Consider the following 71,773-nt stretch of genomic DNA (forward strand, 5'->3'; position numbering starts at 1 on the left):
TTGTACCAAGCACAGCACCCACGTGTGCGTGCATGTGCGTGGGCACTGTCGCAACACCCTAGCATCACGCACAGCGCCATCGTAGTGCTAGGCACATGCGTGTGTGCGTGTGCGTGTGCGTGTGCACCATCGCCCAGCAGCCTCGCAATGAGGCACCGAGCTATGTGCTTGCGTGTATGCCTTCGCATGGAAGCACCAAGCACAACAAGCTAGCAAACAACACCAAGCCCAGCATACGTGGCTCGCTAGCAGCACGCATGCTAGGCCTTGCGTGCATGAGTGCGCTGGCTGGGATGTCCGTATGCTGGCCTAGCTGGCTAACTGTGCGAGAGGGCCTGTGCGAGTGTGTGTGCGAGAAATTGCTAGGCAGCAGCACTATGATAGCAGCGCCAGCGCCCAGCAGCTCGCAGCGTGCTAGGGGCTAATGCGTGCTAGGCCAGTGCGTGCTAGCACTGCTTGCTGGCACAGCAAGCTGGCTGGCTGCCCAGCCTTGGTGCTAGGCGCCAGCTGGCAGCCTTGGCAGCCAAGGCAGGCTGCCAGCCAGCTGTCTATGAGATGCCGGTTTTGGTGAGGGGTGGGGACCAAGCTTGGGCAAAACCTTGAGGTGCAAGGCAGTGGTCCCCCCACCCATTCATGGTCCTCACCTAACCTTCTCTCTTCATTTGACTGACAAGCGCACTTTAGGGCGCGCTTTAGAGCATATATTAGGATGATTTTGGATGTATTTGGGGCCGTTTTGGCCGATTATTACCTTGTTATGCTTATGTCCCCTATATTACGTGCTTCACGGGTTTTCGGTTTGTTTTTTATGTGTTTTCAGGTAATATCAACCGAGTTTAGTCGGATCCCGAGCCCTTAATGCGTAACCGAGCTAGCCTTGACCGAAGTCCGAGGAGTTAAGGAAGTTCAAGTGTTGTGCATTGATTACATAGCCCAGGCAGCACGGTCGTGTTACCATAGGCACACCCATGCTGGCCTATGAGCAAGCAGCCCCAGGCAAGGCAGCACGACCGTGTCAGTATCCACGCACCAGCACGACCGTGCAGGCCATTAGCACGGCCGTGCCAGATGTTGCCCGTGCCCGTGTCAGCTTCAGTATGAGCCCCGTGCTAGAGCATATTCAGCACGGCCGTGTCATTTTTAGCACGGCCGTGCCCAATTGAAGAAGAAATCCGGTTTAGCTACTGACAAGCTAGCACGGCCGTGCCAAATATAGCACGGCCATGCTGATCCAGGGTTGACTGCGCGCTTGACTTCTCCGAATTAGAAGACGTATATAAGGCCCAACTTTAAGGGGCGTTTTTAGACAGATTTAGAGATAGTTTTTGAGAGCCTTTTGTAGAGAGTTATTGGAGAACGTTCTTGGTATTAGAGATTCATTAGTTTTCTTAAAGATTATTCTAGCGATTTTAGTTTCTCGGATTGATTTGAAGCAAGATTTGTGAAGATTCTTTGTATTATTCATTGACGACGGATATCAAAGTTCTAAACTTTTCCATTGATTCGCATCAATACAATTGGTATTATTCATTCTTGTTTATTAATCTAGCTTTGTTATTCCTTAATCAGAATTTATGTTTAGATCTATGATGTTTATGGGATCTATTATTGCTGTGATTATGAATATTGTGAGTAGTTTCCTGGCTAGGGTTTCGGGATGAAACCCGACCTAGGTAATCTACGTAATTAAGGATTGATTTTGATAAACGGATTGTGATTAAATTGATTATATGCGATTGCATGTTAATTCACTACAATAGGAGTAGCTAACCTAGAATCTTGAATTTAATTGCATGATATTCTTGATTTGAACAAGAGATTGTGAATGGAGTATTTCATTATTGAATGTGGTTTGATTATGTATCGAGTAATGTTAAGTGCATGAGAAATCCAAGCTTAGTATTGCCCGTTGTCTTCCTATCGCACAATATTGATCAGACATATAGTCTTTGCATATCCCGTTTGTCTCTATGATTCCTTGTTGCGTAGTTACCAATGGTTTGGTGAATTCCCGTTCTCCCGAGTGTCTTAGTTTATTGATTTATTCCATCTTATTAGTAGTATTTTAGAACACCATTTTCCATTGATTTCGAACTAGCTTAGGTTTAAGATTGATTTGCAATTACTCTCGTTCCTCGTGGACCGAACATTTATTTGCCATTGTACTTGGTTATAGGGTGTTCGTATAAGTATTGTTTGATTGAGGGTTAGATTGTAGAAACCGATTTAACCCTTGTCAAAATGGCGCCGTTGCCGGGGACCGGTGTTTGTTAATTGCTTTTTGATTTCTTGAGTCTAGTTCAGTATAAAAATAAACACAAAAAGATTTTTCCCTTTTGGCTACACTTGTAGCCCTGCTATTTAATTGGTTTGGTTAGTGTGTATGCGTAGGTCTAAACAGAGAGAGGTCACTTCCACATCTGGCGCCTGGTCAGATGTTTCACTAATCGGCACCCTGTGGGAGGAGCCGTCTGAATTTGAGATCCTAGCTGTCTTTTTTGTTCTGGCCATCCTGCTCTGCATAGACACAAATACAGTCGGACTTTGTATAAAGGGCAAAGATGGGTCCGGAAAAGGGCAGGCGGCACTCCTAGTCCTAGATTCAGCCGTCCCCGGTGACCGGCTGATCACTAACCTAGGTCGTGTCGTGTGCTTCCGTGGTGCCATTTCAGAAAATAAAAAGAAAATTAAGAGTAAGAGAACTGAGTTACCTGAACGAGTGACGGTTGATGAAGTTCTGGAAATCCGGTGCAGTCGGCTTGTCAGAACAGGCGGTAGGCAGAAAAAGTCCAAAATGTCAGAGCAAGTTCAGGGGTCCGAATGTTCTCAAATAGTTCTCAAAGTGTGAAAATGACTCAAGGCAACTCTCCCTTATATAGGCGAAGTGAGAAGGCGAAGGGTCACTTCTAGAATTCAAAATTTGGGCGGGAAAATCTCTCGTCCATTCGCCGACTGACACCTGTAGCAGGCCGTCGCCCGTTACAGTGCGACACCTGTCACAGGTAACACGTGACCAATCACGTGCCACCTGTGAGGGGCAAATGATTAGGGGATTTTGCTCCCACCAATCGGAATGCGCCACGTGGGCCAATCAGGACCTGCCAAGTGTCCCCTAGTTGGAACTGTCAGGGCTTGCCACGTGGCACGCGCTTATTCGTCCACCTTGGACCTGTTATGTCACGACATGTGGCATACTCCATGCCTAATGGAGAAACCGGCCACCCAGGCCCAACTTCCGAGGGAAGCCCAATCGGCCCTAGGTTTACCTAAACCTAGGATGGGCACGTTTCCCAAGGTTATAAATACCTCCCTTAATCCTCATTAAGGGGGGGGGGACAAAAAAACAACACGCGAAAAACATTACGGAACACACTAATAACCGGCTGATCTCGCTAACAAAGCAGATTACCTACATTAAACATTCTCACCTAGAGAGACCTTATTACTTTAATTTCCGCATTAATTACTCCTTAATCAGGTACTAACTTGACCGTTGGAGGCGGAGCTCACAGGAGTCTCCGTTATTTTGCAGGTACAGGCGTCCGGTTCCAGTCTCGGAATTGTAACTCTCCCGCAGGACATCAGAAAACCCCGAAACATTTTGGCGCCGTCTGTGGGGAGAGTACTTCAGAGATGGCATCCAAGTCTGTACCGACTCCTGAAGAGAGGCGTCCCGTAGACGACCCTCAAGTTCAGTCGGACCATGACACCGAAAGTGAATTTGAAGTTGAAACTCATACAGCTTCAGACGGGACCCTAAGGGCCCGACGTACCCGTCATACCGAAAGGAGGGAACGGGAGCATCTTCAAACAGGAAGCGAGCCAGCAGGCGCACCGCCTGTTCGGCAACAGCCGACTGATGGGTCTGCTCCCATCACAAGGAACGAACTCATGACCTTCATGAGGGACTTCAAGGGAGAGATTCAAGAGTTGATCAACAAGAAGCCGCCTGCTTCAGTCAAGGAGCAGTCGGCCAAGAAACCCTCCACTTCACTGAAGAGGAAGCCAGTTCAAGGGCGAGAGGTGATTCCTCATCCTAAATCTAGGAAGCGGGAGCCACCTGCCCTTGATTTCACAAAATTTCGTTATCCTACAGGAAATTGGAAACCGGTTCGTCATATTCAGGCGGACGGGTCAAAGCAAACATTCACAGATGCTCGGCTACTGCTAGAGCAGAAGAAGAGTGACCGATTGTCAGAGTCGGCTTCTACTTCAAACTTTCAAGACAGTTTCCGAAATGCCTCGATGAGGCAGACTCAGTCGTACCATGAGAGTCAGTCATGCGGCACCTCCCGTCAGTCCGGCTTTCATAGTGCCCAGGCGGTACCAAACTTACCATTTGTGCCGCAACAACAGTATTTTATGCAGCCACCTCCATTTGGTGGACCTACAGCAAAAAACGTCCAACCTATGGACTGGCAGCTACGGTTGCTTAGACTTGGTGAACAGCCGTCGGCCTTCTCCAAGGAAATTACTGAAGCCGCTCAGCCGGCCAAAGTGAAAAATGTACTAGTAGGCGCCTATGACGGCACTACTAACCCAGAAGACCATCTGATGGCATTCACCAACCTGATGTACCTTCAAGGGTTGGATGATCCCACTTGGTGCAAGTGTTTCCCAGCGACTCTCAAAGGAATCGCACAGCAATGGTTTGGCAACCTGCCGACTGGTTGTGTAAATAGCTTCAGGACGCTTGCTTACTTATTTGCCTCCAACTTCGCCATGAACATCCCTGCGAAGAAAACGACCCTTGATTTGGGAACAATTCAGCAGGGCGAGAAGGAGGGGCTTCGTTCTTACATCAGGCGGTTTAACCTGATGAGAATACAGATTCAAGGGTTACCGGATGAGGTAGCTTATACCGACTTTTTTAGAGGTCTCAAAGACGGGTCTACCTTCAAATTTGATTTGGTTCGAAAAAGGGTGGCGACTCTTCAAGAGGCCTTGATTGAAGCAGAAGCCTATATACAGGCGACTGATCTGTGTACGATAAAACAGTCGGACGGGAAAAGGTTCGACAAAAGAGAAGGACGACAGAAACAGTCGTCAAACAAAGATGAGAAAAGAAAAGAGGTCTGGGCGGCTGATTCCTCTAAACAGCCGGCCCAGAAAAAGAAAAAAGAATTCAAACCATACTCCCCAAAGTATGCGTTTAACAAGGATAACCAGTTTATCCTAAAAGAAATCAAGGGACGGATCTCAATTGAGAAGCCGGTCCCCATGAAGGGTTCTGCAAACAACCGGAACCAAGATAAAATCTGTGCTTATCATGATGACGTTGGTCATCACACCAATGACTGCATCAGTCTTATGCGGTACCTAGACCGCCTGGCTGAGCAAGGTGATCTTGACACTTATGTCAAGAAATCTACGGGGAACACTTCCTCAAAAAAGCTGTCGGCCAAAAAGAATCAACAGGCCGACAGCTCCGATACAGATGATGCAGTCGTCTACACCATTGCAGGCGGCTTCTCAGGAGGCGGCCCCACTATTAGGGGCAACAAAGATAATATAAGGCGGTTAGATGTAAATTCCGTTCACCAAGAACGGCCGTCCAAATATACATTTCCTGAGATAGTCATCACTGAAGAGGATCTAGGAGGGGTAAGGGGGCCGCATGACGACCCTCTCGTTATTGAATGTAAAGTAGCCAACCAGAGAGTTGGCCGAATCCTCATAGATACCGGGAGCTCCTCAGATCTCATCAGCAGCAAATGTCTGTCGAAACTGAAATATCAGACTGACTGCATACATCCGGCCTCCCACCCTTTAATAGGGTTTGGAGGAGGAGTCGTCCACCCACTGGGACGAGTAGATTTACCCATTCGCCTGGGCGAAAAAGGGGAAGGACAACACATGGTAGTCCGGTTCCTAGTAGTAGAGGAACTCTCGGCCTACAACATGATTCTGGGTCGACCAACCCTGAATAATTCCAAGGCTGTTATAATCCCGTCTCTTACGTTGCTCAAGTTTGAGAGGGATAATGGAACAGTCGGCTCCCTAAGGGGAGATCAGAGGATGGCCCGAGAGTGCTATCTCTCGGATGTCAAGCCCACTGTTATGGCCACTGGGTCAAGTGGTGAAAAAACAGACCTTGACAATGTCAAGGAGAGTGCGCCTGTTCAAGAAGCAGGCGGCAAAAAGAGAAAGGCGTCCCAGACAGAGTCCGCAAGAAAAGCAAGAAAATAGCAATCATTGGCAGAGGAGCGGCCGGATGAGTTCCGCCCTCAGCCGGCTGGTGAGCATGCGGACCTGATCTTAGACGACTCACGTCCTGACCGAACAGTCAAAGTTGGGACGACTGCTCTGAGAAACCTTGGTGACGACTTTCACAACCTATTGAAAGAATACAAGGACATCTTTGCATTTGAAGTCCATGAAATGCCAGGCATTAGTCCTGATCTGGCGGTACATAAACTCGCCGTGGATCCGAAAAAGAAGCCGGTACGGCAAAAGAAGCGGAACCATGGCGAAGAAAGAAGTCAGGCGGCAGCCGCCGAAGTCAAAAAATTACTTGATGCAGGGTTCATTCGGCAATGTTACTTCCCAGACTGGGTTGCAAATGTGGTGCTTGTTAAAAAGTCGAATGGCACCTGGCGAATATGTGTAGACTACACAGACTTAAACAAGGCGTGCCCCAAAGACAGTTATCCTCTGCCTAAAATTGATAACCCGGTCGACTCAAAAGCCGGCCATGCCTTGATGAGTTTCATGGACGCCTATTCTGGTTTCCATCAAATTCCCTTATGGAAGAAAGATCAGGAGAAGACGGCCTTCGTCACTGATCAGGGGTTATATTGTTACACGGTCATGCCGTTTGGTCTTAAGAATGCCCCGGCTACCTTCCAACGAATGATAAACACTGTGTTCTTTGATCAGATTGGGAGAAACGTCGAGGCATATATTGATGATATGATTGTCAAGACTAAACTTCAGAAAGATCATCTGTCGGACCTCCGAGAAACTTTCGCCACACTCAGGCGGCACCATGTCATGCTCAATCCCAAGAAATGTGTATTTGGAGTTGAGTCTGGGAAATTTCTCGGATTCCTTATCAATCAGAGAGGAATAGAAGCGAACCCTGAGAAGGTGCAGGCGGTCATTGACATGCAGTCGCCTCGTACCATCCGAGAGGTTCAGAAGTTAACAGGTTGTTTGGCGGCCTTGGGAAGATTTCTAAGCCGATCAGGCGACAAATGCCTATACTTTTTCCAGGCAATTAAGAAAAAGGCAAGGTTTGAATGGGGGCCGGATGCTGAGGCCGCCTTCCAGTAATTAAAAGTTCACTTGCATTCCTTGCCGAGGCTGGTCAGCCCTTTGCCCAAAGAGGTTCTCTACATGTACCTGGCCGTCTCTGATCATGCGTTAAGCGCTGTTCTCCTTGCTGAAAGGGGCGGCTGTCAGCTCCCGGTCTACTTTGTCAGTCACGTACTGAAAAATGCCGAGTTGAGGTATCCCCTAGTGGAGAAATTTGGTCTTGCACTCTTCATGGCTGTTAAAAAATTGAAGCCTACTTTTTGGCACATACAGTCGTCGTGTATACAGACCAACCTATCAAGCGGTCGCTGACCATCATGGAGTCGTCAGGCCGAATGATCAAATGGGCCATAGAAATACAGAGCCTCGAAGTTACTTTCGAGCCTAGAAAAGCAGTGAAGGGGCAAGCCTTTGCTGACTTTATTGTAGAGATGACTCGTCCTCCTGACTCTCAAGTTCCAGACCAAGTATGGAAGGTATATGTGGACGGAAGCTCTACTTCAAATGGTTGTGGAGCAGGCGTCATATGTCAGTCGCCAGAGGGCGACAGGTTCGAGTATGCTCTACGCTTCAGTTTTAAGGCTTCAAACAATGAGGCAGAATATGAAGCTTTACTAGCCGGGATCCGCATGTGCAAGGCGGCAGGGGCAAGAAAAATAGACGCCTGTTCCGATTCACAATTGATAGTGAGTCAGTACAATAGCGAATACGAAGCAACCCATCCGGCCATGATCAAGTATTTACAGGCGGTCCGACAAGCAGTCGGCTCCCTTGAGGATTTCCATCTGATCCAAGTGCCGAGATCAGAAAACAACCAGGCGGATGCGCTGTCAAAATTAGCATCATCCGCCTCCTCTGATACTCCTCGAACTGTTTTTTGGGAAGTAATGGAGAAGAGAAGCATCGAGGAAAACCCTATTGGAATCCTAGACAGAAGCTCAACCTGGATGGATTCAATCAGGGCATATCTGACAAACGGTACACTGCTGGATGATCCTCAACAGGCGGCAGCACTGAAAAAACGAGCCTCCTGTTTTGAAATGATAAAGGGAGAACTTCACAAGAGGGGGTACCTTCAACCCTTCTTAAAGTGTGTTACTCCAGAAAAAGGACGAGAGATACTAGACGATCTTCACTCTGGTTACTGTGCTTCTCATATAGGCGGTAGGACGCTTGCTCAAAGGGCAAGGCGGCAGGGCTACTTTTGGCCTACTTTGGAAGCAGATGCAATGGAGATGGTGAAAAAATGTGACAAGTGCCAAAGGTTTGGCAAACTAATTCACCGTCCGGTTACTGACCTCACTACCATTCACAGCCCACTACCGTTTGCTAAGTGGGGCATGGACATTCTGGGTCCATATACGCCTGCTACAGGCGGAAGGAGGTACATACTTGTTGCCGTTGACTACTTCACTAAATGGGTAGAGGCGGAGGCGGTAAAGGGAATCAAGACGAAAGATGTAATTTCATTCATTTGGAAAAATGTCATCACTCGGTTCGGGGTTCCCATGTCTATGGTTTTTGATAATGGTCCCCAATTTGAGACGCCTGTTCTCAAAAGCTGGTTGGGTGACCAAGGAATTGCAAACTACTTTGCATCTGTCGGCCGTCCACAAGCAAACGGCCAGGTAGAAGCCTTTAATAAAATCATCTCAGACGGTCTCAAGAAAAAGATTGAACGAGCAGGCGGCCTATGGGCGGATGAACTACCACATGTTCTCTGGGCCATTAGGACGACTGAAAAAGGGGCGACTGGAGAAACTCCATTCCTCCTAACTTACGGCGCGGAAGCTGTTCTTCCAATAGAACACTACGAGCCGACTCTTCGAGTGATGCTATATGACGAAGAGGCAAAGTGGGAAGCCATGCGCCTGGCATTAGACTCACTTCCTGAAAAGAGGGGCAATGCTGTCTTGCGCCATGAGATCTATCGCCTGAGAATGACTAGATCATACAACAAAAGAGTACACAGGCGTCCACTCAAAGTAGGGGACTTTGTACTTAGAAAAATGGAAGCAGTTGGTAGGGCTAATGAGTCTGGAAAACTAACTCCCAACTGGGAAGGACCCTACCGAATCTATGAGGAAGTCAGGGACGGTACCTACCGTCTGGAAACACCAGACGGAAAACCGTTGCCTCGAACTTGGAATGTAGATAATCTTAAGAAATATTTATTTTGAATGATGTAAAGTAAAGAGCTACTTAATAAAATTTTGCACTTACTATTCAATTTTGTACTACGAGGGGCATGCCGTCTGTACCTTTACAGTCGGCTACTCTCCATTGAGTTTTACACTCTATCTTCAGAGGGGCATGCCGTCTGTACCCTTACAGTCGGCTACTCTCCATTGAGTATTTCACTCACAATAGGGGCATGTCGCCTGTGAATATAGTCGGCTACTCTCCATAAGAAGATGGCCGACTGGTTCCAAACACATAGCCACCACCCTAACACTTAGCTAAAAAGATTAGGGCCTGGCCGACCCTGTGCCTAACAGGCGGCTACCCTCCTTTTATTTAGCACCTACGTTCACCAAGAACTTACCAAGGCCACAGGCCGAATGATCAGACCAGGCGTCAAGCCAACTGATCAAATCTACAAAACTAATACGACCTGTCCCAACATCATAGCAGGCGTCCGACGGCATCCCTCCGGATGAAATTCGTCGCAGAGAGCAGCTCCCTTTTGGGTGGAACATTGTTCTATAAACTAATTACACGACACCTATACGATTGTCCCCAAGGGCAACCACGTAGCCGTTTTTGAGAAAAAGATAACTCTATCACTAACCAAACCAGTGGTAGCAGTTGACATCTGAGTCAGATGACCGCCTGTATTACTGGGGATAAATGCAGGGGGTACCTATTGAGTTAATAGCCAACAAACATTGGCGAATCAAGGGGTCTAGCCGGCCTACGCCGCCTGGTACCTCTACTTCTCAAACAGGAGTGACGGCGACTGAGTAACTCCAAAGTTAACTCATAGTCACTCTCTCAAACTTAGTATGGAGCCTAAAAGGTATGAGTCGTCCGCCTGTAGCAAACAGGGGCTCTCAACCACTACTCCTGCTAGGTTAACAACCTATTGAGTTAATAGCCAACAAACATTGGCGAATCAAGGGGTCTAGCCGGCCTCCGCCGCCTGGTACCTCTACTACTCAATCTAGATTGTGACGAAGACTAAGTAACTCCTATGTTAATAGTCACTCAAACTTAGTATGGAGCCTAAAAGGTATGAGTCGTCCGCCTGTTTTAACAAGCAGAGGCCCTCAATCACTACTCTTGCTAGGTTAAAAAATTATGAGTTAAAAGCCAACAACATTGGCAATAAAGGGAAACAACCGGTGCCCGCCGCTTGTTTTCTCTACTACTCAATTCCTTGACGAATAGGTAATACGTTATTTACTTGGTCAGACCACTTTCCTACTTGGTTAAAATTACAAAAAGACAGGTCCGCCTGCCTAAAAAGGATCCAGACAAAATAGTTCGAATACCGATTGAATAAATGGCCGACTGATCGTCTATCCTGGAAACAGACAACCAGTCGTCCAGGGGCATAGGCGGCGTACTAACTATCCGTACCTGTCTGCAACGTTCGGCCATGTACAACAGTTGGTCTAGTAAACAATGGGATATTAGATATGGAATACTTGGACAAATTTGAAGCAAAACAAAAATTCATTAAAAATAAGCCGGTCATTAAAGACCAGCAAAATATTCAAAGCCCCGGCCCCCTGGCCGGGTAAATACAAAGCAAACGGCACGCAGGCCGTGGAAAGAATACATTAAGCTTAAGAAGGGGGCAGTTCAGTATTAGCAGCTGCCGCCTGGTCAGCACTCTTCTTGCTGGACTCGGCTTCAGCTGCATCCTTTTTTGATGCCTTACCCCCAAGTGGCACAAGCGTTACAACCGGCTCCTCCTCCTCCTCCAACGCTTCTCCCAACGCCTCTTCTTCAGCAGCCGCCAGGATCTCTTGATTATATGTTTCCGAACACTGGCGGTACGTTCTTTCCCAAGAGGCAAAGTCGGCACTGGGGAAGAGGCGGCCCCAGGTCATGCGCTGGATTTGAGCGGAGTCTTCCATCATCTCCCGGACGAGCTCTTTCTTCTCTTGCTCGGCCTTTTTCGAGGGCTCTTGGGTAAGACTCTTCTCTTGGCTCACCAGGCGTTCTTTTACGCTGGCCAAGGATTTCTCCATGGCTTCGTAAGAGTACATTTTTAGGCGAAGAGGTTTCAGCTCGGCCTGGAGATTTGTGATGGTCGCCTCCAGCTCGTCATTCTTCTTCTGGGCCGCCTCTAACTGAGCCCGAACAGCGGCGGTAGCCTGCGCCTGATAATAAAGAATATCAATGGTCAGTACTTCATTTTGGGCAATTTGAAACATTGCCTTGTCACAGTCAGAGGCGGCCATAGCTTTTGCAGCCTTTACCTCTTTGTTTTTCCGATCAAGCGGCTTGCGAAGGCCGTTAACTCGGAGCAGGGCCTAAAAAAAAAAACAGGCGTCAGTTTCCAAACAAAAAAGAAAACAGGCGTCCAGAATATTCAAATACTCAAAAATATGCTAAGTATACCTCAGCAAGGACCCCTGCAATCCCGTCAAGGTCAAGGGAGCCGACACCCCTGACCGCCTCCCTTTCAGACGGAGGAACTGCCCTGATCATAGACTTGGCCATCTCTACCAAGTCAGGCCCCTGGGGGCCGGCTGCATCAAGCATAAACAAACGGATAAGACTTAGTAAAAAAAAAAAAAAAAAAAAAAAAAAAAAAAAAAAATTTACAAGGATAACTTCATACCTCTAGGCGGCCCAGTTGGAGCTTTAGAAGAAGTGGCCGGCTGTTTCTCAGCCGCCACCTGTTTCCTGGAAGAACCAGGAGAGCTCCCAACAGTCGTCTTCCGGGCCTTGGGGTCCGGCTGTTGGGAAGATGAAGCTCTTGGAGCACCCGTCTAAAACAGAAGAAAAAAGTCAGTATATGCATAAACACTCCAAAAAGAGGGTGAAAGGTTCGGAGCTCACCAAGGGTGCCCCCTTTTTGGGGGAGTCGGTTGAAGCTTGTTGCATAATAGAGGCCCGCAACATGGCCGCCGCAGTCTTGGAGGCGGTGATTTTGCTCATGGCGTCAGCTGCAAAAACAAACGGCAAAGTTAATAAAAGATAAACAACAAATGTATGAAACAACAGAGTATTCGACAGGCCGACTACCTCTTGAGCACCGACTGCTGAGGCCACAGGCGGCCAAAAAGTACTCGTCATAGAGCCACTTGAAGCTCGGGACGCAGTGCAGGGGTACTTGCTCTCGTACCCCTGAAGTAGAGTCGACCCTCGACTCTACTTTAAAGAGTCCTTTGTCAAGGATCTCTTTCTTAGCCTTGGGGGGAACAGGCGGCATGCTACGGCCGCCTGCAAGAAGGGGCGGATTCCTGTTCCACCTATTGAAGCGCTTGTTCAGCTCAATGTCTGAACTCTCAATGATGAGGAAGGTGCTCCGCCAGTCCTTCCACTTGTTTGCTTTACCTCTCGTCATGAGGTAGCCCCTGTGGCTTGTTAATTGATACCAGCCGGTACCGCCTGTCTTAGGGGTCCGGCTGAGATAGTTCATATGGGCGAAAGCCTCGAAGCTCGGCTCCACCCCGTGCAGTTCGCACCCGGCCACATAGCCGAGTACGTTGACCCAGGAGTTTGGGGCTAACTGCCATAACCCCAACTCATACCCATCCAAAATCCGATGAACAGCCGGATGTAATGGGAAGCGCAGCCCTGCCTTGATCGCCGCCTCGTAGCAGCCAAAGCAGGCGCTATCATAACTGGAACCAGCCGGCCAGACGACTGTGTCTTCTGGATCCGGCACAAACACTAGAAAGTCGAGGCCCATGGTGTGGTTTGCAATAAAGCTCTCCATTTTCTCTTGCATGGCTGTGATTCGGCCCCGAGGTACCGTGCAGTAGTAGGGGGTATTTAGCTCTCGGTAAGAGGCGGATGGTTCTGCCCAATTGTCCCCCTTCTCAACTGTGTGAGAAAGTCTCGCCTCTTGCAGGCGGCTGTTTTTCTCTTCTGTACCCAAAGAAGCATGGCCAGAAGAGCTTGACGAGGAATCGTCCTCGGACGAGTCTGAAGAGGACGACTCCTCCCCTCTCCCGGAGGGGCCCGCCTCCTCTCTTTGAAAAGGAGCAGATTTGTTAACTGTTAAATTGGAAGGGGTCACTATGACTCCCCCCACAAAATTGCCGGCATCCAGGCCGCCTTGTCTCACTTCAACATCTGGCGCCTGGTCAGATGTTTCACTAATCGGCACCCTGTGGGAGGAGCCGTCTGAATTTGAGATCCTAGCTGTCTTTTTTGTTCTGGCCATCCTGCTCTGCATAGACACAAATACAGTCGGACTTTGTATAAAGGGCAAAGATGGGTCCGGAAAAGGGCAGGCGGCACTCCTAGTCCTAGATTCAGCCGTCCCCGGTGACCGGCTGATCACTAACCTAGGTCGTGTCGTGTGCTTCCGTGGTGCCATTTCAGAAAATAAAAAGAAAATTAAGAGTAAGAGAACTGAGTTACCTGAACGAGTGACGGTTGATGAAGTTCTGGAAATCCGGTGCAGTCGGCTTGTCAGAACAGGCGGTAGGCAGAAAAAGTCCAAAATGTCAGAGCAAGTTCAGGGGTCCGAATGTTCTCAAATAGTTCTCAAAGTGTGAAAATGACTCAAGGCAACTCTCCCTTATATAGGCGAAGTGAGAAGGCGAAGGGTCACTTCTAGAATTCAAAATTTGGGCGGGAAAATCTCTCGTCCATTCGCCGACTGACACCTGTAGCAGGCCGTCGCCCGTTACAGTGCGACACCTGTCACAGGTAACACGTGACCAATCACGTGCCACCTGTGAGGGGCAAATGATTAGGGGATTTTGCTCCCACCAATCGGAATGCGCCACGTGGGCCAATCAGGACCTGCCAAGTGTCCCCTAGTTGGAACTGTCAGGGCTTGCCACGTGGCACGCGCTTATTCGTCCACCTTGGACCTGTTATGTCACGACATGTGGCATACTCCATGCCTAATGGAGAAACCGGCCACCAGGCCCAACTTCCGAGGGAAGCCCAATCGGCCCTAGGTTTACCTAAACCTAGGATGGGCACGTTTCCCAAGGTTATAAATACCTCCCTTAATCCTCATTAAGGGGGGGACAAAAAAACACACGCGAAAAACATTACGGAACACACTAATAACCGGCTGATCTCGCTAACAAAGCAGATTACCTACATTAAACATTCTCACCTAGAGAGACCTTATTACTTTAATTTCCGCATTAATTACTCCTTAATCAGGTACTAACTTGACCGTTGGAGGCGGAGCTCACAGGAGTCTCCGTTATTTTGCAGGTACAGGCGTCCGGTTCCCAGTCTCGGAATTGTAACTCTCCCGCAGGACATCAGAAAACCCCGAAACATGTATGCTAGGCGCACCATGGTGTTCTAGGCACTATCGCAGCCTAGGCGCGCCCTGGCAGCCCATCGCAAGCTAGCAGCATGCTAGCATGGGTGCCTGGGTGCGCATGGCAGCTATCGCAAGCCCCACAAGCACCAGGCAACCCATCGCAGCTAGCAGTGTGCTGGCCTAGGTGCCTGGGTGCTCATGGGTGCTATCGCTAGCCTATCGTACCAAGCACAGCCATCGCAGTGCTAGGCACTGGCGTATGGGCTTGTGCGTGCATGCCTCGCACCATCGCAGCCCTATTGTACCAAGCACAGCACCCACGTGTGCGTGCATGTGCGTGGGCACTGTCGCAACACCCTAGCATCACGCACAGCGCCATCGTAGTGCTAGGCACATGCGTGTGTGCGTGTGCGTGTGCACCATCGCCCAGCAGCCTCGCAATGAGGCACCGAGCTATGTGCTTGTGTGTATGCCTTCGCATGGAAGCACCAAGCACAACAAGCTAGCAAACAACACCAAGCCCAGCATACGTGGCTCGCTAGCAGCACGCATGCTAGGCCTTGCGTGCATGAGTGCGCTGGCTGGGATGTGCGTATGCTGGCCTAGCTGGCTAACTGTGCGAGAGGGCCTGTGCGAGTGTGTGTGCGAGAAATTGCTAGGCAGCAGCACTATGATAGCAGCGCCAGCGCCCAGCAGCTCGCAGCGTGCTAGGGGCTAATGCGTGCTAGGCCAGTGCGTGCTAGCACTGCTTGCTGGCACAGCAAGCTGGCTGGCTGCCCAGCCTTGGTGCTAGGCGCCAGCTGGCAGCCTTGGCAGCCAAGGCAGGCTGCCAGCCAGCTGTCTATGAGATGCCGGTTTTGGTGAGGGGTGGGGACCAAGCTTGGGCAAAACCTTGAGGTGCAAGGCAGTGGTCCCCCCACCCATTCATGGTCCTCACCTAACCTTCTCTCTCCATTTGACTGACAAGCGCACTTTAGGGCGCGCTTTAGAGCATATATTAGGATGATTTTGGATGTATTTGGGGCCGTTTTGGCCGATTATTACCTTGTTATGCTTATGTCCCCTATATTACGTGCTTCACGGGTTTTCGGTTTGTTTTTTATGTGTTTTCAGGTAATATCAACCGAGTTTAGTCGGATCCCGAGCCCTTAATGCGTAACCGAGCTAGCCTTGACCGAAGTCCGAGGAGTTAAGGAAGTTCAAGTGTTGTGCATTGATTACATAGCCCAGGCAGCACGGCCGTGTTACCATAGGCACACCCATGCTGGCCTATGAGCAAGCAGCCCCAGGCAAGGCAGCACGGCCGTGTCAGTATCCACGCACCAGCACGACCGTGCAGGCCATTAGCACGGTCGTGCCAGATGTTGCCCGTGCCCGTGTCAACTTCAGTATGAGCCCCGTGCTAGAGCATATTCAGCACGGCCGTGTCATTTTTAGCACGGCCGTGCAAAATATAGCACGGCCGTGCCAAATTGAAGAAGAAATCCGGTTTAGCTACTGACAAGCTAGCACGACCGTGCCAAATATAGCACGGCCATGCTGATCCAGGGTTGACTGCGCGCTTGACTTCTCCGAATTAGAAGACGTATATAAGGCCCAACTTTAAGGGGCGTTTTTAGACAGATTTAGAGATAGTTTTTAAGAGCCTTTTGTAGAGAGTTATTGGAGAACGTTCTTGGTATTAGAGATTCATTAGTTTTCTTAAAGATTATTCTAGCGATTTTAGTTTCTCGGATTGATTTGAAGCAAGATTTGTGAAGATTCTTTGTATTATTCATTGACGACGGATATCAAAGTTCTAAACTTTTCCATTGATTCGCATCAATACAATTGGTATTATTCATTCTTGTTTATTAATCTAGCTTTGTTATTCCTTAATCAGAATTTATGTTTAGATCTATGATGTTTATGGGATCTATTATTGCTGTGATTATGAATATTGTGAGTAGTTTCCTGGCTAGGGTTTCGGGATGAAACCCGGCCTAGGTAATCTACGTAATTAAGGATATATTTTGATAAACGGATTGTGATTAAATTGATTATATGCGATTGCATGTTAATTCACTACAATAGGAGTAGCTAACCTAGAATCTTGAATTTAATTGCATGATATTCTTGATTTGAACAAGAGATTGTGAATGGAGTATTTCATTATTGAATGTGGTTTGATTATGTATCGAGTAATGTTAAGTGCATGAGAAATCCAAGCTTAGTATTGCCCGTTGTCTTCCTATCGCACAATATTGATCAGACATATAGTCTTTGCATATCCCGTTTGTCTCTATGATTCCTTGTTGCGTAGTTACCGATGGTTTGGTGAATTCCCGTTCTCCCTAGTGTCTTAGTTTATTGATTTATTCCATCTTATTAGTAGTATTTTAGAACACCATTTTCCATTGATTTCGAACTAGCTTAGGTTTAAGATTGATTTGCAATTACTCTCGTTCCTCGTGGACCGAACATTTATTTGCCATTGTACTTGGTTATAGGGTGTTCGTATAAGTATTGTTTGATTGAGGGTTAGATTGTAGAAACCGATTTAACCCTTGTCAAAATGGCGCCGTTGCCGGGGACCGGTGTTTGTTAATTGCTTTTTGATTTCTTGAGTCTAGTTCAGTATAAAAATAAACACAAAAAGATTTTTCCCTTTTGGCTACACTTGTAGCCCTGCTATTTAATTGGTTTGGTTAGTGTGTATGCGCAGGTCTAAACAGAGAGAGTTAATACCCTTCGATCTAGAAATTGAAAGAACTTTGAGAAGCAACCGCAACTCCCGATCGAAGTCATCACAACTCTCACGGAAAGGAGACCGAGCCAGACAAACATCCAATTCCAATGACGGATATGAATAATCAGCGCCAACCTAATCGGCCAGCACCAGGACCCCTTAAGGAGTTGGGAACTCCCGGGGCGTATAGAGCTTCAAGTGGGATTGCTCCACCCACTACTGAGGCCAATGATTTCGAGTCCGGCCGGCTATGATCACCCTCATCGAGAGAAGGCAGTTTAGTGGTGCCAAGCATGAGAGCCCTTTGGCTCATTTGAATGAATTTGAGAAGTACTGCAATACCATCAAGGTTAATGGGGTGAATCAAGAGTTCGTGAGATTGAAGCTTTTCCCCTTTTCACTTATAAGGAGAGCTCTCGAATGGTTAGAGAAGGAGGTGAAGCCGAACTCTCTACACACTTGGGATGATGTCACGACAGCATTCTTGGGAAGATTTTATTCCCAAAAGAAGACGGTCGATGCTAGAGCTTTGATCCAGGGATTTCGGCAAAGGAGTGGGGAGTCAATCTACGAAGCATGGGAAAGGTACAAGGAATACCAAAGAGAGTGCCCACACCACGGAATCCCAACATACCAAGTTCTACAGATTTTCTATGGAGGATTGAGTCCTCAAGGTAAGACCAGTTTGGATGCAGGAGCAGGTGGCCCTATTATGAACAAGACCGAAGAGGAGGTCATTGATATCATAGAAGATGTGGTACGACACCACATGGATTGGCAAGATGGAGAGCGAGAGGCCATGAGCAAGAGTGGAGGAGCGGTCTATTCGGTAGACCACCTTAATGCAATCGGGAATTTGACATCGCAAATTGCAAATCTAGGTAAGGAAATGTCAATTATCAAAGAGAAGCTCGATGCTCCACCGCATCAAAATCTTCCATCCCATTCTAAGGGAGCAGGTATGCACTCTAACTCTAATAATATGCCTGCTGGATGTATATTCTGTGAAAACTGTGGGTCTTATGACCATGATACCTCTGCCTGCAACGTAGATTCCCAATTTCAATCTAACTGTAATGATGGTAATAAGTGTGATAATGAACAAGTCAATGCCTTGTCTTATGATAATAGACCTAGGAATGACAATAACAGATATTTACCACCTAATCAAAGAGGGAACAATTATAATCAACAGGGTAATAATTCTGACTACCAACAACAAAACCAGTGGGGAAACAGGAACCAAAGGGACCAAAATCCCCAAGGGTCCTATAATCAACATGGTAATTTTGGTAATCAGAATAATTACCAGCAAAATGCAGGTAATCAAGGTAATCAAGGGTAATACAATCAGAACATGAATGCCAATAATAGGGGAAACTGGAATAACAATGGTAACAGGAACAACTTCCAAAATCAAAATCCCCAACAATCTAATGCGCGTGGTTCCCGAGCCTCTAATGACAACTACAATGCTCAAGGACCATCGCAAAGGACTAGTTTGGAGGAGATGATGGAAGCACAGACCAAAATGTTCAACACTTTCATGGCCACCAGTGACAAAAAGTTTAATGAAGTGATGACGCATAATAAAATTCTTGAAACCCAGATTTCTCAGTTGGCTAGTGCTATAAAGGATGGGGTTGGAGTGTCAAAACTCCCACCTCAAGGTATTGACCCTAAAAACTCTGTAAATGCTATCACCACTAGGAGTGGAAAGACATTGAGGAGGAGCGATGAAGTAGTACCACCTAGGAGTCAATCTGTGACTACACCTACCACTGATACTGTTATAGAGAGTGAGGAGGAGAGGACCAGAGAGAATGATAAAATAGTGGAGGTCCTAAAAGAAAAGGAAGTAACACAAGTCAAAGAACCTAATCTATTGCAAAAACTTCCTTACCCCCATAAGTTTGTGAGACATAAGTTGGATGTTCAATTTGGTAAGTTTTTAGAGACTTTGAAGCAAATTCACCTTTCCATACCATTCACCGATGCTATAAAACAAATGCCTAACTATTCTAGGTTTTTGAAAGATATTTTGAGTGGCAGGAGGAATTATGCTGGGGTGGAAACTGTTAACCTCACCGCGAATTGTAGTGCAATCATCATGAACAAGATGCCTCCCAAATTGGGAGATCTAGGTAATTTCTCAATCCCTTGTGCTATTAATAAAATGAAAATTGATAATGCATTATGTGATCTTGGGGCTAGTGTTAGTCTTATGCCATATTCTTTATATCAAAGATTAGGGGTAGGAGAACTTCTTCCTACCAACATTACTCTACAGTTAGCTGATCGTTCGATCAAATTTCCTAAGGGTAAGGTAGAAGATGTTCCCCTACGGGTTGGGAAATTTGTGATACCTGTGGATTTTGTAGTTTTAGAAATGGATGAAGATAATCATAAACCTATTATTCTTGGGCGACCTTTCCTAGCTACCTCTGGTGCTCTCATTGATGTGAAGAGTGCCAAGATTTCTTTAAAGGTAGGAGAGGAGGTCCTTGAATTTGATCTGAACAAAAGCATGCAATATCCTTTGTCTACTTCCGAAAACTGCATGATGATTGACACTATTGATTCGATTGTCTCTAGTATGTATAAACAATTGCTTTCTACTAACCATGATCTTGAGCAAAGTGATACCGATGAGAGCAGGTACATAGAGGAGCAAATGCTAGAGGAAGATGATGGTGATGACGGTTTCAAGGAAATTACACCCATGTATGCACTTGCTATGGCCACCACAAAAGAGGTAAATGAGGCCCCTAAGGTAGAATTGAAACCTCTACCATCACATCTAAGGTACGAATTTCTTGGTCCTAATTCAACTTATCCTGTCATTGTGAATTCTTCTTTAGATGCGGATCAAACTCAGAAGTTGTGTGATGTATTGAGAGAGCATCAAAGTGCCATAGGCTATACAAATGATAACCTCAAGGGTATTAGCCCCGCTATATGTATACATCACATAACTCTCGAGGATAGTGCGAGGCCTTCTATTGAGAGGCAGAGGAAACTCAATCCTCAAATGGGGGAGGTGGTGAAGAAAGAGATCACCAAACTCCTTGATCCAGGTATCATCTTCCCCATTTCAAGCTCTAGATGGGTTTCCCCTGTGCATGTTGTCCCTAAGAAGGGGGGAATGACTGTAGTTGAGAATGAGAATGGTGAGCTCATCTCAACTAGAACGGTGACCGGTTGGCGGATGTGCATAGACTATAGACGTCTAAATGCATATACCAAAAAGGACCATTTTCCCCTCCCTTTTATTGATCAAATGCTCGAAAGACTAACTAGGCACAAGTATTATTGCTTTCTTGACGGTTATTCGGGGTTTTTCCAAATACCTATAAACCCGGATGACCAAGAGAAGACGACTTTTACTTGTCCATATGGTACTTTTGCCTACTAGAGAATGCCTTTTGGACTTTGCAATGCACCGGGCACCTTTCAATGGTGTATGATGAGCATTTTTGGGGACATGTTAGAGGCCGAGATGGAGGTTTTCATGGATGATTTTTCTGTTGGAGGAGCGTCCTTTGATGATTGTCTAGTGAACTTGGGGAAGTGCCTACAACGGTGTGAGAAGGTGAACTTAGTCCTCAACTGGGAGAAGTGTCACTTCATGGTTGAAGAAGGTATTGTCCTCGGTCACAAGATCTCAAATGCCGGCATAGAGGTGGACAAAGCAAAGGTTGAAGTTATAGCAAAGCTACCACCACCGGTCAATGCAAAAGGGGTAAGACAATTCCTAGGGCATGCGAGGTTCTACCGGCGATTCATAAAAGATTTCTCTCTTATAGCCAAGCCTTTGAATGCCTTATTTCAAAAGGAAGTTGACTTCAAGTTCGATGAAGAGTGCCTACAAGCTTTTAACACACTTAAGGAAGCTTTGATTTCTGCCCCGATTGTGCAAGGACCACGGTGGGATCTACCTTTTGAGTTGATGTGCAATGCTAGTGATACGGCTATTGGAGGTCTTCTTGGGCAACGAGTTGAGAAGAGGCTTCACGTGATCTATTACATGTCCAAGACCTTAAATAAAGCACAAAGGAACTACACCACCACAGAGAAAGAGTTCCTAACCATTGTTCATGCATTTGAGAAATTTTGGGACTACCTCATTGGTTCCAAAACGATTGTCTACATCGACCATGCATCCATCAAGTACCTAATTTCGAAGAAGGAATCCAAACCACGCCTCCTCCGATGGGTCCTCTCTTTACAACAATTTCATGTGGAGATCCGGGACAAGAAGGGAGCTGAGAATGTGGTTGCGGATCACCTTTCGCGCATGGAGAGAGAGCAACAAGAAGATGATGGGATGCCCATTTGTGATGAGTTGAAGGATGATGTGTTATACCTCCTCAAGGAGAAGATTCTACCATGGTTTGCGGATATGGTAAACTACTTGTCTTGTGAGGAGTTTCCCCCCGATCACTCCAAGAACCAACGGAAGAAGATTAGGAGAGATGCAAGGCATTACATATGGGATGATCCAATTTTGTTCAAGAGAGGTGTAGATGGTCTCCTAAGAAGGTGTGTTCCGGAGGAAGAAGTTCATAGTGTGCTGAAAATGTGCCACTCCGACCATTGCGGAGGTCACATGGGGGCTAATAAAACGGCCCAAAAGGTTTTGCAATGTGGGCTATGGTGGCCCCATATCTTTAGGGACGCGTGGGCATTTGTGAAGACTTGCGATGCTTGCCAACGAAGTGGAAACATTTCCAAGAAGAATGAAATGCCTCAACAACCCATACTTGAACTTGAGATCTTTGATGTGTGGGGCATAGACTTCATGGGACCCTTCCCTTCCTCCCGTGGGAACCAATACATACTTGTGGCTGTGGATTACGTGTCTAAGTGGGTGGAAGCAATTGCCTCCCCAACAAATGATCACAAGGTGGTAATGAAGCTCTTCAAGAAGATTATATTTCCAAGGTTCGGGGTTCCTAGAGCGGTTATAAGTGACAACGGGTCACACTTTGTGCATGGGGCCTTTCAAAGGATGCTTCGAAAGAATGGAGTACATCAAAGGTTCGGGACAACCTATCACCCTCAATCTAGTGGGCAAGCGGAAGTCTCCAATCGATAGATAAAGTCCATCCTTGAGAAGACAGTGGCGAAGAATAGGAAAGATTGGTCCGATAAGCTTGATGATGCACTTTGGGCATATCGGACTACTTTCAAGACCCCAGTAGGCACCACCCCATACCGCTTGGTCTACGGGAAAGCATGTCACCTCCCGGTCGAACTAGAGCACCGCGCTCAATGGGCTATCAAGAAGATAAATTTTGATCTAGCAAGCGTGGGAGAGTAACGGATGTTGGACCTTCATGAGTTAGAGGAGCTTCGGATGGACGCATATGACAGTGCGAGCCTATACAAGTCCCGATCTAAGGAGTTCCATGACCGGAAGATAGAGCGGAAGGTGTTCAATGTTGGTGACAAAGTCCTCTTGCATAACTCTAGGATGAAGCTCTTCCCCGGTAAGTTGATGTCAAGATGGAGGGGTCCTTTCACTGTCAAAGATGTTTTCCCTTCCGGTGCGGTTGAGCTTTATGATTCTAGTGGGTTGCAATCCTTCGTGGTTAATGGGCAAAGGTTGAAGACATACTATGAGGGAGCCCATGTTGGTGTGATAGATGTGTTCAAATGCGGTCACAAGAGTTGAATGTGACCACGTCAAGCTATCAACGTTAAACTTAGCGCTTCCGGGAGGCAACCCGATTTTCTTGCTTTTACTAGAGTAGTTTCTTTTGCTTTACTTTTTTGTTGGTTTAGCTCCTAATTTGTGTGAGTTTTGTGTGCTCTTGTGTGTTTTTGTGTAGGTAGAAGATTGGTTAGAAGTCGGAATGAAGAGAGTGATGCGTGCTTTGAAGGAAAAGAAAGCCTACAGACTGCAACAGTTAGCACGACCGTGCCATCAGACAACACGGCCATGCAAGCATCCAGCACGGCCGTGCCAAATTCTGCACGGCCGTGCCAAACCTAAAAAGCCTACTGACATGCTAACACAGTCGTGCCATATTCAGCACGGGCGTGCCATCTGAAATTTGATTTTGCAAAGTAGCCTGCCAAGCCAACACGGCCGTGCCAAACTTCATCACGGCCGTGACAATTATAGCACGGCCGTGCAGCGCGGGGTCCGGACAATATTTCGGCTCTTTTAAACACAATTTCACTCAACTCTCTCATTATTTCCCAACTCTCTAACACTCTTTCCTACCCTTTCTCTCTCTAAACAAACCCTAACTCCCAAATTCCTCCCCCAAATCCTCAAATCAAACCCTAATTCCCCAATTCTTCTTCAAGATTTCGGCATCCCCCTTGCATTGGAGCATTTTTCAAGCGATTGGAAGCAAAATTCGGCCCTCTATGAGCTCGACACAACTCCACTTCGTGGAGTCCTCGGTGAATTCGTTCTTAAACTCATTGATTTTCGTAATTTTTGTCCAATTTCATTAGTTTTATTGAATATTTGTTGTTGAATTGTGCTTTATTGTTGCAAGTTTAAGTGAATTAGTAGTGTTAGGGTAGTAGGATAGTTTCTTGCTTGTTAATTGATATATTGTGCTTAATTTCTTGAATCAAACATGCTTAGAACAAAGACATCGACTAGGAGGCCGGGTCGGGACGATGCATCCTCATCCATGGCTCCACCCACAGTGGACACCATGGGTATTGTTTTTAATAACCCGTCCTTTTTGGACAAATTTGTAGGCTTATCCCACCGACCGATTTGGCCTACAAAGTTCTACGACCCTTTAGCCGCTAGGGCTTTAGGGATCGAAAGTGACATGGTTCAATTATTTTCATATACCAACTTCGATTCTTTCCTTACCATGCATGCTCTCACTTACAAGAGGCTTACCCTCGAATTTTTGTCTTCATTGTATGTGCACCGGGATGAGCATAACTCACCCCGGTACTTGTCTTTTCAACTGATGAACTCGGGCACCATTCAAATGTCGGTGGCTGGTGTGCCTCAGTCGTATGCAACCAAAAATATCACAACTAAGCTAACTGCAAATAAACGTAGTTAGGGGAGTCGAGTTCGAATCCACAGGGAAAAAGGGACTAATAACTGCAAACCTAAGTGGAATTACTCTAGGAACGTAGTAATCTAAGTAACAAGGGGGTTTTGACAAGCAATGGTGACAATTAAACTAAATCTGAACAATGAACGTAAATAGTATGCAATCAATGAGAATAACGGTCTTGGTTATGCGAAATCCACAATTGAACATACAAATTGATCATAGAAGCCTCTTCAATCAAACACTATTGAACACCTTGTTGTAGAATTCTAAATTCTAAATTCTCATAAGCTAGTTAGAAATAGCAAAGCGCTCCTTTCTAACCCTTTCTAATGTATAATTTAAGACAAGCGCTCTAAATCATCCACAAGAAGAACATAAACGGAGAAATCAACAAGGATTGAATAAATTAACACAAGCGGTCTAATTTCTTCAATAATATTATTCCCTCTTTAAGTTATCAATCAAAAGCATGCATTCATAACCCAAAGTTGCTACTTTGGAAAGATTAATTAGATGCAAGCGAATCTAACAATTCTAACCTAGCAATTGATTAAAGCAAATCATGAAATAATTCAAAGGAATAATAAACATTCAATAGATAATAAAGAGAAGAGAAATCTCACAATTCGTAGCCAAAAGCTTCAATCTTTAACCAAGAATCCGGAAGATTAAGCTTCCATGGATTCTAATTCAAAAACAAAGATTTCTGAAATTTGCCAAGAACCCTAGAAAACTTTTTCTTCTCTCTAACTTAATTCTCTCTAATTAACCTCTTCTAACTCTTCATAAAAATAGACTATATATATGTTTCCATACTTAAGATAACATAAAACAATAATAAAACTAATAAATAAATACAAAACACGAGCCAAGACAAAGCAAACTACTGAAAAATAACCAAAACAGGCCCCGAAATCTGGAAGACCCGCTGCCAGCTACTCGGGACCCGCTGGCAGCGGCTAAAGCAGCAAAACACTTCGTCCTCTCTGGCTGACCCGCTGCCAGCGGCCCTGGCAGCGGTTCTGCTGTCTTCTGCTGTCTTCTTTGCTCTTTCTTCTAGCTTTGCTTCACCTTTACTCAAGCTTTCTCCCTTGCTCTTCCAAGCTCCATCACGCTTCTCAAATCACGAGCTAAGGTCCATACTCTATAATCCTCCTCATTAGTTCCCGAACTCACTCACTAACACCTATAAATCCCGGCTTTTGCACACAAGTGAGATCACCGCCCGAAACTCACAAAAGCTATTAAAAACTCATGCACAACATCAAAACACACCCTAAAACTCTTCTCTCAACCCTTGATAAGACGGCTTATCAAATTCCCCATACTTGAACCTTTACTCGCCCTCGAGTAAACTTAGAGAATAGAACACATCTCCCCATTAAGGTTCAAAACAGAAGATGGCGGAACCTAACAAGCTCTACGCATTCAAACTCAAGAAGACATCCTAGCAACCACCAACTAACCGCCTTCTCACTTCACAAACTCCCTTTTTCATTTTTTTTTACAATCAACTCATCCCCCAAAACCAACCTAGAACAACAAGCACATAGCCAAGAGCATAGATATTCTCAACTATCCTACCACACGAAACTTTTGATAAAATTGGGCAAACAAGACTCAACTAAACCAAAAGTCCACAAAAGAAAACACTTCCACACTCAAAAGTCAAGAAAAATAACTCTAGCTTTCTAAGCATGATCAACACTTCTCCCGAACTTCAACTATCTCCCGAAAACATCAAGATGAGACCTACCCGACACCTCCATATTTCTCCTCCCTTATGACACCGACTCCGGCAAATAGATGCGCAAATTCACGAATTTTTCTCTCTCTTCTCTCATTTTGCCTAGGAGCCCTTTCGGGTTTTCATCCTAGCCTCTCATCTTTTTCCAAATCTCACTTTCTCACCCACTCATTAGCCACTTTTTTGCTTAGGTCGCCCTTTCGGGTTTTCAACCTAACCGGGCCCCCATTTTTGCCTAAGCCGCCTATTCAGGTTTTCGGCTTAGCGGGTTTCTTTTTCTTTTTCTTTCTTTTTTTTTAATTTTTTTTCTTTTTTCTTTTTCTTTTTGCATTTTTTTTTTTCATTGAACCACAATTAAGATAGTTATACAAAACATGAAATCAAGATAACTATACAAAATTTCAAAAATATGCAATGAAAAGCTTCCCCCCCTACTTAAATGAGGCATTGTCCTCGATGCAAGAACAACTACAATGAAACCAAAAGTAAGGGAAAAGGAAGAAAATCGTTACCATCTCAATGAGAGGGACCTCCAGAGCCAGAAGAGCCGGCATCACCCCGAGAAGCACGCCTCTCGGAACGACGCAAAGCACGGGATGCCAGGTGATCCATGAACGCCTCAGTTGGGGGCTCATACTGTGGATATTGAGCGGTATAAAACCGACTCATGCTTCTCTGATATGCAAGCAGCTCTTGCATCCCATCGCACACCTCCTCTAGTCTATCATCTACATCAGCCCTCCAGTGAGGCCAATCATCGTGCTGCACTCCAGCAGCATCCTCACCCCCTTCCTCATCAACAAACTCTCCGCCCATATGAACATCGGGATTCTCCTCTCCCATGTTCTCAATTATTACTTCGGCATCTCCCAAATAGGGGGCAACATCCAGGTCGGGTGCAAGGAAAAAGTCTGTGATGGCAGGGCCATAAGGCAAAGCTCGTCCCTCGGGACGAGGAATTCTCAAATAGTTCAGGCCCTGTGGCCCATATCGCCAGAAATAACTACCGACGACGGGGGAACGCGATAACAAACCAATCTTGACCAGAGTCATGATGTTATAAGTTAGGTACGTCGAATCTACTGGCACAAGATCTGCGGGGGGTGGAACATTTAAATAACAAGCGAGCAGGGAGACCATACCACCCATGCTAATGTGGCCACTTGAATTTGACCGCACTTTCACACAGCTATCTACAAAAATATCGACCCAATTGGGGGTGCCGACACCCTCAGGGGTCATCGCCCACAAATAAGATAATGTAGCCTTGGGAACCTTAGTAGCTTCTCCTTGACATAGTATGGTGGACGAAATAAACCTATGAACGAGTCTAAGGCATGGGTGAGTGATCTTGAAGCTATGATCACCATGAGGGTCAACTTCACAACAAGTTATAGCCCTCCAAAATGTTCGGGACGAGTACGTGCTATAATCACCCCAATGGTTCACCAATGGGGGTGCATCCCAACCAAATGACATTCGCATATCATCATAAGACACAACATAATTCCTATTATTCAAATTAAAGGATATTTGATCACGTCCTTTAGTAAGAGTTGAAAGGAATTCATAGGTATACCTGACATAGGTGGGGGCGCATTTGGTCATGAAATTCTCCAGACCCACTTTCCGTAGCAAGAGCCGCACTACTTCCTCCATGCCTAGCTCTTGCAAAGCTTCTAAGTCAAAAAACTTGGTGCATTGCACCGTTCGTCGTGGTTGTTGAAGCTTAGTCCATATCCCCTTCTCCTTGGAATTCAACCGCATACCCATGAATCCATCCCCTCGAGGCAATGGAGGTGCCTCACCTTGACTAGAAGAAGCACCTTGCTTCTTGCCCCTTGGGGGTCTTGATGGAGATGATGCCTTAGACCTCTTGGTATCCCCACCCATGACTCTAATTGTATGTTTGTACCTTTACCTTCACTTTCAATTACGAGAAATTCAACTTGCACAACTGCACAACCAACTCAATGTCAAACTTGAAATCAAGAGAAAATGGAAAATCTAGGTTGTAATTGTGATGGGAATTGAGGAGTGGATGAAAGGCAAGGACTTGGGAAAGGGAGATTGGTAGGGGATCGGTGCAATTGGAGTAAGGGGATGAAAGAATAGAGAGAAGGAGGAGAAAAGGAGTAAGGGTTCGTGGGAATTGGGGTTTACGAAAGGAGTAATGAAGGTAGGAGTTGGAAAGGGGGAAATAAGGGGGAAAAATATCGGGGAGGCTGGTGGAGCCGCTGGTAGCGGCTTGAGGCCCGCTGGCAGCGGCTCTGGCAGGTTTTTGGGGTTTTCTGGGCTGGAAGACCCGCTGCCAGCGGGTACGGGGCAGCTGGCAGCGGCTGATACTGATTCCTTTTTTTTTTTTTTTTTTTTGAGGTAGGGTGCCGCTGGCAGCGGCTCTGCAGCAGCTACCAGCGGCTGGGACAGAGCCTGGGGTTTTTGGGCTGCCTGAAGACCCGCTGGTAGCGGCTGCAGAGCAGCTGCCAGCGGCTTCAGCAGGGAATGTCCCCTTTGGCTCTGTTTCAGCTTGTTTTTGCTGTGTTTCGGGCATAAAAGATGCTCCCGAGGCCTCCACCTACATAGAAACAACAAAAACACTCTTCACATCACAAGAAAAATTAAAAAAAAAAAAATAAACTACGAAAAGAAATGGGGAAGAGTTTTCGATCGGGTTGCCTCCCGATTAGCGCCTTTGTTTTACGTCGTTGGCTCGACGCGGCTCATCCCACTTCGCTACTCCATTGATGGCTCGTAGAGATCGATGCTCTCCACGTTCTCGGTTTTGAAACCCTCGAAGTAGGGTTTGAGCCTTTGTCCATTGACTTTGAAAACCTTATCAGTCTCGAGGCTTTGAATTTCAACTGCTCCATGCGGATATACGTTCACCACTTGAAAAGGGCCCTCCCAATGGGACCGAAGTTTTCCCGGAAATAATCTAAGTCGGGATTGATATAGGAGTACTTTTTCACCGACTTTAACCTTCTTCCTAGCAATCATCTTGTCATGCCACAACCTATTCTTTGCTTTGTGGTATAAATGGGACAATTTCTTGCCCGGAATTGCAGACGGGCCGATTGTTTAACCTGGTGGTATAGGTGGAAGCTTGGAATGTTCATTCAATTCCCCCACCTTCACCTGCACATTAGTATGCATAGAGAAATCCAAGCAATCACCAGATACAACATTAGTTATAGGTGTGAGGAACTCATCCCCACGATCATTGTTAGGAACATCATGCACCATTGGATCGACAACATTAAGAGAACATAAAGAATGAGTGTTGACAGGATACTTTATGGAATCATAAATGTTATACCCAATTGCTTTCCCATCAACCTCCATAGTCAAGGAACCGGTAGACACATCGATTTTTGTTTTAGCAGTCTTCAAGAAAGGTCTTCCTAACAAGATGGGGACTTCTTGTTTGTCATGTTCCATGTCAAGCACATAAAAGTCAGCAGGAAAAATCAAACCATCAACCTTAACCAACACATCTTCCACCACCCCCTTAGGATACACATTAGACCTATCCGCTAACTGAATCACTACCCCAGTTCCATGTAAAGGTCCAAGTTTTAAAGATTTAAACAGGGAGTAGGGAATGACATTGATTGATGCACCTAGGTCCAACATAGCTCGGTGCAATGTGGTGTCTCCTATTGTAACAGGAACAATAAACATACCAGGATCACCACATTTTTCTGGGATTTTCTTTTGGAAAACCGCAGAAACATGAGCACTCACCTTTACCTTCTCTTTTCCTCCCAACCTATGCTTTCTCTTGATAGTACACAGTTCTTTCATAAACTTAGCAAAACGAGGAATACTTTTAATCACATTCAAGAGGGGAATATTTACCTCACATTTGCTAAAAGTCTCATAAATATCCTTGTCTTTCTCATACCTTCGAGTATCTTGCAAGGCTTCAGGGAACGGTGGTGTGGGTTCATAAGAGGGAAAAGTTGGTGGATTCGCCACAGCTTCATGTTCTACTTCTTGCTCTTCAGTTCCAATCAAGTCTTTAGCCCTCTTAGTTGCAACTGCAGTTTCTTGCAACTCTTTGCCATTTCTCAATGTTATTGCATTGACCTGTTGCTTAGGATTCAGCTCCGTTTGAGATGGAAGCTTTCCAGAGTCCTTAGCTTCAAGTCGGCTTACTGCACTAGAGATTTGACTAAATTGATTCTCTAAGTTTTGAATACTTGATCTGGTTTCTTGCTGAAATTGCACCATATTTTGCTGCATAGTAGAAACATTAGAAGTTAATGATCTAATCATTTCTTCAGTTGACATATTATTCGAATTTGAGCTTTGGCCTTGAGGTTTGGGTAATGGTGCCCTATATTGCTGATACTGTTGCTGGCCTTGAGCATTTTGCTGTTGTTGTTGGTTCCCCTGGGAATTCCCATATCTCAAATTTGGATGATCCCTCCATCCTGGATTGTATGTATTTGAATATGGATCATATCTTCTCTGAGGACCTTGCCCTTGGAAACCCATTGCATTGGCCTGCTCATTCTGCTCCTCTTGTAATTGAGGACATGCATCAGTGGGATGTCCCATGGAGGTGCATAAACCACAAGCATTCAGTTGCTGTGGATTCCTTGAGTTCACCATGAACTCACGCATCATAGAAGTCAAATCAGCTACTTGACTCTCTAACTCAGTTGTATTCGAATTTGCTAAATTCACCCGGCGCGTGGGAGTTCTCTGACTGAATTGCCTAGAATTTTCTGCTAGCTCTGCAATCAACCTAGTTGCATCTCCTGGAGTCTTATTCACTAGCCCTCCACCACTTGCTGCATTCACCATCCTCAAGTCATCATCAGTTAGACCTCCATAGAAGTATAGGATGAGGTCTTGATCGGAATACCCATGGTAAGGACAACTAGCACACAATCTCTTAAATCTCTCCCAATACTCATACAAGGATTCATCTTCCTTCTGATCCACATTGATGATAGCTTTCTTAAGGCTTGCAGAAATAGTGGCTGGGTAGTACTTCTCAAGGAAACACTTCTTTAAATCTGCCCAAGTTGTTATGCTACCTGGGGGAAGATAGTAAAACCAATCCTTTGCTGCATCTTTGAGAGAAAAAGGAAATGCTCTCAACTGAATTTGTTCATCAGTCATCCCAATCGGTTTCATGCTAGTGCAAACCACATGAAATTCTGCCAGATGTTTATTCGGATCTTCGCCTTTCATGCCATGGAATGCCGGCAATAGATGAATTAGACCGGATTTGATCTCAACATTAGTACCTTCCTCCAACTGCTGGTATGCAATGCACAACGGTTGTTGGTTCAAGTTGGGAGCTGTGAGTTCCCTTAGAGTTCGATTGTCAGCCATCTCCTCTTCTTCTTGAATATTGAAGGAGTATGTTGATTCACTGGGGGTTGTTCTTGCCTCTTTCCGCAACCTGGAAATATTCCTTTCAATTTCTGGATCAAACTGCAAAACTTCTTTGTTAGCAGAACGGGTACTTATCATACCCTAGCGAACAAACAAAGAAAGATAGCTAAGAACAGTCCTAAAATAAATTCTACTAAGATAAACAATTAAAAAGTAACGCCTTAGTTCCCCGGCAACGGCGCCAAAATTTGGTGTGCCTCAGTCGTATGCAACCAAAAATATCACAACTAAGCTAACTGCAAATAAACGTAGTTAGGGGAGTCGAGTTCGAATCCACAGGGAAAAAGGGACTAATAACTGCAAACCTAAGTGGAATTACTCTAGGAACGTAGTAATCTAAGTAACAAGGGGGTTTTGACAAGCAATGGTGACAATTAAACTAAATCTGAACAATGAACGTAAATAGTATGCAATCAATGAGAATAACGGTCTTGGTTATGCGAAATCCACAATTGAACATACAAATTGATCATAGAAGCCTCTTCAATCAAACACTATTGAACACCTTGTTGTAGAATTCTAAATTCTAAATTCTCATAAGCTAGTTAGAAATAGCAAAGCGCTCCTTTCTAACCCTTTCTAATGTATAATTTAAGACAAGCGCTCTAAATCATCCACAAGAAGAACATAAACGGAGAAATCAACAAGGATTGAATAAATTAACACAAGCGGTCTAATTTCTTCAATAATATTATTCCCTCTTTAAGTTATCAATCAAAAGCATGCATTCATAACCCAAAGTTGCTACTTTGGAAAGATTAATTAGATGCAAGCGAATCTAACAATTCTAACCTAGCAATTGATTAAAGCAAATCATGAAATAATTCAAAGGAATAATAAACATTCAATAGATAATAAAGAGAAGAGAAATCTCACAATTCGTAGCCAAAAGCTTCAATCTTTAACCAAGAATCCGGAAGATTAAGCTTCCATGGATTCTAATTCAAAAACAAAGATTTCTGAAATTTGCCAAGAACCCTAGAAAACTTTTTCTTCTCTCTAACTTAATTCTCTCTAATTAACCTCTTCTAACTCTTCATAAAAATAGACTATATATATGTTTCCATACTTAAGATAACATAAAACAATAATAAAACTAATAAATAAATACAAAACACGAGCCAAGACAAAGCAAACTACTGAAAAATAACCAAAACAGGCCCCGAAATCTGGAAGACCCGCTGCCAGCTACTCGGGACCCGCTGGCAGCGGCTAAAGCAGCAAAACACTTCGTCCTCTCTGGCTGACCCGCTGCCAGCGGCCCTGGCAGCGGTTCTGCTGTCTTCTTTGCTCTTTCTTCTAGCTTTGCTTCACCTTTACTCAAGCTTTCTCCCTTGCTCTTCCAAGCTCCATCACGCTTCTCAAATCACGAGCTAAGGTCCATACTCTATAATCCTCCTCATTAGTTCCCGAACTCACTCACTAACACCTATAAATCCCGGCTTTTGCACACAAGTGAGATCACCGCCCGAAACTCACAAAAGCTATTAAAAACTCATGCACAACATCAAAACACACCCTAAAACTCTTCTCTCAACCCTTGATAAGACGGCTTATCAGTGGCCCAAGTTAATGCCGCCTTTGGGTGGACATCCGACCTGAAATATAGTCCTAAGGATGGCCACTCAAAACATTATAACTCCGAGTTGTTTTGGCGGCAAATCACGGGGAAGATGGATAAAGATCCCCGTAGGGATAAGGCGACTTCCATCGTCAATCCCGCCTTTTGGTTGTCCCACAAGACCTTCTCCTCTACTATCTTTGCTAGAGGAGATAGTTCGGGTGTAGTCTCCATTAGGGAGCTACAGTTTATTTGGCACCTCACTCGTGGGGACGGGCGTCTAGACATGGGAGCGTGGTTAGTAGACCACCTCGACGGTGTAGCCCGGGGTAGGGGTGATATTACTATCGGTGGCATGATCACCATTCTTGCACAATATAATGGGATTGATTTTCCTGACTTGCAGGCTATCCCAGGCACTACGAGGCTTGATATGCGCACCCTGAGAGCCATGCAGTGGCTTGAAAGGACATCCCAGCCGGATTGCTATTTGTGGCTTGTCACAGGCAAGCCATACGCCTACTTGCCCGATCCGGGGAGGACGGTGGTTTACAACAAGGACAACTGGATCTTCGACCCCGACTTCACCTGGCACGAGGAAGGGAGCACGGAGTATGTAGACTGTAGTCCCCAGCCTCACCAGGGGGATGAGCAGGCCCACGGGGGCCAAGGAGGTGATGATGCTGATGATGATGATGATGACGAGGAGGGTGGCCGGATGCGGCCAAGCAGATCCCGACGCAAGACTTCGGTTGGCTCCGCCAAGGAATGGATGATTTGAGGCTCGAGGTAGCGGGTTTGCGTCGGTCGAACGAGGATATGACCTCCGCCTTCAGAGACCTGAGGAGGAGTGTTGATGATATGGCCTCCCGTTTCCCTTATGGCCCGGGCAGGCCTAGCTCGTGATCCCTTTCCCTTTCCCTTTAGTTACCTCCTTCTCCTTACTATTGTAAGTCCTTGATGTGTAAACATTGAGGACAATGTTTGATTCTAGCTTGGGGGGGGGGGGTCTTACTTGTATTTAGGGATTTGGATTTTTGGTAGTTTAGTTTTTATTTGCTTTCGAAAAAAAAATACAAAAAAATACAAAAAGAAAAAATTACAAAAATATTTACTGCTTTCCTAGACTAACCTTAACTTGTTTGCTAGTATGTCTTTCCTTTTTGCAGATTGGGAACATTCGAGAAGCGGCATGAGTTTGAAGAATGATACTATGGCCGTTAATTGGAGCTCCCGGGAAGCAAATTTGGTGAGATCTTTTCCCTTTTTTGTGTGCTTAGGATAGCTTAGTTTAGGAAGAAGTTGAATGGTTCGAGGATGTTTGATCGGTTCTAAGGAACCTGGGATCGTTGATGTTGATATCAATCGATCACTTGTTTGTCGATTGGGATTTTATGTGATTTTTATGCCTCGTTATGTGCCTTTCAACTTATTTAGTTAGCTTAGTTGTACATATGTGTGTGATAGATAGGAAAAGCTTCTGTTATGAGGATGCGTAGTTTAGCTTATATGAGTTGCCTCATAGTCTTTTCCTATATTGTTGGATCATGATAAACTTGTCTAATTGCATAAAATTTTGGAATTATGCTCATATTTGGATTCGAAATGTGAATAAATGTGTATGGAATGTCTATTTCCACTTAAGCCAGTGATGAATACACAGTTTGAGTCTATTGTTGATCAATGTAGACGAGTCTAGGCGAAGGGTAGGTGGATAGAACACTTTTTTCATGTGAAACTATAGGCCTTTGGACTGTGGTAAGATGGAGTCGCTTCTCGGTTGTGGATTTGATCCCCTTGATTGGTAGTTTCTTTATTTGTTAGATCCCGTGAGGTTTATTTGTTCTAGCTTTCATCATTCTTGTTGAGTGGCATATTTGGATCCTTGATTACGCATTTTTCAATCTTTGTGTTGACTAGTAGCTCCCGAGACCGACTTGACACCTTTTAGGGAGGAAGAGGGCACCTTTTTCATTTTTCTTATTTTGTTCCTTTTATTTTGTTACAAATTGATTTTCTTTTTACATCATCTTACTTACTAACCATGTTGAGCTTTAATTCCATTCTTGGTTAACCGTGTTACAAACCCGATGGCCAATGTTTTACCAACCCTTAGTTGTGAAGCGTTTACCTAGATAGGTTTGTTGAGCTTATTGTTTACTAATCAAGAAATAATGACTGATAGTTGGTTTGAGCAAGTGTGAAAGTGAGCCTAATTGTAAATATGTAATGTGAAAGTCATTTTGCTAAAAAAGAAAAAAAAAAGGAAAAAAAAAGAGAAAAAGAATTTAAAAAGAAAAAAAGAAGAAGAGAAAAGCCGTCTGAATTGTGAAAAAGGCAAGGACACATAAATAAAGTTTTGAAGTTTGAAAAAGGTCATTTGAGTGTGTATTATATGGATAATTTGGGATGTGTAAGAATATGAATCAATGAGATTGTGGAATATGAATTACATCTTTTGAACTTTTGTTTTTGAGAATTGTGATTCTTGCGCTTCATTTAGGAATTAACCCCACATTTTAAATTGTTTTCACCTACCTTACCCATTGCCAATACATTACAACCCTTTAAGACCCTTAGACTTTAGAGGTGTTGGGTTTCAAACGGTGGAGGGAGATGCTTTTCAACCCTATGGAAAGATTATGCGTGATTGAGATGTTGGGATACCTATTATTTCCTCAAAATATTACTTTTTCCGGTTCCTTCGAGGAATCATGAGGAGCCAATTAGGGTGGTGATTTGAAGCAAAGAGGAGGACGTGGCCGGTTTGGTTGGGTTTAGAGGGAAGCATGACTTCTTTGTTCTCTATGCTTGGTTTAGGTCTTGTTTGCATTTTGATCAACGATACCTTGGATTGTGTGTCTCGTTGCTTGTTTGAGTGAGTTTTCATTCCGTGCATGGTTGTTCTAAGTAGGATCCATTGACTTCATTCCGTGCTTAATTTGATTTATATGCAATGGCATAGTTTATTTGATCTTGTGTGTGTTTCCCTTGGTTTTTGCTCGAGGACTAGTAAAAGGGTAGCTTGGGAGGTTTTGACAAGCGCACTTTAGGGCGCGCTTTAGAGCATATATTAGGATGATTTTGGATGTATTTGGGGTCGTTTTGGCCGATTATTACCTTGTTATGCTTATGTACCCTATATTACGTGCTTCACGGGTTTTCGGTTTGTTTTTGATGTGTTTTGAGGTAATATCAACCGAGTTTAGTCGGATCCCGAGCCCTTGATGCGTAACTGAGCTAGCCTTAACCGAAGTCCGAGGAGTTAAGGAAGTTTAAGTGTCGTGCATTGATTACATAGCACAGGCAGCACGGCCGTGTTACCATAGGCACACCCGTGCTGGCCTATGAGCAAGCAGCCCCAGGCAAGGCAGCACGGCCGTGCAAGCCAATAGCACGGACGTGTTAATATCCACACACCAGCACGACCATGCAGGCCATTAGCACGGTCGTGCCAGATGTTGCCCGTGCCCGTGTCAGCTTCAGTATGAGCCCCGTGCTAGAGCATATTCAGCACGGCCGTGTCATTTTTAGCACGGCCATGCCAAATATAGCACGGTCGTGCCAAATTGAAGAAGAAATCCGGTTTAGCTACTGACAAGCTAGCACGGTCGTGCCAAATATAGCACGGCCATGCTGATCCAGGGTTGACTGCGCGATTGACTTCTCCGAATTAGAAGACATATATAAGGCCCAACTTTAAGGGGCGTTTTTAGACAGATTTAGAGATAGTTTTTGAGAGCCTTTTGTAGAGAGTTATTGGAGAACGTTCTTGGTATTAGAGATTCATTAGTTTTCTTAAAGATTATTCTAGCGATTTTAGTTTCTCGGATTGATTTGAAGCAAGATTTGTGAAGATTCTTTGTATTATTCATTGACGACGGATATCAAAGTTCTAAACTTTTCCATTGATTAGCATCAATACAATTGGTATTATTCATTCTTGTTTATTAATCTAGTTTTATTATTCCTTAATCAGAATTTATGTTTAGATCTATGATGTTTATGGGATCTATTATTGCTGTGATTATGAATATTGTGAGTAGTTTCCTAGCTAGGGTTTCGGGATGAAACCCGGCCTAGGTAATCTACGTAATTAAGGATTGATTTTGATAAACGGATTGTGATTAAATTGATTATATGCGATTGCATGTTAATTCACTACAATTGGAGTAGCTAACCTAGAATCTTGAATTTAATTGCATGATATTCTTGATTTGAACAAGAGATTGTGAATGGAGTATTTCATTATTGAATGTGGTTTGATTATGTATCGAGTAATGTTAAGTGCATGAGAAATCCAAGCTTAGTATTGCCCGTTGTCTTCCTATCGCACGATATTAATCAGACATATAGTCTTTGCATATCCCGTTTGTCTCTATGATTCCTTGTTGCGTAGTTACCGATGGTTTGGTGAATTCCCGTTCTCCCTAGTGTCTTAGTTTATTGATTTATTCCATCTTATTAGTAGTATTTTAGAACACCATTTTCCATTGATTTCGAACTAGCTTAGGTTTAAGATTGATTTGCAATTACTCTCGTTCCTCGTGGACCGAACCTTTATTTTCCATTGTACTTGGTTATAGGGTGTTCGTATAAGTATTGTTTGATTGAGAGTTAGATTGTAGCGACCGATTTAACCCTTGTCATTGACACTTGTTGCATTGTGATTAGATTTATTTATTAATTTATTTTAGAAATAAATTAATTAGCAAATTATACATTCTCCCACATTGGTTGGGGAATGAAACATAAGGGTTCATTTCCCTATAAATACCAAGCTTGGGTATTGGGAAATAAACAACCTTGAGTGGAATTAAAAGGCAACTCTAAGAAAGAGTAAACCTTTGATTCGTAAAACTCATAGTTATTTTGTCCGGGTCTTGACTAACCTTCAAGACTTAGGACGCTCGGGTCGGGTCGAGGGTACGATCCGTCGGAGATCTCGTCTTTTCGGGATTTTGAAGTAAGAGCTCTTTGGGAGCGAAGCACGCGTCAAAGGTATAATTCTCGTTCTTAATCTTGTTTGATTAAGTTTATTATGCTTGTTTAATTGCTTTAATTAAGGGGCGGGTCTTGGTGGGTTTCCTTCCGCGTAGTTTCTAGTCACTACGAAACCCTACAATGGTGTCCTTCCAACAAGTGTACTATGCCGGTAGAGGGTTCAGAATTATGAGAAAGCTAATTCTTCGGTAAGGTTAAGTGATCAGAATGCCTAGGTGGAGGCCACTTCCGATCAGTAATATTAATGTACAATTAATATTACAACTTAATCTTGACTGAACCCCTGTCGAACCCAATCAAACAACCGATCCGAGACGACGAATCAATCCGAAGGATGTGATGAGTCGTCAGAGTATTACGAACAAAGACGTCGGATATCGGGCTTAGAGCGTTGATACCGAGCGTCGCAAATTCAACAAGTGACAAGTTCGAGTTAGGCCGTAGCCTCGCATTGGCCTAGCCATGCGAGTGCTAGGCTAGCTCGAGCTAGCATGCGCATCGCAATGCTAGCCGCAAGCCTAGCATGCATTGTGTGCTAGCCCAAGCGTGCTAGCAATGCCCGCAAGAATCGCAGGCATGATGCCTTGCGTGCTTGCTAGCATGCTAGGCCAGACACCCAGCGCATCGCTAGCCAAGCAAGCATCGCAAGGCTAGGCCTTGCTAGCATGCTAGGCGCCCAGCCATCACAGCCACGCACCAAGCACCAGCATCGCATAGCAGCGTGCTAGGCATGCTAGGCTATGCGTGGTGCTTGGTAGTGGCACACACCAAGCCACAGCTCGCTATGCGTGTTAGGCCTCGCATAGCAACAACACCAAGCAGCATCACGCACAGCATCCCAGCGATGCATGCGTGGGCTGGCTGTGTGCAGCGCATGTGCGTGGGGAGGCTGGCCAGCAGCCCAACCTTGTTGCTCGGCGCCAGATGGCTGCCTTGGCAACAAAGGCAGGCTGCCAGCTTGCCACGTGGCTTGGTCAGCCGGTCAAGGGGAGGGGACCAAGGGTTGGTGGTTGGCTTGGGGAGCAAGGTGACTTGGTCCCCCCCCTTGGGTGGTCCTTACCTTCTCTCTTCCTCCTTATGCCACTTTGTAACTTGTTGATTTAATTGCAATTTTATTTTGTTTTGATTAAAATAAAAGAGGGAAAATTGCAAATCTCCCACATTGATTGAGAATGGGAAATCAAGGTTCATTTCCCTATATATACCCAAGTTTTGGGATTTGGGAAGAACACTTGAGTGGAACTAAAAAGGCATCTCCTTAGAAAAGTGAGAAAACCTTAAGTTCGTAAAACTCTAGTTTTTATTAGTCAAGTCCCGACTAACCTTCGGGACTAGGACCGTTCGGGTCGGGTTCGTGGGTACGAGCCATTGGAGACCTTCGCATTTGCGGGCTTCGGGTTTTGAAGTAAGAGCTCGGGATTGAGCGAAGCACGCGCCATGGGTATGAATGTCTTTTCCTTCTCTCTCTTAATTGTTGTTTAATATGTAATTGCATGCTTAGTTGCCTTAATTAGTGGGCGGGTCTTGGGCGTGTTTCTCTTCTGCGTAGAGTCGGACTCTACGAAACCCAACACCTTCAACATTCCTCTCCTTTCTATCTCTTGAGCAGATGCATTTTACAATGAGTGAGCCATCATGGGCCGTATGGACATCGACTTCCGTCTCTGACTCGGTATCTTGGTCTGTATAGAACTATGCTCCATTCGACTCTTCTTCATTAATCGAATGTGATACAGGCTCGTCAGATGCCATCTTAGAGACACTTTCTCCACAGATAGTGCCAAATGTTTCAGGGTATTCTGAGATGTCCTATGGGAGAGTTACAACACTAAAACTAGCTTGTCGCATGTTCTGTACCTGCACAAACGGAAGCTCCGGTTGTTTGGAGTTCTGCCTTTGATGGTCAATTAGTACCGGATGAGGAAAGTGGAAACTAAATGCGAAAAGTAAAAGTTGCCTTTCTCGGATCCCGAAATCTGAGGAGCAAAAGTTGTTGTAATAATTGGTGAATGGTATCTGAAAGTGATTGTAATTGTGTCCCTCCAAAGGGAATAAATGTCCCTATTTATAGGGGCATAGGAGTTCGTGCTCTTCCTTAGGCCACTTTAAGCTAGGTAATTAGGTTGCGCCATTTTTACGGCGGGCATCGGGATTTGGGCCCTTGAAGGCCACCATTTTACCAATGAGGGGTGCCACGTGTCTTGTCCTGGTTGGTTTATTTTAGAACGCTTCCTAAGGTGACACATGTCACTCTCTCATTGATCCATGATCTAAGGTAATTTTTACCCTAAACATTACAGGTTTTTTGTTCCTTTTTTGGCATATTTGTATCAAAGGTCGTTCCATTTTGAAATAATCCAAAGGTCATTCCATTATTGGAACGCAGAAAGGCCGTGTTATTCTTGGCAAATTTTCCAAATTAAATTAAATAAATAAATAAAATTAAAACCAACCCCCAGCCCCTAGCCCCGACAACCTCCCCCTTCCCAGCCCCACCCACAAAACCACCCAAAACCCCAATTAAAATATTCACAATCAAAATATTCCCATGAACTCCATCTTTCTCTATTTTCGCCACCACTTCACGGCAATTTTCAACCCAATCAGACCACCACACGTTGCAACAATCGAGAGAATGTGAAGTAATCGATTGTAAGAGAAGGTGTCATGGCAAAAATTGGGGTAATTGGAGGGACAAAAATGGAAGAATTTGAGAGATAGATGAGGGGAATTTTTGAGGGATTTGAAAATTAAGGAGGCTTCAGAAGGAGTTAGGGTTAGGGTATGAAGGTAATTGGAGAGGTCGGAAAAGGGTTGAAAATTGGGGATTTGAAGCTTTGGGTGATTTCGGAGATTAGGTCACGGCGAGGAAGAGGGAAGCCACGGGCGTCGAAAGGGAGAGCAAGGGAGTGGATTTCTGCGACCATCGATGGTTGTCGAGAGAGTTCATGGGAAAAGGTGGGTTTTCCAGTGGGGGAAGGGGAGAGGGGTGGGTGGGGTTTGGGGTTCAGGTGGGAATGGGTGGGGCTGGGTGTTTTTTCTTAATTTTTTTTTATTTTGTAAACTATTTTTTAAACCAATAAACATCCAACACATGGCAATATAATTTGTTTTAAATTTTTGTAAACCTTTTCTTCAAGTAATCGGTAATCGAGATTGAAGAAGAAAAAAGCAAGTAAAAGCTGAAATTATTGCAAAATAATCAATAGTTGAGATTATTCAAAGTAAATCGGACAAAATTAAAACTATTAAAATATATTTTCTTAAAAAAATAAGTAATGAAAAATAGAAAGTTCGACACTTCAATTCAACGAATGACTAGACGACTAGTATGAGTACCGAAGTCAAGTCGGACTTTATACCAAATTGAGCTTTTTTGGCAAAGTATTTACCAAATTGGTCTCGTGGCAAAAGTATTTCCTAAACTAAGCTTCTAGGGTAAAACGCTGTCTCGGACAGCGTTTTACACCCAGTTTTTTTTAAAAAAAAATTCAAAACATAAAACTCTGTCTCAGACAGCGTTTTATGGTTAATTGACTTTTTATATGTATTTTGCTAAAATATATTGGTATACACGTATTTTGTGTATGTAAAAAGTAAAACGCTGCCTGAGGCAGCGTTTTACTTAAAAAATTAAACGGAAAAAGTATTATCTCAATAGGAAAACGCTGCTCAGGCTGCGTTTTATTCTGTACAATAAACGCTGCCTCAGGCAGCGTTTATTGAGGGCTTTTTTTTTTATAAAATATGAAATACGAAGTTTGAGAAAAAAGTCAAACGGGTGAGACAGCGTTTTACTTCTTGGATTTTTTTTTTTAAAATCTGGGTATAAAACGCTGTCTGAGACAGCGTTTTATCCCACAAGCTTAGTTTGGGAAATACTTTTGCCACGAGACCAATTTGGTAAATGATTTGCCAGCTCAATTTGGTAAAAAGTTTTCCTTTTTCCGTTGCTTTAACTTCAAATTAAAAAAATAAAAATAAAAAAAATCAAATTTAAAACAATGCCCAAACACCGTATCGTCTCTCACCTTCTAGGGTTTCGAAAGAGCAGCAGCGGTCACAACAACTGCCCTGCTCTCTCACTTCTTCCTTCATCCAACCTCCAAACCATGCTTCAATGGCGGCAGCTTGATCTCTTCCTCTAACCTCCCTTTTTCTCTCTCCTCCCTTTAACAATGCAAGACCAAAACCCCCCTGAAACCGAAGCTCAAGCTCCAGAAACCCTAGACTCAGATAAAATTCCACCTCCTCCGATAAATTCCGGCGCAGAATCCGATGAATTTGACTCAATTATCGATGTTTCCGACAAGGATTTAGATCTTCCACTCTCTCTCCTCGACGGCGATGGTGGGAAGTCGGCGGAAGGGTTGTATGTGTATCGTAATGTGTTCAATTTGATACCCAAATCGTTGGGGAATTTTGGGGGAACGTTGAAGAAGCTTAAATTTTTTGCTAATGAGGTTAATTTGTTTCCGCAAGAGGTTAGGGATTTGGTGGAGCTTCAATGTTTGCAAGTTAAGGTATCCCCAATTAGTCTTATGGGTTTGCCTCTTAGCAAGTTGAAGTCTTTGAAGGAACTCGAGCTTTCGAAAGTGCCACCAAAGCGGTCCGGGTTCCCCATTATGGCTGAGATTTCTGCCCTTAAGTGTTTAACCAAGCTATCAGTTTGCCATTTTTCTATCAGGTTCGTGGTTAATTAGATTTTTTTGCTTCTTTGTGCGTTTGATTAAGTACTTTGATTTTTTTATATTATGAATCATTTGTTCAGTCACCAATTCTGAGAGAATAGTTTGTAGTTGTGAAAAGTGATTTTTTTTTTCTCAAGTATTATGTGCCTGTTCAAATATCTGTTGTTAGTATGTTGTTGATGAAGTGGACTAAATGGAATTTTAGACAAAAGAGAGGATAATGTATGATTTTCAAGGTCGAATTATGTGAAAGATGCAAGCTTTTTTTATTTTTTTATATGATATGCTGGTTATTCAATTGCATATTTGCAATATGTAATGGACATATTATTGCAGACAAAAGACTTGGAAAGTTAACAAATGTGGTGATCTCTTTTTTGTGTTCTTTTAATACGACTTTTTCATGTATGAAATACTATAGTTGATAGTGTAAGCAGAAGTGGATCAGGGTAATTTTTCTTCATGTCTAGAAACATTTACACAACTCATACAAGAATATGAAATTTACTAATAGGCATAAGAAAATCTAGGGAATAATTGATAAACACATATATTATGGCATGGATTAGAGGCATCAGAATAGGAAAAACTTAAGGAGGATGATAGCCAGAATGCATAAATATTTTGGTATTTATCAAATTACCTTTTAAGTTGCAAATTGAAGGACAATGTAGGAAGTAAATATGAGGTTGTAGGAAAGTGTAATATGGTTTGAAAGATTTTGGAGTTTGGATGTTAGAAAAAAATGATGTGGTTCCTTTTATACGGGGATAGGGACATAAAATTTTATTAATTATATTTAGTTTTTTGGGCTAAGTTAATGTTTGAAGTTTTTTAATTTTAATTTTATCTGTTAAGTTACACAATTATTTGCCATTCGGCGTGTCACTATATATGGTTTCATCCCCGTTAATAAATTCCCTCCCCTGCTGATGTGCCATTATACTTTTCTTATAAGAAAGTACATAAAAATAAGTCAATTTCAACCTTTGAACTTCTCAAGAACACATCAATGGAGGACAACACCTACATACCCTATGGTCTGCTCATCATCTTAAAAAACTCCCTCCCAAAACCCGTTTTAGATTACTCAATCTCATCGCATCTTATCTCCAACATCACAAATCATTCTCTCTCCATCGCAGGCACCATAATCGCCCCTTTTCGCTCCTTAATTGACTAACAAATGACGGCCACCATACTCACCACCTTAAACTACTATTGATCCAAATCTACGAACCTTAACCTCCAAATGTATTGTAGTGCTAACTTCAGCAACCATGATTTCCTCCACCACTACCCAATCGAAGAATTCACCAAAAAATTATACCACCATGCAACACCATCATCCATTATGCTTGAATTTGGCCGCCTACTCTTTTAAATCATTCCCTTAAATCATTGCAACCTTAAGCTGAGGAAAAATTTGGGGAGCAAGTGATAATGGTAATTTATAGTGGATATGGTTGACAAGGCAGTGAAGATGGAGTATGGAACTAGCTACGTATATAGATCGCTAGTCATGTTTTATTTGGAGGAAGGTATGAGCTTGTGCTTGGGTGGTTGGCGAGTCAATAGAGGCACAAAATTGGTCCTTTTTTTTTTTTTTTTTTTTTTTTTTTTTTTCTTAAATCACTAGTCATGCTTTATTTGTAGGTAGTGATGAGTTTGTGTTTGGGTGGTTGAAGGGTCAATAGAGACGGAGGAGTTGGATGTTGATGTGAAATTTGCTCATTATCATGTCAAATTTGTTTATAGTAGATGATGGTGAGAGTTTGAGGAGTGGGGTTTCAAGGAGAGAGAATTTGGGTTTTGTGGCAGTGGTGATGTGTTATGATTGTGGTGGGCGAAGAAAGAGAGGAGGGTAGAGGGTCTGGTGGTAGGTGTAACAATAGTGGGTCCGGTGGTGGGTGGACAGAGAGGCGGTGGAGGGAGGTGGGGGACAGGGGGTATAATGGTGGAAAGAGAAAGTGATGAGAGTTTGTTGATGGTGTGAGTTTTGAGGGGAGAGAGGGAGGTAGGGGATGGAAAAGGGTAAATGAATTAATAATAGTTAGTTAAAGTTAAATTTTATGGAATTTTTTACCAATTTCATTCATTAATGTCATTATTCGTAAAAAAATATGGAGCTATCAATGATATTCCGAAAAATTATCAATATCATTGCCTGTCCACATGTTGAATCCATTTTGCATAATCACTCTAATCATATCTGAATATTACTTATTCTTCTGTACTTCTACAATAGAGGTATTAGTACCGAGCAAATGGAAGTTGTTTAGTCTGGTAAATCTTGTCAATTCTTTCTTTAATGTTACCAATTTGAGTTCATTGTCTTATCTCCTTTCTGTTGCAACTCCTCTTTAGATTGAAGTTTGCAAATAAACTATAGAGAAAAGCGGAAAAAAAAGAGGAAAAGTTTAAGTGTTCGTTTGGTATCGCTGTGGTTTTCTGTTTTTTGGTTTTTTGTTTTTTCAAAATCATATGATATACTTCCTCCGTTCTTTTTTACTTGACCTGTTTCATTTATCACGCTTGCCAATGCAAAACGTTAACAACCAATAACTTTAATTCCCATAAATAAAAATTTTAGAAATTATACATTATGATAGTACTTATTGAGACAAATCTACAAATCCCATATGAATATGTTTTTACTTGTATAAAATTCACAAAAGACGGTCAAAGCAGGGTGCTGAATAGTGTAAAAGTCAAAGCGGGTCAAGTAAAAAAGAACGGAGGAAGTATGTCATATAATGAATCAAAAATTAGTCAAACTTATTAAAATCATGATAATTTTGAAATGATAACAAAAAAGTGGAAATACCTTTTTCTTGTTTCTTGTTTTTGGTTTTTTGTTTTCGAAAAAACAAAAAACTGAAAACAAAAAACGATGTCAAATAGGCCCTTGAAAGGAGGTTGGGGTGGAAAGGAGATAACAAAGGAGGTGCTACTTGCTGTGCATTGAATATTATAATGTCTCATGATGAACAAAAGGTGTTATCACTGTTATGATAATGTGTAGAGTATTTCTGGCCATACTATTGGGTAGAGTATTTCTGGCCATCACTGTTATCTTGTGCATGTGAATATTGAAAGTCATTCAGATTTAATTTTACTAAGGTTTATAAGTTCCTGTTTTACACCTTTAAATATATTAACTTCAATTATAATTATTCATGAAAATTCCATTTTACGCATATTCCTTTATGCTCATTCTGCAGATACCTTCCTCCTGAAATTAGCTGCCTGGTTAATCTGGAGTATTTGGATCTGTCATTCAATAAGATGAGAGGTTTACCACAGGAAATAAGCTCATTAAAGGCCCTCGTCTCACTCAAAGTTGCTAATAATAAGCTAGTTGAGCTACCAGCTGGATTGTCCACTCTACAAAAATTGGAGAATTTAGATTTATCCAGGAATAGGTTGACATCTCTTGGACTGCTTGAACTTAGCTCGATGCAAAGCCTTCAGAAGCTGAATCTTCAGGTACTCAGGAACAACTAGCTTTTCTGTTTCCTTTTTAATAAACTTCTGATCATATTTAGTTGTTGATATTTCTTGCTGATTATTGATGGTTTTAAAAAGTGAAGAGTTTGATGTTCTGAATTGCTATTTGACGACGAAAATATACTCACGACAACATTGTAAAATACCATCCTACCCCTATTTTAAAATGTTATTACTCCTTATCCTTACTCATGGCTTGACCACCTTCAACCCCCAAAATAGTCCACCACCCACCATCACCTCAACTGCGACCACCACCACCACCACCACTACCACTACCACTGTACATTTTCCGGTGTAATCAATGCCGTGATGGTGGAATGCGTATATCTCGGAGGCTTTGGGCGGGGAAGAAGATTCACCAGAGGTTAGTTCAAATAGTTGCTGGAAAACACTTACGGGCTAGGTCATTAATAATGCCGTCGTGAGTATTTCTTTGTCGTCAAATAGTAACACCCGATGCTAATTTTGATATTCAACTCTTATCGCGGTTTGATCCAGCAATAACTACCTTGTGTTTTGTTTCCTTACTTTTGGCATGACATAATTTTGAGATGGCTGGTGCTTTGTCATTTTCCCTCTTCTTGTTGCAAAGAGTTGCTATTGTGAATTTTGGTCTGCCGCATACATTATTCTGTCCTATTACGTTGGACTTGTTACCTTTTGGTTGAGATAGAGTTTTGTTTTCCTCAAGCTGAAGGTTTTCCTAGGGAGCTTGATTGGCAGTCTTATAAACGATAAAGGCATCAAAACCAATTATAATACATTAGATCAGGATAGGGCTGTCCTTTTCATTTCTTTTTTATATTTCCTGGGTCTGTTTTGGGTGAGGGGGGGAAGGGGGATACAAAGCTGTGTGTTTTCATTAAACAAAATGTTGGGTAGCAAGGAAGTAGGGTTGCCATTCCATCAACCCAAAGCTCTTGAAGATTTCTCTCTGTCTAAATGTTTAAACCTAACATGCTTACTTCATATTTTTATTATTGTCTAAGTACAATAAGCTTCTCAGTTGCGAAATACCTGCATGGGTTTGCTGCAATATGGAGGGTAATGGAAGTGGCGTCTGCAGTGATGACATTATCAATTCTACTGTTGAGATGGATGTTTTGGAAGCAACAATTGATGACAATGGAAGCATTTCTTGTGATGGTTAGCCTTTTTTGTTTGTTCGTTTTTTTTAGTGATTCTCGAGTGTTATTTAAATTTTTTTTTTTCCAAATGTTCATTGAAGTTTAGTGTATGCTGTGATGATCAGCAGACTATTGACCAATAGTGCTCTATATGATGCAGCATCTTCTAATTCTACCTCATATCATGTACCTGGGTCTTCATTGATTGATAGATGTTTTGGTAAACGGCGATTAGGTAAGCGGTGGAAGAGAAGGCAATATTTACAGCAACGTGCTCGCCAAGAGAGATTACATCATAGCAGAAAATGGAAAATTGAAGACCATGGTGATACTTTCACTATCAAATCTAGTGAAAAGTGCAGAAGTTGCGAACGAGCGCCACTTGCATCTGACTCTATTTCTGAGTGTGCTACTGACATTACTTGTGTTGAGGACCAATGTAAGCAGTCACTATATGGGGAAAATGAGGGTTGTGCAGAATTTCTTGATACCGTTGATGATAGTGTGAAATCAAAGAAGGAAATTGATTTGAACAACTCCAATGATATTGAAGACGAGGCCAACAGTGAAGGAGAAAATGACACTTATTGCTGTGATGCTCCATCAACTTGCATATGCAGTTTGGGTGATAACATTGATAAGGCTAAAGAAAGTATTTCTTCCCCAGTCTCAAAAGCTTCCCACAAGTGTAAAAGGCAGTCAGATAAATATCTTGATAATCCAAAGCCCAGAAAGTCTCGGAGATCAACTGATGATCAGGCTGCTACTTCTCGCATGTATAATTTCACATCTTTCTGTGGTGTTAAGGATCATCTACCGGATGGGTTTTATGATGCTGGACGTGATAGACCTTTTATGTCACTGAGGGATTATGAGCAAAATTTTGAGATCCATTCTCGTGAAGTGATTCTACTTGACAGGTTGTTACATCTTAAATAACTCTATACAAAATAATTTTTCGGCTGTGTTTGCAGATGCTAAGATCATAATTCTTTTGAATTAATAAAATCTGTGATTGCCTACTCTTTGCTCAGGGAAAGGGATGAAGAACTGGATGGAATATTGTTGTCAGCTCAAGCAATGGTTCTTCGCTTGAAGAAGTTGACTGGCTTGAGGCTGAGAAGAGACCTGACAGCTGATGATAATTTTCTGGTTGCTTCCTGGCTTGCACTATTTGTCTCAGATCATTTTGGAGGTGGGGACAGGATTTATTCCCTTGATAGAGTTAGAAAAGATGTTTCTGGTTCGAACTATCAGAAGCCTTTTGTTTGTACTTGTGCTGTTGGGAATAGTCAGAATGGGATGGTGGCCTCAAAGAAGAATACTCATGCTGTGGAAGATGTTGTTTTACAAGATATCTGTGAGAAATCCCTTCAAACTATCAAAGCGAGGCGCAATTCTGTTGTTGTGCCTTTAGGGGCTTTGCAACTTGGTGTATGTAGACATAGGGCAGTTCTTATGAAGGTAACTAGTTTGTGGTTTCTGGCTCATTTACTGTTATAATTTTGATTGCTGTTAACTGTTCACTTCTTGCGCATTCCAGTACTTGTGCGATCGAATGGAGCCTCCTGTGCCTTGTGAGCTGATTCGAGGTTACCTGGACTTTTCTCCACATGCCTGGAATGCAGTCCTTGTCCAGAAGGGTGGATTATGGGTTCGCATGATAGTTGATGCTTGTCGTCCACATGATATACGGGAGGAGATGGATCCGGAGTACTTGTGCAGGTATTTTGAATTTTTTAATGGCCCTGTGTCTTGTTTTGTTTTTGTTCTATAACTAGTAGCCGCATCATGTCATATAAGCTTGTTCAGAGGAACTGATATTATATCATTTCTCATGCTGTCATGAAATATTATTCTTGCAGGTACATTCCGCTCACTCGGATTATTTCCCCAAAACTTGCTCCTAGCGATCCTGTTTCGACTGGTTTTCCTTCGATCACTGAATGTGAAGAAATTGAAAAAGTTGCTTCTAGCTCTCTCATTTTATGCATAGTGGGATCAGTTGAAGCTGCAGCAAAGGTTCGGCTCCTTAGACATGAATGTTTATTGATTTCATGTATTGTTTTACTCAGCCTATTTATCGGGGGCAATTTCTATGCTATTGGGTCTTAGGAACATTGGAAGAATGTGACTCCTATGTACATGATTTAGCTTTGACTGTTTCCATTGCCTAGTCTGATTATCTAGAGACTAAGCTATATCACTTGGACTCGACTACTAGTGTGTCTGATTGTGTTATGGACTAACTCCGGCAACCGCTAATAATATTAATAAGTAATAATTTAGAGTAGGATAGCTTGATTGATTAATTAATAATGGCGAAAAAGGATTACAATGGGTCAATAGCTTTAGGCTATTACTCTCACTTAGTAGCTTGATGCTACAAATCTCACCAAGTGTTTCACTTTCACTCAAATTTCTGGATGATTGTAAAACTACTACTACCTGCCTTTTTATACTCAAGCTCTCTTTTACAAGGTTTAACCTACTCTTAATTACATTTGTCTTGTATTGACAACAAAAATCACATGCTCAGAGAATCAGTCACCACTCCCCTGTAATGAACCAGAAAACAGCAACATGCACACACAAGTAACTAACAGAAAATAGAGAATGAAACAGAGAAAAATAGAGAGAAAGGTTGAAGCTTGATTTCTAGCCTAAGGGTTTCACACAATAGCTGCTTAAGGTAGCAACTCTCCTTAGTGAGTTTAGCTCACAACTCTCAATACAATGATCTCACAAAATGCCTGCCCTAATCTCTCTACCACCTTTCTTATATATACACAAACTACAAAAAGGATTTGGTGGCTAAACTTGTCTTCTTGTGCTCTTGTCTTCTGCTGTAAATCATCAGGAGCTGCTACACTCTTCCTGAGTGGGCTGATTGTGTTGTTGTTGGACCATTGCATTGGGCCTCTTCCCTCTCCTTTTATAAGTGTGGACCACAAGAGGCTTAGCACGGTTCATTACATCTCCCGGCCCGAAGAGACCCACCTTGTCCTCAAGGTGGAACAAGGGAAATTGTTCTTTGATGAGAGAAGCATCCTCCCAAGTTGCTTAGAACTGTGGCAGCCCTTCCACTTCACCAACACTTCTAACTGCATCTCAGCTCCACCCTTCAAGGCTTTCGCTTGCAGCACTGACTCAGGTTCCTCCACCATCTCTAATTTAGAAGTGAGTAGGGGTGGTATAGTCTGCCCACTGACCTGGTTACCCACAGCTTTCTTTAACTGAGATACATGAGAAAGCGGATGAATTTGACAGGTGGGAGGCAACTCCAATTCATATGCCACCTTTCCTATCCTGCGGATGATCTCAAACGGTCCATAGTAGCATGCTGAAAGCTTTTCAAATGGCCTTTTGGCTAGAGTTTGCCCCCAATAGGGCCTCAGCTTCAAATACACCTGATCTCCTACCTCAAGTTACTCCTCCCTTCTGGTCTTATCAACATTCACCTTCATTTTCCGCTGGGCTCGGAATAACACCACCTTCAGCTCATCAAGCATACCATCTCTTATCACCAGCCACTCCTCTAAGCTACTTACGGAAGTTTGATCAGCACTCCCTTTAATCAATCGAGGTGGTTCTCTCCCATAAACAATGTGAAAAGGGGATAGACCTGCTGACATGTGTGGTGAAGTATTATAGGAGAGTTCCGCCCAAGGTAACCACTTGGCCCAAGACTTGGGTTTCTCAGTACCAAAACACCTTAAGTATGTTTCCAGGACCTTGTTGACAATCTCCGACTGACCGTCGGTTTGAGGGTGATAAGCTGAGCTTCGCCTTAACTTAGATCCCTGTAAACGGATTAACTTTTTCCAGAAGTTACTTAAGAATACACGGTCACGATCTGATATAATAAAGGAAGGAAACCCATGAAGCTTCACTACCTCAGCCACGAATTTTTCAGCCACCGTTTGAGCAGTAAAAGAGTGCTTTAACCCCACAAAGTGTGCATACTTGGAGAGTCGATCCACAACTACCAATATGTGTCTGCTCCTCCAGACCTTGGTAGACCTTCTATGAAGTCCATTGAGATCTCGTGCCAAATTTTCTCTGGGCTAAGTTGTGAATGCTTGTTCTTTTGACAGGCCTCACATCCCTTCACATACTCACCAACAACCTTCCTCATACCGGGCCAAAACCATTCCTTAGCTATCCTCAAGTACGTCTTTACCTCCCCGGAATGACCCCCAGTAGGAGTGTCATGGTATTCCCTCGAGAAGACGAAAATGAATTTCGAATTTTTTGGCAAAACGAGCCTACCCTTATACTTGACCAGGTCGCCCTCAACCACGAACCCAGAGGGTAGGATTTCCCCTGCTTCACTTGCCTTCCTTAGCGCTGTCAGCCAAGGATCACCTTCAATTTCGCTCCTTAACTCATCCCACTTCAATACTTGCTGTGTAACCATCCCCTTCAACTCAACTCCTTCCCCGGTTTTTTGAGACAAAGCATCCGCAACACGATTGGAAATTTCAGGTCTATATTGAATTTCATATTCAAACCCGATGAGTTTTCTCACCCACTTCCGGTAATCCGACCCAATTTCCCGTTGTTTCGTGATAAATTTCAAAATTTCAAACTCTGATGATCTGTACGAATAATAATGAACCTCCTCCCCATCAAATAGTGCTTCCAGCGAACCAGAAGGCAAATTGCCATTAATTCCTTTTCATATACCAACTTATCTCGAGCTTGCATCCCCAAAACCTTGCTGTAAAAGGTGATGGGTCTGCCTTCTTTCATTAACACGACTCCAACCCATGTCGGTTTCCACCACAAAATTCTTATTGAAATTGGGCATGGCTAAAACAGGGCCTGAAGTCATGGCCTCCTTTAATTTTTCAAAGGCTAATGTGGCAACTGGACTCTACCCAAAGCTGTCTTTTTTCCGTTATGGCTGGGCAATCATCGCATACTTCTAAATAAATTTCCGGTAATATCCCGTCATCCTCAAGAATCTCCTTAATTCTTTCAAATTATGGGGAATTGGCCATTCTACCATGGCCTTAATTTTCTCCAAGTCTACGGCAACTCCCGCCCTTAGAGTTAACGTGTCCCAAGTATGCTACTTCATGTTTACCAAACTCGCATTTCTTGTGATTCGCGAATAATTGAAATTGCTCTAATTTTCACAGAACTTCCTTCAAATGCTCCTTGTGACTCTTCATCTGTAAACTTGAATATCGTCGAAGAACACCAAGACGAACTGCCTCAAAAACGTCCTGAACACCTCGTTCATCAAGTGCGTTAGAGAGGCCAAAAGGCATAACAAGAAACTCGTAGTGCCCTTCGTGAGTTCGAAAGGCTGTTTTATGTGTATCGTCTGCCTTAACCCTAACCCGTATATGATGGTATCCCGCTTTCAAGTCAAGCTTAGAGAAAATTGAAGCACCGTGTAATTCATCCGGGAGCTCGTCGATAATAGGGACCCGAAACATATCGGGAACCATTTCCTTATTAAGGGCCCTGTAGTCAACACAAACGCCACGTTCCGTCTCTTTTCTTGGCCAAGAGTATCGGGCTAGAAAAGGGACTGATTGAAAGTTGTATAATCCCTGCCTCCAGCATTTTCCTTATCATCTTCTCAATTTCATCCTTTTGAAACCGCGGGTAACGATACGACCTCACACTCACGGGTTCGAGAGCTATGGCGTGTTCGTGACCACGTAACGACGGTAACCCAGTTAGGGCTTCAAAGACCCTGCTGAAATTTTTAAGTACTGGATTCAAGAACTCCGCCCTGTACCTTGAGTGCTCCACCTCCAATCGTCCCTCCAACTCATTCACCTTTACCCTCAACCCTTTCTTCTCTTTGCATAATCCTCTAATCATGGCCTTCAACGATATTTGGGTGGTTTCAAGTGAGGGGTCTCCATAGAGAGTGATCGGAATACCAGCCACCCGAAATTGCATAACATGAGTCTTCCAATTCATTGTTATGGTGCCCAGCTTCTCGGGCCATTGTACCCCCAATATTAAGAGAGGCAAAAAATCCTCCATTATTTCCACACTCCCTTCTAGCTTGACACGCACTCCCCTGCATATCCCCTTGCCTCTAATGGTTTCTCCATTTCCAAGTGAAACTCCGAACTCCCCTTTCTCCGATGTTAACAGCCCCAATAACTTCTACCAAGCACGCCGCCACAAAATTGTGCGTGGCCCCGGGTCCCTCTTTCGGACAGCACCACAGAGCTTCATAGTTTTTGGGTTAGAAATATCCATAACCGAGCACAAAGAAATTTCTACGGAAGGTTGAATGATTGGTTCCTCTTCAATCTCAGCCCCCATGCCATCCTCTTCTCTCTCCTCCTCGTCCTCATCAACAAGCATAACACTCAGTTCTTTGTTCTTGCAAACGTGGCCTATACCGTACCTTTCATCACATCTAAAACAAAGGCCCTTTGGCCTTTTTTTTTTTTTTTTTTTTTTTTTTCTGATACTCTTTTTCGGTGAGCCTTTTTGTTATATTGGACCCTTGAGAGAAGTAGTTACTGGGCGGCCCACATTAACAGAGGCTTGTGAAGACTCTACAATAGCCTTGTTGAAATTTCTAGCAGTTCCTGGATTAGAAGAATTACCAAAGGCCCCACTACTACTTCCACCCTTTCCAACATACCCGGCCATCCCAAACCTATTTTAACCCACGCCAGCTCCCACTCTTCCACCTTGGTGGCCAAATCCATGGCTTGTTCTAGTTTGAAGGGGTCTAGAACTCGTATTTCTGACTTGATTTCATCTTTCAAGCCATTAATGAATTGACCGAGCATGAGTGTTTCAGGAATGTCAGTTAAAGGAGCAGTCAATTCGATAAACTTTTTTCTATACTCCGCCACCGTACCCACTTGCGACACTGCGAGCCACTGCTTGTGGAGAGGGCCGGAACTACTGTAAGAGTCGCCGGCATAAATCAGCCCACCCAGCAATCGGCCTTTGGCGGTTCTCCTACTGAAACCTACATGAGGGCGTCTCCTAACATCGCAACGGCCGCCGCCTGCTATTTCTCCGCCTCATTAAGCTGGTAGAACCATAATTGAGAGACTACTCTGCCAATAGAAGTTTCCACCCTCCAGACGAGTTGTCCGCCATAGCCTGAGAGATTACTCTGCCAATAGAAGTTTCCTGGGTGTCCAGTTTTCGTTCTATTCCAGCGAGTCTTTCTTCCAAAGACTTGAACTTTTCTTCCAATACATCGACCCGTTGGCTTACCGTGGCCACCATGACCGTACCGCTCTGATACCAACTGTAATGAACCAGAAAACAGCAACACACACAAGTAACTAGCAGAAAATAGAGAATGAAACAGAAAAAATAGAGAGAAAGGTTGAAGCTTGATTTCTAGCCAAAGGGTTTCACATAATAGCTGCTTTAGGCAGCAACTCTCCTTAGTGAGTTTAGCTCACAACTCTCAATACAATGATCTCACAAAATGCCTGCCTTAATCTCTCTACCACCTTTCTTATATATACACAAACTACAAAAAGGATTTGGTGGCTAAACTTGTCTTCTTGTGCTCTTGTCTTCTTCTGCTGTAAATCATCAGGAGCTGCTACACTCTTCCTGAGTGGGCTGATTGTGTTGTTGTTGCTGGACCATTGCATTGGGCCTCTTCCCTCTCCTTTTATAAGTGTGGACCACAAGAGGCTTAACACGGTTCATTACATCCCCTTAGTGTTTCATTAAACTCTTTTGTTATGTTCCTCCCTCCGGCTGACTTAACTGTTCTGCTTCTTGTACTCTTGTCCCCTTGGTCTGTTTCTGCCTTCGAACATACACCCTTAGTGGTGGTTGACCCGGATCATGGTTGGGCTATTTGAGTCCATGACAGATTGATGTCCAAGTTTCACTTTTGGCTATTTTATGAAAAAATTGTGCCTTTGCTCCAGATTTAATATCATATCCTGGAGCATCAAATATTTGACTTGGATACTTGAGATGAAATGACAAGTTTTAACCAAGGATAGCTAGCTCATGAATTGTAAAAGAACCATAATTGACTACAATGACAATGACTGTCACAATGTCACATCACAAGTGTCTTGTATGTGAATATTATTAGCTTGGTAGGACAATTAGAAACTATTGACAAGCTTTAGTTGTGACTTTGGAGAATATGGGAAATAGGTGGTCCATGGTCGACCATTCATTAATTAATTTGTGGTTCTCGAACAAATTCTTTTTATCTGGGTGTCTAGTTATCATGTTAGTTCTATATATATTTGCCTGTCTTTTTTTTTTTTTTTTTTTTTTTTTAATTTTCTTTTTATAATTATTATTCCACCTAGCTAACATTCTTGGGTGATAATTCAATGTTGGATTTCTGAACTTTTTTGCTCGAGTATAGATTATTTTGAGCTCTATGTGTGTTGAAGTTCTCCAGTAGCTTTTAGTGAAAGCTTTCAACTTATTGTCATTATCTAATGCATTAGCTACTAAGTCGATACTGTTTTGAGAGTTAAAAGCCAAAATTGATTATCTTCAACATCACTACCCTCATAACTCCTTACACACACATATGCACTAACAACCTTTTTCTGATATATAGATTTTATTCTTTTATTATTTGCGTCCTTGATTTTTTTGAAATTTATTCTTATTATATATATGTATTGGAGGTTCGTAACACTTTTTATCCCTTGGGGTATTGTTTGAGTGGTCTATAATATACTCCTAGCTGATTTAGTTATTACTTCAGGTCCGTACTTTAGAGGTATCCGCAATTGCCCTGGATGAAATCAGGAATTTTGAATTTACCTGCATAGGGGAAGTAAGAATTTTGAGTGCTCTAAAGAAAAACCCATGCATAGTTGAGATTTATGGGCATAAGATTTCTTCAGACTGGATACCTGCATCTTCATCTGATGAAAAGCCTGAGCGTCGTATGCTTCGTTCTGCGATTTTTATGGAATATGTTGGAGGGGGCTCTCTGAAGGTGACACTCTTCTCTCCATTGTAAACATTTTTTGTCAGTTGCGTTAGTGAATCTATTGTCTTATGTCATCAGCCTAAACCTGTGTCATGCTACAGAATTACATAGAGAAGCTGTTGAAAACTGGCAAGAAGCATGTACCTGCTCATCTTGCTTTGTGCATTGCTAGAGATGTTTCATGTGCACTGAAGGAGTTGCATTCCAAGCACATTATTCATCGTGACATCAAGAGCGAGAATATTCTAATTGATTTGGATCAGAAGAGAGCTGATGGAATGCCTGTTATCAAGCTTTCTGACTTTGACAGAGCCGTTCCTCTTCGATCCTCCTTGCATACATGTTGTATTTCCCATGTAGGTATACCTCCACCTGATATGTGTGTTGGAACACCCCGCTGGATGGCTCCCGAGGTATTGCAGGCAATGCATGAACGTAAAACCTATGGCCTGGTAAGTGTCACTTCCAGATATTAATATGCTCTAAACTACATGTGACTGATCATTATCTGCATAAATGTGAAATAACCATGCATGTGAATCGGTCTTTTTATTGTTCTTGCAAGTTTGATTTGGAAAGGATGTGAGCCTGGTGGGGATTCTAACCAGCAGGATTTTGTTGGTTGGACCTGCATCCTAGTGGAAAGATCTGTCATGTAGTTTAGCTGGTTTGGAGTGTATGTTGATACATTTTATATTGTGGGATGCTGTGCTTCCCATTTTCTCAAACCATAAAGGCCTCAAAACTTGTTAGTGTTTTAAATATTTAACTAGGAGCAGATAAAATGTTGTTGTCTGTATGTATGCTAGAGAGCAAACCATTCCTTTTCAGGGTTCAATCTATTAGGCTGTAAAGGCTTCTATACTTTGTGCTTCTCAAATAACTGGCTATTTTTATTAGTTGGTTGCTGAATCACAGAAAGTGAATGTATTTTGCATGTAGCAATATAATCTTTTTTTATGTCTGGTGTGATCTGTTTTTATATGCAGTAAACTTTGAACTATTTGTGTATGCGTGAATTGCTATATATACATATATACTCCCTAAACTAGTTTCTATGTTGGACCATTCTTAATGTAGTACAATCTTATGTTTTGTGCTTTAATCATAGCCACATATAGTTTTGGGTGTTTGCGTGTGTTGGTGGTTATGGAAGTTTAAGTGCATTATTAGTTCATTGTAATAGATCATGATACCTATTTTCTTTATACTCCATCCGTCCCCAAATATAGTTCCCATTTCTCATTGAGTTTGGTCCACGTCTTCTTTTCGTGAAACCATTAAATAATACTCCATTCTTTCTCCATATAATAAAAGATTTTTTTTTTTTAAAAAAAAACATGTAATTCCATAAACCCCTCTACAAATTCTCTCCTAATACTTGTGCGGTTTTGCCCAAGAGAAATGGGTGCTTCACTTGGGGAAGGAGGGAGTAATTAAAAGATTACAATTGTGCCCTCTTTGATGTTTGTTGTTCATTCTCAATGGATTAGCATACCTGGCTACAAGATCACTATTGCTCCAAGAAGAGCAAAGGTCATTTTCCATATAGGGTAAAGTAGTGTGTAAAACATTTGAATGGGGTCAAATCAGATTTTTATTTTTAAATGGAGATCAGTGACTTCATCAAACAAACATTTTTTGCAACTCTTCTTTTGAAGTGAAAAGAGCTCAGTAGAATGATACAAAGTTGGATAAGTAGCTAAATAATTTCTTCAGAAAACGGAGTTGGACCTCTTTTAAAAGAGAAACAGAATTCCTTTACCAGAAAGGTACTTCAAGGGCAAGAGTGAGTCTTACAATTCCTTATCTTTGTAGAAGGAACTCTTCTTTGCTTTACCTTTATATCAAGACATTACAAAGAATTTTACTCTTCTCATTGGAAGATTTTGGGTTATTTGTCTGAGACTCTTTGGTGTCCATTGAGCATTGCTGTCTTCTGAATTTGAAGTATGATCCTGAATTCCTGATCCTGACAACCTTAGTTAAGTTTAGTTGCATCTGTTGTTCTACGTTTTTTGGTGTTTATATAAGTAATCTAGTCCATCCCCTCCCCTCTAAAAAGAAAGCTAAAAAACCCCATAAATGGAAGTGGCGATGCCTACTTTTTCAAGTTATTTATTTATTTAAAATGCACAATTTTGGCCTTTGGCTGACTCTTTCTGTTTGCAGGAAGTTGATATTTGGTCCTATGGATGCTTGCTCTTGGAATTGTTAACCTTGCAAATCCCATATTCAGGATTACCTGACTCAAACATTCACGATCTTTTACAAGTAAATCTCTCTCTTTCTCTCTCTTTCTCTGACTCTGGTGTGTGGCCCTTTTTTTTTTTTTTTATATATATATATTTTTTTTGTGTGTGTGCACTCCTGATTTTTGTAATGGGCTTAGTTAGAGGTTTTAATTATGTTTTCTTGGACTGGGTTGGGGTATGTGGTTGCTGTAGGGCATGGCTACACGAGTTTGATAATAGGGAGACAGAAGTTTAAAGTTTGTGAACTTTGGTGGGAATAGCCCCAAAAAGAATATTAAGCCTTCTATATCTGCCAAACGTCTAAGTTCTTTTGAGTCATGACTACATTTGGCTTAATCTGATACATTTGTGTGAAAAAGTCTCAAGTCCTCTAAAATCCTTTGCTAAGAATATATATATGGGCTATACATTTGTTCAAGCTAGTGCACCCTAATATCCTTTGCTAAGACTATATATATATATATATATATATATAAATATATATATATATATATATATATATGGACTTTATATAATATTCATGCTGCTAAAGATCCTATCTTCCTATACTCTACACCTCCAATCCCATTCCCCTCAATTCCTACTGTTTTTAATGTTACATGCTCTTTGAGCAGAATGGCAAGAGACCCCTATTAAATGGTGAAATTGAAAAGCTGGGGTCGTTGGAGCAACATTCCGGATTAAATTCTTGTACAGAAATTGAGGGAGAAGACAGCGAATTGGAGGGTTTGAGATTCTTGGTAGATCTGTTCCATCAATGCACAAATGGGAATCCTGATGAGCGCCCAACAGCTGAAGATATTTATGATATGCTGCTCGCAAAGACTAGTTCTTTCACTGCTGCTGCCAATTAGGTATAATAATGTACCTTTGTAATCTAGATTTATATTTGGCATCACAAATTTTGTAGACGTAGGATAAAGGGAGCTACAACGTTGTGTCCGGGATCAGAAGTTCTTGTCACTTCAATGATATCATTTATTTAGAATTCTAGGCTGTTGTTTAATTCCGTTTTTCTATTTATTGGAAGTTATCTTAAGCTGTAGTTCCCATTAATAACAATAAATATTATTGTAGTTGTATTTGTATTCGTGTAACAATAAGTGTTACTCCGTATTGTGTCGATAGTGAATTTTCATTATGTTTACACCAGTACTAGGTTGATAGTTTTCATTATTGTTTCAGACCTAATGTAATATACTATGTATAAGCTGATTTGAGTTTCTATGTCATATCCTTTCTTTTGGAAGTTCTACATTGTCTATGCCAATATCTTAATGTTTATAATTTATATTGATTCACAATAAACAATTAGATATGATTTACAAATGAATGCTAACAAACACTTTTAATCTTGCCATCCTACTTCCTAGCGAAGAGCAACCTGAATGCATATGCAAAGGAAGCATGGTAGCAAGACCAGTAACAGCTAACTCAGCCTTGCAAACTGAGCTAGGGGCTATTTGGTGCGGCATTCAGGTAGGAAGACAGCACTCTAATTGTCTTGATATCCAAACGGATTGTCAAGGAGCCTTTTAGACATTATTCCACATCCTCTAAGCTTGCCAAGGAAAGACAGAGGTCTAGCTAACTACCTGAGATAATTGTGTACTAGCTTATGCTTATCTTACCAATGAAGTTATGAAGAGCAAATCACACTTCTCTCTCAATTTACCCATCATTAACGTTTTCTCTCTTAACTTTATCCTATCTGGCTATCAATGCGAATCATTACACCCTACACTTTTTTTACCAAGTAACTCCTATAGTAAGGAGGTGTTTTTTAACGTTTTTCTTTTTTTTTTTAAAAAAACTTTAAAATAAAAATCACTTTCTACGTACTCTTTTCTCTTAATTGTGTTGGTCTTCAATACCATATTTAAATTAATTTTTTATAAAATGATGTTGAATGGGTGGAGTTGGGTAATTTGGGTGCATTAGACGTTGAGTAAAGATACTTTAGACGATTTTAATGGTAATCAAAATTATTGAAATGGTACTATTGATTTGTAATCCCATCCACTTTCTTTCTTTTTTTTTTTGTTTTTGTTTTTTTTTTGTTTTTTTTTTGTTTTTTTTTTTTCCCTTCTGAGAGATGGTCTTATGTGAATTTTAGTAACCTTTGAATTCCAAATAAAGACTAAATTACCATTCTACCCCTGTGATGATTGTAATTTGTTCATTGTTACACATTAGAGACTTTTGTTCTTTAAAGAAGAGAAGAAGACAGAGAATAAACAATCATCAATCTATTCAAGACAAGTTGGTCCTACATTCCAACTTGGGTATTTTCTTAAGATTTGCCAACTACCATTATTATAAACAACGACGTCTAAAAGGAAAGCTACATAATTGCAGATGTATCTAGTTCTAAGCTAAATAAGTACTTCAGCAATAATTCTGTCACTTAGTCAAATGTATCTAGTTCTAAGCTAAATAAGTACGTCCAAAAGGAAAGCTATAATAATCCCTATACAATGAAACCAATCCAAAACTGTGTAAATTAACTTGTCAAAATTTTATATTCACGAATAAACATAACTTAATTTGAAATATTATTCGTAAAATCTTGTTAAATTTGTTAAAATTTATATAAAGTTTTAATTTTATGTACCAAAAATATTTACAAGAGGTTTTTTGCACCGCTTGTTGGGTTTCACAATAACCTACTTAATGTGTGGAAATAATACCGAGCTTTGATGCGTTCTAGTACAAACTAATCCAAGAACCACAATGAAATTTTCACTATATACCAAGGTGTGCTGCTATGATTGTAAGGGGAAAAAAAGAAACGAAAACGAATTCTTCCTTGATTCAACGTATTTGTTATAATACTTCACATACATAGGACAATTTTGGAGAGACAAATAATTTTATTTTTTGTATAGAGAGAAAATATATACTGTATACATAGAGAAATAATAATAAATTCTGAATTTTAAAGTGATTCAAATTGCAATTTTGGAGTTGATTTTGTGGTCTAATAATAGATCGAGAGATGTAATTAAATGACTAATTCCTTATTGAAAGAATATGTATTTTTCAATTTATTTTTAGCTTTTGTACTCTTTTGTTTTTCCTTCTATTTTTGTGTTCTTTTATCTTTTTGTGATCCATATTCATTTTTATTTAATTAGAATGTAGTACTTGTATGTTGTTTCAGTCTGATCAATTTATTCTTTGGGTTTGAATTATATGTTATTTACAATACAAATTAAACTATGTTATTTAAGATTGAATGATACAAAATATGTTCTTTTTACTTGAATACTCCGTAATATGTTCTTCTAGGTTCATGTTCGTTGGTTTTAACTCTTATTTTCTTTTGGGTGTTTATGCTCTTTTATTTTATTCTTTATGCTCTTCAATGTTCTTATTCCTTTTATTAAACTTGTATGTTATTTAGGGTTCATATTCTTTGGGTTTGTCTCTTATGTTCTTTAATTTGTGGTATGCGCAATTTTTGCTTTAACATATACCATTTAAAAAATAGTTTAAAATGTCATTTTTAATTATTGTGAACATTGTAATAATTTGATTTATTAATTTTTTTTTTGAAACCATTTGATTTATTAATTTTGAATATCACTTATTATATGTATTTTCCTTTGTACTTGGTGTATAAATTCTTTTTGAATCTTTTCCCTTCTTACTGTCCATCTCCTCCATTGCACTCATATTATTGTTTTCTATAATTTTTCTTATAAGAAAACAAACAAAGGAAAATTACATTACTTTGACAAATTATGTCTTCCCTTGAATACTACTTTGTATTTATCATGGAAAATCTTGGAAGATGTGTTTTGTTAAAATAAATGGAGTCTTTATAAGGTCTACGGAGTACCATACTATCCAATTTCAATTCATAGCCATATTGCCATAGCAAGTTCTAAAAAGTTCATTAGTTCAGTTTATTTATTTATTTTTTTTTTTTTTTTATTTTTTTTTTAATTTTTATTTAGAGCCACAAGGACGGGTGATGAGAATCGACCCCATGATCTCTTGAAATTGGGAGGAGTGCTCTAATCACTTGAGTTATCCCTCACTCTCATTAGTCTAGTTTATTCAGATAAGTTCAATTCAATTAATAAGTGATGAAGTCAGTACACTCTTAAAAGTCTTAATAGTGAAACCCAATATTCACTTTGTCCCTAAAAGGTTTTATTTATTTATTTATTTTATTTTATTTTTATTTTTTTAATCAGTTATTGTCAAACAAGAATAACTTTGAGAGAGAGAGGATGAAAAAAACTTCTTCATTACATTATTCATAAACTTGTACCAGTCCTGTAACCTTTTCTGTCATAATTTAATCTATTACAAGTAGATTTTATCTATTTGTTTATATAGAATTCATAAGACCATGCTCTCCATACTACCATGTTCCATCACAAATGATGGAATGGACGCACCATCAACTACCCCACCCATTTATAAACAATAATAACTTTGTTCTAGACCTTATAAAACTTCATTCTTTGTTATCCTGAAGATTTGTAGAGCCACTCTTTGTCTGAATGTATAGTACCATACTACCATGCAGATGTATAAATGTTGTGAAAATACCCACATTCAACTTAACAAGAAAATATTCGAAATTCAAGCTTTTCATTCTCAGCCTACCAGTACAAAAACATAAGAGAAAAACAAAACGATTTATAAATGATATTTTAAACTTATAATTTAAAATTTCATGCCAGTAAAAATAGTGTGAGCCATGAGCTCACCTATTAAGTGTTATTTAGAAATTTGCAAATGGGTAGCTCAAGCTTATCCAGGTCCAAGTGCCACCATGATGTGTCGAGCACTCAGTGCCATATTGTGCTTATATGTCTAAGACAAATATTAACTTTTTTTAAGCATGTTTTATCATGTCACACTGTCATGCCGTGTTGTACTTTCTCAAAAATAACATGCCCTAGGTCTGGCAACACACAATATCTTGTCATGCCATGCCTACCCCATGCTTGTGCTATGCTATACTTTTTTGTGTGTTAGATTGTGCCACAAGCCAACCCAACCTAGTGTCATCTTTAGTTATGTGTCAAGTAACTCGACGATCACATTGATGCAATAAACAGCCATTGTAACAAAGACAAATCGGTTACTCCTACACGTGATCTAATCGATGAGATGCTAGCAATGATGTTTGAGTCTAGTTTACCAAAAATAACCCTATTAATAACAGGGGGATATTATGGGTTTAAAATGATCAAAAGGTGTTCATCACAAAGATAGTCAACCATCTACTAGATGGAAAATCAAGCTGAGATACTAATTGTAAAATGAGAAACTGCATTGCTACTATTACAGCAGATATCAGCAAAAATTCTGAATGGTTTTTACCAGTTTCCAGGCTACGATACGATCAGGTAGGAAGAAATTCCATTTCCAAACAACCTGTCAAAACAATACTAATACTTCTTTAGCAGCTAGCTTAGCTAGGATCAGTGGTGCAGACTGCAAACAAGGGATCTGATGAGCATATCTAAGGAGGGGGTCTAGAACCCAATTCACCGAGCCTCTCAACCAGCACAATTACGTCTTCCTCTTCCATTATTTCATCAGCATTCAGCAACCCACTATCTTCTTCAATCTTTTTATTTAAGAATTCTTCCCAGAAACCATCATCAAGTGTCGATAAATCTCTACCCATTTCCTCATGCTCTGTGTGAAGTACATCTTCCTCCTGAGGCACAATCGCGATAGTATCATCAATTGCAGCAGGTGTTCCTGACATTTCCATCGCAAGTATATCCAATTCAGAGTCTTCAAACTGAGGCATATCCTGTAAATCAACAGGCTCATCCTTAACATCAAACAGTACCCCTGCTGTTTCAGTTCCGAAACTAGTACTAGTGCTATTGCTAGGACCTTGTTTGATTGGTCTTCGGCGCTTCTTAGAAATCTCATCCACAAGTTCCTTCCTTCTTTCCTTCTGCTGAGCTAATTGGTGTAAAAAATCAGGATTCTGAAGCGCCCTCGCCAAGAAATTCATCATCTGCTGCTGTTTTTGTTCAGTACCTTTTAGTCTTTGCTCCATCAGTTGGAGATAAGTTTTTGTGTGCGTTTGTTGCTGCCTTAACTTCACTAGCTCAGCTATAAGCACCTGCTTGTCCCGCCTTAGCCTATCGATCTCGACATCTAATCCGAACGTACCCACTTCAACACAGGATTCCAAATTATGGGTAGATTGATGTTGTTGAGAAGCTGCCTTTCTCCTCCTTATGTTCCTTAAGAGATGCTTTTGCCCCTTAAGGAATAACTCATTAGCAAACTCCCATTTGTCTGGATCTACCTTTCGAAATCCCTGCATGATTATAATAATTCAATAACCATTGTAATTGATAAAATGCAAGAGGCAAAATCCATTGAATTTGTTTGCAAATTATTGTATAACCTTTGTTTTCATTTACGTTTATGTATGAACTACATTTATGATGTCTGATTATGATCTGAATAGATAATTTTAAACATAAAATTATGATAACAGATCATCATAAATACTACACTACTGGTAGGGTAAATATCAATCTAAGCTTGAAAGCACCACTAAGAAAATTGAAGGAAAGGGCCTTTTTTAAACATCACGTGCCACACACATGATAGTCCACGCCGGAAAATTGAAGTCAATGGCCATATTCCAATGTCAAGGTCTCTCATCACAACAAAAGTGACTTATAAGGACCTTTTTCACCAATTTGAACATATAAGGTCCTTCTTCATAAAAAATTGAACATTAAATACCTTTCTGACAAATTTTTCTTCTTAATAATTAACAAACTTTGATATTTTTTCACTATTTACGTATGAACTTTAACTGGATTTTGTAGTAATGTTTTATAAACAACTTATATCATGTAAAATATTTATAACTAGAGATTAATGTGTAGTTTAATAATATTAACTTTTTAATAGTTTTCTATTAGTAATGTTATTATATATAGATGATTATACTTATGCATTAATAAATGTATCATTTTTTACCGTATTAATTATTATGGAACAAAGGAATTATTTTAATTAAAACAAACAAAACATTTAAATAATAGAACGAACAATATAAATTCTTACTCCCTAAGTCCCTATGTCTTGTTTCCCCATAGCTACGTTTTTTTGCTCTATTAACTTTTGTTTAGAGGAATTGTTGAGAGAAAAAAGTGATAGGAATTCAAAAAATGTGGAAAATCTAAGTAGTGACTTCCAGTTTTGCCAGAATTGCAACAAAGGGAATGAATGTCACGTGAGGGGTTTAAAAATAATTGATAAAGGGATAAAGAAAAATAATTAAATATATAAGATTCTTGGTGGAATCTCCAACCTTTGTTATCATTTATGTTATTATACGCACCCAAGACAATAGGTGGTGGTGTTGGTTGTCTATTGATGAATAGGTTGTGTTGTTCTATGCACCTTGTCAATAAGTGGTGTCATTGTAATCAATTTTTCCCCTTTTTAACTAGTTGATTAAAATAGATGGTTGATTGAAAGACACGATAGAACCAAATAGTGATTGTAAAAGTAAATATATAATTACCTACAACTAAAAGTAATGAAGGAAAAAAAAAAACTTAAAATGATCATTATTGATGTGAATTTGTCAAAATCATTTAAACTTATTTGCAAAATTATAGAGCAAACTTATCAAAACTTGGAACTCTAAGAATTATCTTAACCTTTGGTTAGTTGAGTTGATTCTTTGCGATATAAATATGGATGGTATTAAGTCAACGAGCCAAGAAGGTCACAAGATCAAACTACATCTGATCTATCCCCCTAAATATTTCAAAATGGAATATTCAGCGTTAAGGATGAAGAGGCTCTTGTTACATCCACATGTCAATATAAGAGAGATCTCATGTGAAGGGGCTTAATAAAGGATAAATCCAAACCTGGGACTCCAGCCACCCGTTTAACTTTGGAAAAATTGCCCACAATAATCCCACCTTTGGAGTGTCCATTAAAAATAACCCCACCTTTGGGTTATTTTTAAATAATCTGATTTTTATACTCAATCCGCTTTAAATGGTCCTAAGCGGTCATTTAACTTGTTATAACAAGTTACATGACACGTGTTGGCAGCTGATTGGTCTAAAATATATAAAAAAAAAATACTTAATTAATTTAAAAACCACTTGTTTCATTTAAAAAGAAAATACCCCCACCAGCCCAATCACCCTCCATGGTTGCTCACTCCCACCGGCCCTCCACGTTGCCTGCCCACCGGCGCCGAAGCGCCGCGCCGACTGTCCTACCCCTTGAAACGCCAACTCCCTTCCCCCTTCCCCTTGAACCACCAACTACACTTGAAAAACTCTTCTCCATCCGTCCGGCCGTCCAGATCACGACCTCCCTCCCCTTCTCCGCCACGTTTTCTGCTCCCTCCCCTATCCCTGTCCTTTTTCCGGCCACCTCCCCTTACCCTCGCCCCGAATTCAGCCCCTCTCCCCTTCACACGCCGCGATTTCAGCCCTCCTCTCCTTCCCATGCCTTGATTACGGATTTTCGATAATGGGTTTGGTGGTTTAGAGGCAACGGAAGAGGCTGGGGTAGGGGCGGTGAGCGTCCGGTCTGGGACGACGCTCTAAGCGTGGAGGAGCTGGGACGATGGTGGGGTGGAGAGGTGGTCGGGGCTGGGGCAATTTTTTTTAATTTTTAATTATTATTATTTTTTTTTTGAAACCAAAATGGATTTTAATTTTAATTAATTTTAGAGAATTTAGTTTTAAACTAGTTAATTAAAATTAATTAGTAATAATCTTTTCTTAAAAAAAATTAAAATTAATTTTTTTTTGACTAATTATGTTGTGACACGTGTACTTTAAACCAAAAAAAAAACCTATTTATCAGGTAACCGGTCACTTAGGACCATTTTGAGCGGAATGGGTGTAAAGGTCGGATTATTTAAAAATAATCCGAAGGTGGGATTGTTTTTAGCTGATGCTCCAAAGGTGGGATTATTCCGGGCAATTTTTCCTTTAACTTTTGATTCAGTTGAGCTTTTGACATTAGACCGTGGCATATTGAAATGTTCAAAACTTTAAGTTGCCTTATACATGAATTGAACTCACAATGTCTATCTCCTTGATGTGAGTTTATGTCTTTTACCCCTTCATTTCAAAAAAATACCCCATTTGATTTTTCGCACTATTCACATAAGTCACTTTGACCAATGTTAATGATTTATCAATAAGAAAAAAAATATAGTTATATGGGTACTTATTAGAATTGTCTCAATGTACATTTTCTAAATATCAACTTTTCAAAATTTATACTTATTGACAATTAAATATAGGGCTTTTTGTTAGAAACTACCTATTAAAAGCCATTATTTGTGAGAAACTACCTAATAAAAAAATGTTGTAAAAAAACTACCTATTAAAATGAAAATGTTGTACACGACTACCCTTCACAGGATTTTCACCGATGACTAATTTTTTCGGCGTTGACCACCCACTTGCCGATCACGTGATCTTTTAAAACTTTTTTTTCCATGCCCCATCAACAATGCCACCTTCCTTATCACCGCCTCATCACCGTACGATTTTGACCCACCACCACAACACCCAAATCCACCTCAAAACACCCCCCATACCACCCTCATGCATCCCCAAAACCAACACAAGCCCTCATGTGACCGAATACAAGGACGAAATGGGGATGCTGGGCACCGAATTGTGGAGATAAAGGTGAGAATTTGGTTAATTCAAATCATGTGACAGGTCAAGGGTGGTCAACGCCGGAGAAATTAATTAAAGACGGAAATCCGACGAATAATGGTTTTTTACAACATTATTTGTTTTAATACTTACAACATTTTTTTATTAGGTAGTTTCTCATAAAAAATTGCATTTAACAGATGTTTCTGACAAAAAGTCCTTAAATATATTTTCTGACAAAAAGTCTTTAAATATATTACTAGTCAAAGTTTTACATTGGCATACGTGTTCAGTTTAACTTGTTCATTTATTTTGAAATAGATGGAGTATATAGGTAATGTTTGGTTGACATAAGAAAATATAGAAATTGGAAAATCCAAGGAATTGTAATTAGGGAGAGTTGTTTGGTTGGCAAAAAATGGTGGAATGGGAAACTAGAAAATCCCAGAAAATTTCACTTCCCACAAGACGTAGGAATTTAGTTTCTTATGTCTCCCTAGGTAAATAGAAATTCCTATGAGAAATTACTTCCCAAATTGCGAATCAAAAAAATTTAGAAAAATTTCATTAATATTAAGTAAGCAATTTAATTCCCACATATTCCAACATTACCATAGTATTTTTTTCATATGACTATTTGGTGAAAACCTGAGCCATTTTACATGTCAGAGGAAGGTAAAAATATACCCAATTGGTGATATATAGTAGAACAAAATAACTCCTTTTAACTTATAATGTGATATTTTCACTCCTCTTTCCCTTTCTCCAATGTACATACTGAATTGTGTATAATAATGAGCAAGTTTCAACCTCAAGAAGCAGAAAGTCAATCAAGGAACTAATATCAACTTTTATGAACTTATATCTAATATTAGTAAAAGCAAGTTCACAGCGTTAGCCGTTAATCACGTATACTTTAAATAAAAATTCGGATGTAGTTGAAATAGTATATATTGAAATGGGTACATTTATGATCTTATATATAAAATTAGTAGAAAAAAATCACACCATTAATCACGTATACTAGAGTTCATTTCTCGGAATGGCTCTTTATTTATCTTTAATGTTTGAGAAGGAGGCTTGGCTCAGTTGATCAAGTCTCTCGAATTTAAAGTAAGAGATCTGGGTTCGATTCTCATCAAATTTGCCTTGGGAGGATTTCCCTTATTCCCCCCAGGTGAGTGTTCTGTAATAAAAAATTAAGATAGAGATAGCATATTTTTATATGGGTTTAAAAACCAGTTTGAACAAAACTTAAGAATTTAGACAATCTAATTTTAATCGAATAGTATATCGGTTGTATATTATGAAATGGGTATAAAACCAAGCCGGTTAAAATGAATAAGAAATTAGACAATCCAAATCAAAAACATTACACTTAACAAGTAACAACTATAGGCCTATAATATAACAAGTCAAGGGAACCAATATTGCACTTTTCAAAAAACACAGCTAGAAATAGCAAGTGGTAAGTACAATCAATCAGCAACGTAAGAATCAATTCTTTCTACTTTGAGGAAGCAATATTAAATCCAATAAATAAAATAAAATTGCATACCATAAATTAAACTATTTAAAGTTTAGGGCTATTATGTAACTCACATAAGTATTGAGCTGCCTCACAAAGCTTGAAAAATTGTTATGCTTGAAATATTTGGGAAGAAGATTGATGGAGAAACTTTGTGGATCTCTTACAACAAAGCTATTATTTCCTCTACTCCATGAAATAATATCATCCGTTCTCGGATCTTCGACGATATCATACGTTTTCGTTAGAAAAGGCGGTGGGCCGGATTCGTGTAGCCCTTCCCTTGGTTGTGGTACATGTACACATCCTTCAAATGCTTCATTTGCCGAGCTACTAGATGTGTTCATTGATTTCTTATGTTATATCAACTAAAAAGAAAAAAGAAAATAAAAATCTTTAGCTAATGAAAACAATGCAGATACAAAAACATAGATAATGTAAGATTTAATTAAAGCCGGTTTTATTCATATATTATATTGCAATTTGCAAGGGTTGATGAAATTTGAAAACATCAATGTTTATTGTATAAAAGTCAAGTGGATAAAATTATTTAAAACTAATTAATAAAAAAAAAAATGAAATGAAAGATGTAGTTTATTATACATACTTGTATTTGAAGAGGAGGTAAATTAAGGAAGAAGGAATTAATGGAAACAACGAGATTCAAGAAAGAAGCCATAAATGAATAGAAGATGAAGTGATGGAATTGAAAGATAATAATAATATTATAATGTAATGTTTGTATGCCATACCATCTCTGTTGATGGTGCAGGGTTGGAAAGTGATGCTAAAAAAATAAAGCAGAGCTTGGGATTTGCTGATGCCAGTTACCCCACTGAGCTCTTTGGCCCCTTCGCGAAGGACTGCCTTATTATATTTTAATAATTAATCAGTCCAAGGCACGGGGTTTGGTTAATTGTTCTATATTTCCCTTTCTGTTGGGTAATCTTAATATGGGGTAGTAAGTGTTGGAATATTTTGTCTGGATTGGTTTGGGTAGCACCGTCTTTTTTGGGTTGACAATCAGTTTTGGATCGGCTTGAAATGAGTCAGGTTGGGTTTTGAAAACTAGTAGGTTGGTTCGGTTAGGTTGTTTTTTGCATGGATCGTGATCAGGTTGGTCATAATCGAGTTGGTTATATTCGGTTTTGTTTGAATTGGGTTGGTCATAATCGAGTTGGTCATGTTCGGTTTTGTTTGAAATAATTTCGATTTTAAGTATTTTAGCTTAGTTTTAATCAATGAGTTCTAGTTCATATCTATAGACACCTAAAAATGTCTCCCCACAATCAAACCCGATGATGAATAACATTTCACCGCCATTATTGGTTGGGTCGAGTATTTAATCTCGAGAGTACTTAAAATCCATATTCAGTCAAACATATTCAATTAACAAATCAGTCCAAACATTTATTCAAACTCAGTCTAACTCACATTTTAGCTCAAACCCTTTTAATTCATTTCTTGTTATTTATTTATTAAGCTCGATTAATAAATAATAAAACCCTAAGCCAGAAATAAGTTCGGAATAGCTGAAACGACGCCTAATTATCACGTGCTTCATGCTTAAGAAAAAGATAAAATGAATTTAGACCGAATTCATGAAAACTGATTTGCCGTGCCACGGCAAAAATGCCGCGTCACGGCATGTTTTGCTGTGTCACGACAAATTGCGTTGCGTCACGGCAAACTGTATCGTGTCCCGACAATATGCGCCGTGACACGACAATTTTTAGGTTTAATTTCTTTGCGGCACTTCAATTCTGCGGTTCCATGCATCACCCCTCATATTTTCTCTATAAATACAAAGCTGATTTCACCAGTTTCGGGGCACCAAATCATTCTCTCTTTCTCTCTTATGCTCTAGCCTAAACACTAGCCTTCCCTATT

General features: G+C 41.4%; 3 protein-coding genes across 7 annotated transcripts; 1 reads left to right on the forward strand and 2 right to left on the reverse strand.

Annotated features, from left to right (window-relative positions):
- Positions 1 to 29,276: 29,276 nt before the first annotated feature.
- Positions 29,277 to 31,010, reverse strand: LOC110685764. The gene is made up of 2 exons (XM_021862286.1): positions 30,849 to 31,010; positions 29,277 to 30,593 (listed from the first exon to the last, which is right to left on the reverse strand). Exons 1-2 carry the CDS (start codon positions 31,008 to 31,010, stop codon positions 29,277 to 29,279), a joined length of 1,479 nt encoding a protein of 492 aa, XP_021717978.1.
- Positions 31,011 to 42,017: 11,007 nt separating this feature from the next.
- Positions 42,018 to 60,349, forward strand: LOC110685387. Of its 3 annotated transcripts, XM_021861925.1 has the most exons (12): positions 42,019 to 42,862; positions 46,091 to 46,355; positions 47,369 to 47,525; positions 47,667 to 48,426; positions 48,541 to 48,970; positions 49,050 to 49,231; positions 49,372 to 49,528; positions 56,211 to 56,447; positions 56,543 to 56,893; positions 58,614 to 58,715; positions 59,311 to 59,550; positions 60,070 to 60,349. In XM_021861925.1, the coding sequence occupies exons 1-11, from the start codon at positions 42,354 to 42,356 to the stop codon at positions 59,548 to 59,550; spliced, it is 3,390 nt and encodes a 1,129-aa protein (XP_021717617.1). In that variant the 5' UTR covers positions 42,019 to 42,353; the 3' UTR covers positions 60,070 to 60,349. The 3 variants fall into 3 exon arrangements, with proteins under 3 accessions (XP_021717625.1, XP_021717617.1, XP_021717612.1); XM_021861933.1 differs by lacking the exon at positions 60,070 to 60,349 and having other exon boundaries at positions 42,018 to 42,862; positions 47,742 to 48,426; positions 59,311 to 59,951; XM_021861920.1 differs by lacking the exon at positions 60,070 to 60,349 and having other exon boundaries at positions 59,311 to 59,951.
- Positions 60,350 to 63,974: 3,625 nt separating this feature from the next.
- LOC110685407 (heat stress transcription factor A-6b-like) lies at positions 63,975 to 70,737 on the reverse strand. 3 transcript variants are annotated; one of them, XM_021861950.1, is made up of 3 exons: positions 70,636 to 70,737; positions 69,958 to 70,251; positions 63,975 to 65,006 (listed from the first exon to the last, which is right to left on the reverse strand). In XM_021861950.1, exons 2-3 carry the CDS (start codon positions 70,228 to 70,230, stop codon positions 64,185 to 64,187), a joined length of 1,095 nt encoding a protein of 364 aa, XP_021717642.1. In that variant the 5' UTR covers positions 70,231 to 70,251; positions 70,636 to 70,737; the 3' UTR covers positions 63,975 to 64,184. The 3 variants fall into 3 exon arrangements, with proteins under 3 accessions (XP_021717642.1, XP_021717633.1, XP_021717635.1); XM_021861941.1 differs by lacking the exon at positions 70,636 to 70,737 and adding an exon at positions 70,491 to 70,621; XM_021861943.1 differs by lacking the exon at positions 70,636 to 70,737 and having other exon boundaries at positions 69,958 to 70,476.
- Positions 70,738 to 71,773: the final 1,036 nt, after the last annotated feature.

This window comes from Chenopodium quinoa, unplaced genomic scaffold (assembly GCF_001683475.1).
Source record: "Chenopodium quinoa cultivar QQ74 unplaced genomic scaffold, ASM168347v1, whole genome shotgun sequence".
NCBI classification, from domain to species: domain Eukaryota; kingdom Viridiplantae; phylum Streptophyta; class Magnoliopsida; order Caryophyllales; family Amaranthaceae; genus Chenopodium; species Chenopodium quinoa.

Bases quoted from the DNA above. Each gene is read 5' to 3' on its own strand.
- LOC110685407 (XM_021861950.1), bottom strand. From the start codon at position 70,230: ATGAACACATCTAGTAGCTCGGCAAATGAAGCATTTGAAGGATGTGTA. The intron at 65,007-69,957 runs GTGAGTTACATA...ATAATCATGCAG, and splicing joins TGAGGCAGCTCAATACTTAT to GGATTTCGAAAGGTAGATCC.
- LOC110685764 (XM_021862286.1), bottom strand. From the start codon at position 31,010: ATGGTGAATGCAGCAAGTGGTGGAGGGCTAGTGAATAAGACTCCAGGA. The intron at 30,594-30,848 runs GTAGCTGATTTG...GGGAATTCCCAG, and splicing joins CAACTGAGTTAGAGAGTCAA to GGGAACCAACAACAACAGCA.
- LOC110685387 (XM_021861925.1), top strand. From the start codon at position 42,354: ATGCAAGACCAAAACCCCCCTGAAACCGAAGCTCAAGCTCCAGAAACC. The intron at 42,863-46,090 runs GTTCGTGGTTAA...CTCATTCTGCAG, and splicing joins GTTTGCCATTTTTCTATCAG to ATACCTTCCTCCTGAAATTA. The intron at 56,448-56,542 runs GTGACACTCTTC...GTCATGCTACAG, and splicing joins TTGGAGGGGGCTCTCTGAAG to AATTACATAGAGAAGCTGTT.